The following is a 72,089-nucleotide window of genomic DNA, read 5'->3' as shown; positions in this document are numbered from 1 at the left end:
GCGGACACACCAGGAACCGCGGTGTTGGTCTTCGAATGGCGCTAGCTGCGCAGCATTTGTGCACCGCCGCCGTCAGTGTCAGCCAGTTTGCCGTGGCATACGGAGCTCCATTGCAGTCTTTAACACTGGTAGCATGCCACGACAGCGTGGACGTGAACCGTATGTGCAGTTGACGGACTTTGAGCGAGGGCGTATAGTGGGCATGCGGGAGGCCGGGTGGACGTACCGCCGAATTGCTCAACACGTGGGGCGTGAGGTCTCCACAGTACATCGATGTTGTCGCCAGTGGTCGGCGGAAGGTGCACGTGCCCGTCGACCTGGGACCGGACCGCAGCGACGCACGGATGCACGCCAAGACCGTAGGATCCTACGCAGTGCCGTAGGGGACCGCACCGCCACTTCCCAGCAAATTAGGGACACTGTTGCTCCTGGGGTATCGGCGAGGACCATTCGCAACCGTCTCCATGAAGCTGGGCTACGGTCCCGCACACCGTTAGGCCGTCTTCCGCTCACGCCCCAACATCGTGCAGCCCGCCTCCAGTGGTGTCGCGACAGGCGTGAATGGAGGGACGAATGGAGACGTGTCGTCTTCAGCGATGAGAGTCGCTTCTGCCTTGGTGCCAATGATGGTCGTATGCGTGTTTGGCGCCGTGCAGGTGAGCGCCACAATCAGGACTGCATACGACCGAGGCACACAGGGCCAACACCCGGCATCATGGTGTGGGGAGCGATCTCCTACACTGGCCGTACACCAATGGTGATCGTCGAGGGGACACTGAATAGTGCACGGTACATCCAAACCGTCATCGAACCCATCGTTCTACCATTCCTAGACCGGCAAGGGAACTTGCTGTTCCAACAGGACAATGCACGTCCGCATGTATCCCGTGCCACCCAACGTGCTCTAGAAGGTGTAAGTCAACTACCCTGGCCAGCAAGATCTCCGGATCTGTCCCCCATTGAGCATGTTTGGGACTGGATGAAGCGTCGTCTCACGCGGTCTGCACGTCCAGCACGAACGCTGGTCCAACTGAGGCGCCAGGTGGAAATGGCATGGCAAGCCGTTCCACAGGACTACATCCAGCATCTCTACGATCGTCTCCATGGGAGAATAGCAGCCTGCATTGCTGCGAAAGGTGGATATACACTGTACTAGTGCCGACATTGTGCATGCTCTGTTGCCTATGGCTATGTGCCTGTGGTTCTGTCAGTGTGATCATGTGATGTATCTGACCCCAGGAATGTGTCAATAAAGTTTCCCCTTGCTGGGAAAATGAAATCACGGTGTTCTTATTTCAATTTCCAGGAGTGTATTTTCTTTCTTTGTATATGAGGAATGTTTCTGAAAGTTTGGCCGTACCTTTTTGTAACACCCTGTATACGATCTCTTTAACGTAACGCCGCTGCCTACTTTTCTGCAGCTAGAGGAAGAGGCGATGTCACATACATTTGAAATTAACATCTTACACCGCACCTTTAACAGGAGCTGGACTGGTAACTCACGACCCGCGACACACTATGGGCACACAATAAACATTTTGCGGCTGCTGAGGAAGTACAGAGCTGCTGTTAAAGATTTATTCGTTTACAAAGCATTATATTTTCCAAATATCACATGTACAAATATGATTGATGCTTGAATAGAACCGTAAACTCACCAAGATTATATTTCACACTCTACAGATGTTTTTCTAGTGCCCCTCTGTTCACACAACACGCGATTAAAATGTAGTCAAGTTCATTCCATACGTAATGTAGCAACATCTCGTCAGTGGCCGTCATGGTCACCACTCAACACTGATGCGTGCCTGTGGTGTTCCAGTCTTCTCGGCAGTGGCGGTAAGCAAACATGGCATTTAATGTACCCCCAAAGGAAAAAGGCACGAGGCGTTAGGTCAGGCGACCTGCGGACAAGGGATCAGAGCCGCACTATGACCTTCACCATTGTGCCCAATCCAGCGATACGGCAGTCCGTCGTTAGGTAGCGAAGAATATAGGGTCCCCAATCAGGCCGCGCGTCGTTTTGCTACAAGATGAAATTCTTGGAATAAGCAGCGAATTGTGGAAACTGCCACAACAGCAACATATCGAGGTAGGACGCATCCAACACAGTCATTTCACAGTAGAAAACGGCTCATATAGCTTCGTCTATGACACTGCACAGATAACATTCACCTTCGGCGGATCTCGCTTATGCGCCACAGTTTCATGAGGATTTTCAGTGCCCCACATTCTCACATTGAGGCGGTTAACTTTTCCAGATAAATGGAAGGTCGCTTCGTCGCTGAATATCGGTTTGGAAGCGAAATGTCCATCCTAAAGTGCTTCCTGCATTGTGCTGCAATTGAAGGCGTTGGCCATAATCTTACAGTTTTAATTAATGCACTGCTGCAGGCGGGACGGTCTGAAGTGTAAACGCCGTCGCATAACCTTCCACACAATTTGCTGCAGTATTCCTGGCTTGCGTTCACCGTTAATACTTTTAGACTGTGGAAGGAACTTTCTCTCGTCCTCTCCAGGGTTGCGTCTGGTACAGTTTCGCGAGCGGCACTTACGTGTTCACACACACAACCAGTGTTCTCAGATTGTCGATATTAACGTGCAATGCTCTGTCCACAAGGCGGTTCTTTTCCATAATTCCTCCTGTATGCAGGCCGCGCTGTTGTAAAAGATAAACGTCCCGCATGTTCCTACGAAGAAAAGTTCTTTTCTTGCTTTGTCACCATTTTCTCAAGGCACGGATCTCAAAACACTACTAATAGGCTCTGTGAGTTTACGGATACATTCAGGCCTTAATCATATTTGTACACACAAAACTTTGGAAGACATACCATGCTTGATAACTTCTAACGTACAGAGACATTGTTGGACAGCAATGATCATAGTCAATTACGGTGACATGAAACACAACACATACGTCATAGATATGGAGTGGTATATCTATGAAGAAAAATGGTACGGATTTCACAACATAGGAGAGCAGGATAACAAACATAAATAACGTTCATGTTTGACACAGATCAGATTCCCAGCATAAGGGTAGATTTCGGGCTCTCAATAATGAATACGTCCTCCTCGGGCGCTAACAAACATTTTGTACCTGTTATTCATGCATGCTAGCAAACTGCTGAGGAGTCCATGAGGGATACCGTTCCACTCCTCTCTGAAGGCGGTTTTCAGTTCAGGCATGTTCCAGGAAGGGGTGTTCGTTGAGAAACACGTCCACAAAGAGTATCCCAGGCATGCTATATAGGGTTTAGGTCCGGGGAGTAAGCAGGTCATGACACACGTTCCCCATCTTCACTTTTCAGTGTGTCCGCCGCCTCAGCGGTTCTGTGAGGGCGGGGAATGCTGTTCAGAACAGAAAGTCGGGACATAACGCACCTCTAAACAGGCGGACATGATCCAGAATAATCCGGTATCCCTCGCAAAGATATGCTGCCGTGTTAGGCCATTGTGAATAATGCCTGTCCACACCACAACGCCTAGGCCTTATCGATGACGCTAATGAACATTGTGTTGGGTGTGGCGTGTCCCCCTGTATCTCCACACTAATTGGTGGTCAGAATCACTTGCATAGTGAAGCGGGATTCGTCGGAGAATATCATTCTGGACCACTGTTGTTGGCCTCAATCCCTTACACCAACGAACTCTTTCTCGACAATGGCGTCTTTAAAGTGGGCTACATTTTAAAAGACTTCCTAGCATATAAACCAGGCTGATGTAATTGCCGCGAAATGGTCTTGGCAGAGACACGTCTACCGGTAGTTAGTGTAAGGTCTGCAGCGATTTGCCTAGTAGAAAGATGCCTGTTCCTTTTTGCCACTAGCGATACGTATCGACCATCTTGCGGTGTGGTGGTGGTCCGTCTACGAGCACCTGCATTAATTCGCATGGCATTTCCACTTTCAGTGGCCTTTTTTAATCGCCAGATGACACTTTTGGACACACCCATTCCTGTGGGCATGAGCTTTTGTAAAGTCCTCTTTAACAAATCGCCCCCATTTCCCCTCCTCCGCCCCCTTGACAAAATCCTGGCTATATCCTTGACAGTACTAAACAGTCCGCTAGTTCGCGTTAGCAACAACCAGAAATCAGTTAACGCACGTCGATATCATTTGATTTCAATCGAGTCAAGTGGTCGAATCAGAGGGTTCGCCGAAAGTTGTCTGAGAGTGTACATACACTACTGGACACTAAAATTGCTACACCGCGAAGGTGACGTGCTACAGACGCCAAATTCAACCGACAGGAAGAAGATGCTGTGATATGCAAATGATTAGCTTTTCAGAGCATTCACATAAGGTTGGCGCCGGTGGCGACACCTACAACGTGTTGACATGAGGAAAGTTTCCAACCGATTTCTTATACACAAACAGCAGTTGACCGGCATTGCCTGGTGAAAAGTTGTTGTGATGCCTCGTGTAAGGAGGAGAAATGCGTACCATCACGTTTCCGACTTTGAAAAAGGTCAGACTGTAGCCTATCGCGATTGCGATTTATCGTATCGTGACATTGCTGCTCGCATTGGTCGAGATGCAATGACTGTTAGCAGAATATGGAATCGGTGGGTTCAGGAGGGTAATACGGTATGCCGTCCTGGATCTCAACGGCCTTGTATCACCAGTAGTCGAGATGACAGGCATCTTATCCGCATGGATGTAACGGATCGTGCAGCCACGCCTCGATCCATGAGTCAACAGATGGGAATATTTGTAAGACAAGGACCATCTGCACGAACAGTTCGACGACGTTTGCAGCAGCATGGACTATCAGCTCGGAGACCATGGCTGCGCTTACCCTTGACGCTGCATCACAGACAGGAGAGCCTGCGATGGTGTATTCAACGACGTACCTGGGCCCACGAATGGCAAAAGGTCATTTTTTCGGATGAATCCAGGTTCTGTTTACAGCATCATGATGGTCGCATCCGTGTTTGGCGACGTCGCAGTGAACGCACATTGCAAGCGTGTATTCGTCATCGCTATACTGGCGTGATGGTATGGGGTGCCATTGGTTACACGTCTCGGTCACCTCTTGTTCACATTGACGGCACTTTCAATAGTGGACGTTACATTTCAGATGTGTTACGACCTGTGGCTCTACCCTTCATTCGATCCCTGCGAAACCCTACATTTCAGCAGGATAATGGACGACCGCATGTTGCAGTTCCTGTACGGGCCTTTCTGGATACAGAAAATGTTCGACTACTCCCTGGCCAGCACATTCTGCAGTTCTCTCACCAATTGAAAACATCTGGTCAATGGTGGCCGAGCAACTGGCTCGTCACTATACGCCAGTCACTACTCTTCATGAACTGTGGTATCGTGTTGAAGCCGAATGGGCAGCTGTACCTGTACACGCCATCCAAGCTCTGTTTGACTCCGTGCCGAGGTCTAGCAATGCCGTTATTACGGCAGGAGGTGTTTGTTCTGGGTACTGATTCCTCAGGATCTATGCATCCAAATTTCGTGAAAATGTAATCACATGTCAGTTCTAGTATAATATATTTGTCCAATGAATACCCGCTTATCATCTGCATTTCCTCTTGGTGTAGCAATTTTAATGGCTAGTAGTGTAGTATGTCTACAGTAAACAACTGACACTTGAAAACCATGTACCACGTAGAGCCTACATCAAAAAGCAATTAATGTGGATTGATGAAATTTCTGGAATACATTTGCCCAGCTAACACATTTAAGTGATTAACGTTGCTACATCACAGGTTAATGTAAGCGCGAGGGAAGCCATTGCAAATGTGAAATGTTAGTGTATTAATAGCTGGCGTAGCAGCCAGAATATTTAATGCAAACGTGCATGCATTGTGTCGTACAGGTGCCGGATGCACTTTGTCGGATGGAGTTCCTTGCCTGTAGCGTTTGGTCGGTCAAGGCAGGAAAGGTTAATGCTGTTTATGGATGACTTTGCAGTTGTCGTCCGATGATGCTCCATATGTGCTCGATTGGAGACGGATTAGGTGATCGTGCAGGCCAAGGCAAGACGTGGACACTGTGTAGAGCATGTTGGGTTACAGCAGCGGTATGTGGGCTAGCGCTATCCTGTGTAGATGGGTTGGTTATAGGTCCTCAACTGACCTCCTTGTAACCAAAACACGGCCATCACCAGCTTTCATCAGAAAACACAACAGACCTCCGCCCTGCCATCCAACGAACTCTCCCTTGACATAGCCGAAGTCACAGATGATGGTGATTTAAGATCAGTGGAATGCACGCTACAGAACTTCTGTCTCGGAGCTGCCCTTGAAGCAACAGATTTGTAACAGTTCGCTGTGTTACTGTGGTGCCACCCGCTGTTCAAATTGCTGCTGCAGACGCAAGTACAATGTGCCAAAGCCATACACCCTCTCGGTAGTGCCACGTGGCCGTCCAGAGCCCCAGCTTCTTGCGTTCGCACGTTCCCGTGACCACCGCTGTCAGCAACGCCTTTCCCATGCAGCTAACTTTGGATTAAAATAGCTTCTTTCTACCAATTCTAAATACTAATGTTATCCAAATTTCATTAAAAAGCTGATGGATGACCTCCGCCAACAGCTGTTTTAACGTGTTGTACTCCACCAGCTCGTGACAAGGCGCAGTATCACGAGCCACTGACGATACAGATTCCACATCTCATAGATAGAAAGGCCAGTTGTATTTATCCATGTTGATGGAAGGGAGATCACAGAAAATCTTCCTCCGTGTCGCCCGATAGCGACGAAATGTTGAGGTTCTCGCTTGCAATGGGTTGTTGTGGTTAAGGGGAAAGACCAAGAGTAGAAGTAGAATGTATCCTTGACAAATACCACTACCCCAGTGGAGATTGTAGACTCCAAGTACTGCTGCGTTACTTCCTTTTCATTTTTTATGAGGCTCTTAGAGACATAGAGAGAAAGGTCTCTACTGGACAAGCAGCCTAAACTCCCTCACATGCATCATCTGCCCATTGATATTCCACTTAAGTGCTGAAGGCATTTTAGCGTTGTGTATGTAATTTACCTCTATCTTTCCGCTGAGATGGTGAGGCACTGGTAAAGCAAGATGGAAGGGATGGGCTTTCTGGGTCTGTGACAAGGCATCTAACATCATGATGTCGTCCTCATTAGTCAAGCATATGCTATCTGATTGCACCAGAGATAGTTTTTGATCTCAACGTCATGTTCCTTTCCCTGTCTTTTTCCTTTTGAGATTGGTGGTGTACACAGAGAAAGTTCTATCTCACACAGCTCGTGGTTTTCTCGCCTCTCCAAGAGCGTGCTGGAATCAAGGGTAGTGCCTGTGCTAGCACCACCACTATGAATCAAGCAAGCGGCAGTAGTGGCTGAGTCAGTCTGTTGGGGAGCATTTGGGCTTGGAGCATTTGCCTATAAAGATGAGTGATTATCGGCAGCTGGCAGCGATGCGAGGAGAATGGGCTGGCTGACATTGTCTCAGTGTCTGAGAACTCTGCTTCTAGATAGCATGGGCATTGACGGCGTCTTCAACTGTGTGCCTTGCGTACAGGGTTCCACAAGGCAGTTACGAGAATGTTTTTAACTCTGCGTGATGTATGGCCAATTTTGTACTTACAGGAAACAGAATGCTAGTGCTATACAGCGAACATGGGCAGGAGTTCTGTATGAAGTAGACTACGTTTATATACTACCTTTGATTGACTGTATGGTGGTTGGATACACCTAGTTACGGATATTTAATGCGATCTTTTCAAGTAAATTTGGTGCAGAAAATTCTGTGTATGTGATTTAATTGTGCTCATACATCTGGAACATAAATTTTATTTGTGTAAGTTACTCTAACAGAGATGGCTAAGTTATTGATTCAAGTTTTCATTTCTTTGTTTTGTTTTAACTCTGTGGAGCTTTTGACCATTACAAACTAAACTTATTCTGAGGATTGTCTGGACTATATTTTAAGCGTAATTTAATTCTGCTGTTTTTTTGTTTCATCAATATTGTCTTTTCATTCACTTAGTTTTCTTCTGCTCATTTCCGATCCATTAAGAACACTGCTATGTGAATCATATGCACTGATTTTTATTCATAATATTGTGAGGTCTTCTTTGTGGATTTGTTAAGAAAGGTTTTAATTCCTGTTATGTGAATCATATTTCTTGACTTTTCACTCATAAGAATTTATTCTGTTACTTGTGTATTTGTCAAGAAAGTTTCTATTTCTCTTTCTTAGAACCATAGGTATAAGTTTTTCTCTCACTAAAAGTTTGGTGAAATCAATTAACAAATTTTCCATTAAGATTTTGTGATTACTGTGCACATTGAAATAGAAGAATCGCTTCTTTGGAATTGCTTTGGTAAGAAATGTACATACCCTCATAACCTCCAGTCACTTCCATTCCATGTTGCTACTGATTCTATCATACCAAATTGCAGCAGAGTTGTGATGAGTGTTGTGAGGGTACATAGGTACTGTGTAGTATAGTCTGGGAATCATGTCTTTCCATTTCCTTGCTGTTACAGTATTTCTGTAAGAGATGTTCACAGAAAAGTGAGCCTGTGGAAGGGTTGAAGTTTGTAGACAGGCCCTTGCAGCTGTCGCATCCAAGGTAATCCAATAATTTCGTCAGGCATTTGCAGAACTGGTTCAGTTAACTATTACGGGATAGAATGGTAATAATAATGGAAGTGGAACAGTTGAATTTGCTTTCAACGATATTGACTCTTTTATTAAGCTTCTAGAAGTGGACGCCCGTCCACAGTCAAAATTGAACAGGTTGTAGGCCGGGGTAGCACAGTGCGTCAAAAGTTTTGGGGGAACCAAAGCTCCTGCACATGTTACTGGCGTCATTAGCACAGGTTAATCGGTCTGTAGTAAACGCAGAGTAGAACAATGCAGTCGCCAGAATTAGGAAGTAGGCGATATTCGTACTGATTTGAGCCAGTGGCATAAACAGATTTCAAGGTTGCCACAAACACACAGCCACTTCTGGGAATTAATTCTATTTTGTTCAAACGTTCCATGATTCATCCTTTCATCTGGCACCTTGAAAAATCTATCACAAAACTCACAGCCATAATTGCCATAAAAGCCCTTCTGCAGCAGTTGATGCATCAGCTGCACAATTGCCATTCCCGTTTTAGATCAAAAGGTAAGTCTCAAACTAATTTGCAATACATATCAATGGTCATTAACATATACATAAAATTTTAATTCTTCTATGAATACCATTTCACATCTACAAGATCAGCTTGCCGTAAGTCATCTAAGACACATATCAGACCACACACATGCAGTAATGATGTTCTTGCTGGTTTATGAAAGTGATGAACTGTTTTCTCGATATTTGTTATTCAGTAATAAGTTTTCCCCTGAGCCCTGACATGGATACGATTTTGTTTTTATAATCAGTATTTCTTCAGCTCCAAAACTGTGAGCTGTCTTAGTCATTCTACTAATTCGTTTGGGATATATATATATATATATATATATATATATATATATATATATATATATATATATATATATACATATATATATGTGTGTGTGTGTGTGTGTGCGTGTGTGTGTGTGTGTACGTGTATGTGTACGTTTTGAAGAATATTAAATTCAGTAAATCAGGTGTTCCTTCCAATTATCTGTCCCCAGGTTGTATTAAATGCTTGGTTTAATTTATAAGTTTGTAACTAACACATACAAATCTATAACACATCCCCCCATGAAACATGGACCTTGCTGTTGGTGGGGAGGCTTGTGTGTCTTAGTGATACAGATAGCCTTACGGTAGGTGCAACCACAACGGAGGGTTTCTGAAGAGGAGAAGCAGCCTTTTCAGCAATTGCAGGGGCAACAGTCTGGATGATTGACCGATCTGGCCTTGTAAAACTAACCAAAACGGTCTTGCTGTGATGGTACTGCCTACGGCTGAAAGTAAGGGGTACTACAGTCATAATTTTTCCCGAGGGCATGCAGCTTTACTGTACAGTTAAATGATGATGGCGTCCTCTTGGGTAAGATATTTCGGAGGTAAAATAGTCCCCCATTCGGATCCTAAGGAGGGGACTACTCAGGAGGACGTCGTTATCAGGAGAAAGAAAACTGGCGTTCTACGGATCGGAGCATGGAATGTCAGATCACTTAATCGGGCAGGTAGGTTAGAAAATTTAAAAATGGGAATGGATAGGTTAAAGTTAGATATAGTGGGAATTAATAATGTTCGGTGGCAGGAGGAACAAGACTTCTAGTCAGGTGATTACAGCTTTATAAACACAAAATCAAATAGGGGTAATGCAGGAGTAGGTTTAGTAATGAATAAAGAAATAGGAGTGTGGGTAAGCTACCACAAACAGCATAGCAAACGCATTATTGTGGCCAAGATAGACACGAAGCCCCCGCCCACCACAGTAGTACAAGTTTATATGCCAACTAGCCCAGCAGAAGACGAAGAGATTGATGAAATGCATGATGAGGCAAAAGAAATTATTCAGATAGTGAAGGAAGACGAAAATTTAATAGTCGTGGGTGACTAGAATTCGACAGTAGTAAAAGAAAGAGAAGGAAACGTAGTAGGCAAACGTGAAATGGGAGTAAGGAATGAAAGAGGAAGCCACCTGGTAGAATTTTGCACAGAGCATAACTTCATCATAGCTATCACTTGGTTCAAGAATCATGAAAGAAGGTTGTATACATGGAAGAAGCCTAGAGATACTGACAGGTTTCAGACAGATTATATAATGGTAAGACAGAGATTCAAGAACAATATAATGAATCTATTCCCAAAGAAATCAGGTGTTGACCGATCTGAAAATTACCGAACTAACAGTTTAATAAGTCACAGCTGCAAAATACTACCACGAATTCTTTACAGGTGTATAGAAAGACTGGTAGAAACTGACCTAGGGGAAGATCAGTTTGGATTCCATAGAAATATTGGAACACAAGAGGCAATACTGACCCCACGACTTATCTTAGAAGATAGATTAACGAAAGGCATACCTACGTTTCTAGCACTTGTAGGCTTAGAGAAAGTTTTGACAATGTTGACTGGAATACTCTCTTTCAAATTCTGAAGGTGGCAGTGCTAAAATACAGGGAGCGAAAGCCTATTTACAATTTGTACAGAAACCAGACGGCAGTTATAAGAGACGAGGGGCATGAGAGGGAAGCAGATGTTGGGAAGGGAGTGAGACAGGGTTGTAGCCTATCCATGATATTATTCAATCTATATATTAAGCAAGCAGTAAATGAAACAAAAGAAAAGTTCAGAGTCGGAATTAAAATCCATGGAGAAGAAATAAAAACTTTTAGGTTCGCCGATGATATTACAATTCTGTCAGAGACAGAAAAGGTCCTGGAAGAGCAGCTGAACGGAATGGACAGTGTCTTGAAAGGAGAGTATAAGATGAACATCAACAAAATCAAAACGAGGATAATGGAATGTAGTCGAATTAAATCGGGTGATGCTGAGAGAATTAGATTGGGAAATGAGCCACTTAAAGTAGCAAATGAGTTTTGCTCCTTGGGGAGCAAAATATCTGATGATGGTCGAAGTAGAGAGGATATAAAATGTAGACTGGCAATGGCAAGAAAAGCGTTTCTGAAGAGTAGAAATTTGAAACTTCCTGGCAGATTAAAACTGTGTGACCGACCGAGACTCGAACTCGGGACCTTTGCCTTTCGCGGGCAAGTGCTCTACCAGTGTTGTTTGAAAGTGATAATAAGATTAGCTGTATTCCTTGCCAGCTATTTTGAAATAAAAAAAATGGCTTTGAGTACTATGGGACTTAACTCGTGAGGTCATCAGTCCCCTAGAACTCAGAACTACTTAAACCTAAGGACATCACACACACCCATGCCCGAGGCAGGATTCGAACCTGCGACCGTAGCGGTCACGCGGTTCCAGACTGTAGCGCCTAGAACCGCTCGGCCACCTCGGGCGTGAGTCGTGCTTCGGTAGCTCAGATGGTAGAGCACTTGCCCGCGAAAGGCAAAGGTCCCGAGTTCGAGTCTCGGTCGGGCACACAGTTTTAATCTGCCAGAAGTTTCATGTCAGCGCACACTCCGCTGCAGAGTGAAAATCTCATTCTGAGTAGAAATTTTTTAACGTCGAGTATAGATTTAAGTGTCAGGAAGTCCTTTCTGAAAGTAGTTGTGTGGAGTTTAGCCATGTATGGAAGTGAAACATGGACGATAAATGGTTTAGACAAGAAGAGAATAGAAGCTTTCGAAATGTGGTGCTACAGAAGAATACTGAAGATTAGATGGGTAGACTACATACCTAATGAGGAGGTACTGAATAGAATTGGGGGGGATGAGAAATTTGGGGCACAACTTGACTAGAAGAAGGCATCGCTTGCTTGAACATGTTCTGAGGCATCAAGCGATCACCAATTTAGTATTGGAAGGCAGAGTGGGGGGTAACAATCCTAGAGGCTTCAATATTTCTCTAAGAGAATGGCCTCTCTCGAATTGTCCTGCTCTTATCAGTTGTAATTTCTGTCAAATCGCCGCATATGTCTCAATACCTTTTGACTTTGTTGACATGTTGTGACACACTAACCAGATTTTGAGAATGTATATAACTTACATTCTCTCAAACCAGCTGCAAGGTTTTTTTTTCACATCTTCCAGCGTGAGATCAAGTACCGCAGTTAACATATCGATTGACTTCCAGAATTTCTAGTGTTATGCATTAATCTGTTGATCGTTGTATCTAATCTTGTATTAATAATTGTAATAAAGTTTTCTGCTAGGGAATATATATCCTTGAGGCTTTCATTGACTATTTCAATTTTGGTAATACGGTTTTTTGAGATTTTTGTTAATTATTTTATTTTTGTGTCAACACACGGATATACATTCTGTTTGTGCACCCTCTAGACTGCATGTGTAATATGTGTGAATTCGTAATATAATGTATAATGATGTAATTATCTCTATTTTCATCACATATATTCCATTCCCAGCCTGTATGTTAGTTAAGTTTTAAGGTCCATCACCCAGCCTGTTTATATATTAAATTCTTCCAAGGTGTTCCATAGCTATCTGATGCTGGTTTTATTTTTTGTATCAACATCTTTAATACTTCCATATACATTTATAAGATTATTCGTTAATTCATCTCTGAAGTTCTGTACATTTCCTTGTGATAATCTGTGGTTTGACTCTATTTGTGAATGGTGTGCTGTGTACTTGGCTCTCATGTTCTATCAGTAGGCAAACACTGATACTGAGTGTGATTCCAGCAGGCTACACATGTGGCTATAAATTCACTGAACATCGTTTCAGTTCATGTATCTACTTAATAAATGTGTCTTACACCTTATTGTCTTGTTTGAAAGTGATAATAAGATTAGCTGTATTCCTTGCCAGCTATTTTGAAATAAAAAAAATGGCTCTGAGCACTATGGGACTTAACTCCTGAGGTCATCAGTCCCGTAGAACTTAGAACTACTTAAACCTAAGGACATCACACACACCCATGCCCGAGGCAGGATTCGAACCTGCGACAGTAGCGGTCACGCGGTTCCAAACTGTAGCGCATAGAAGCGATCGGCCACCTTGGCCGGCATTTTGGAATCCTTGTGTAAATCGTCCTCATATGTAGAACATCTACTCCAAAGAAATATCGGAAACGGAAATATTTTCGTATTTTTTGCTGGTTTTATACAGTAACATCATGGAATATAAACACAATATTTGGCTTCACAATTTCTGGTGATGGAAAACCGTAACTCTCACAGAATATTGTGTATGTTACACCACCTACACTTGACGTAATTCCTCTAATAGGTAACACTTGGCCTGAAATAAGGCTTTTGAAAAATATATGTATATGTTCAAAATGAACTCCATCTTGACCGTTAAGTAATGACATAACATTCATCTTGTCTCAAGCTGACTGGTCCACAGTTATTGGCTGTATATTGTTGGGCAGAATTGGAGCATTATTATTTTTTCCACATTGTTTTCAGGCCATCCAGTTACAATGAAGTCCTTGTGAAGAGGGAGTGTCTTTCGTCTAGTTAAGACGTTAACTATGTGATTGTATTAGTATGCATAGATTTTTGTAAGGAGAGGAAAAAAATCATGACTTACACTTTTTTTATTTTGATGCACTATACACTTATATGTATAACTGTATATATTAACATCCTTCAGTGGTATCACAGTTCTTTGCCCACATCTAGTTTGTTGAATTCATGTATATAATTATGTACTTATTCACATGTGTATGAAAATGCTGGAAGATAGCTCCTTCCACAATGTATACTTTGATGTGCAAGGTCCATCAAATTCTTCCACAATTTCTCACAGAAGCTATTTTCGTATGTCTACCAGATGATACATTCATCAACAGCATGCTGGACTGTACATCTCATATACATGAAACATGTTCTTGTAAACACTTGCATTCTTTGTCATTATATTTCCTTATTGTTCATGGGAAGACACCACTGAATGCAGCATAGTCATACGATGCCAGTGAGGGTGTTTGAGTATTTCTGCTGAATATGGCTCCAGTTATCATCGAATTACTGGGTAGATAAAATCACTCATTGCTGAATAATGTCATTTACTATCTCGATATCGAGGATTTTCCAAAACCACCATTGCACTGAACAGGCATTGGGATGACATCCCTACAAGAACTCGTTTGCTGTCACTGACATTGAAACGGTACGCTGCATTGAAGAGCAATACTTATGGTACTCGAAGTTCGGCCTGTTATTTCATCAGAGGATACTTTATGACATCACTTTCAACAACAACAATATTGAGTTAAACATGCACACATAATAATGGAAGCTCAGCCTCAAGACACAAGTGTATGAGACACCTATATATCATCTTCCACTTTCCGTTGTCTGTGCCAGAAATGACAGTAGGCCAGGTGTGTGATACAGGTTTATATCATCCCCGTGAACACGGTACATGGGTGGAGGCAGGTTGGGTGAAGTCACGGTACTCTCAGACAATGCAACTATGAGCAGGCACAGCAGCATTCAAGAGTAATAAACCAGTTAAAGTGGATGCCGCCTGCTCGATCATGTCGCCAGCCCACAGATGCTCTCAGCTACACTGTAATTGTGTATAATAAAATGCCACCATAGCATAATTGTTTCAATAAATAATAAAACAACACCACAGAATAGTTGTTTAAATGAACAAAAGAGGCCACTAAAAGATAATAAAATGCCTCCATCTGTGCTACAGCATAGTTGTCCAAGTAAACAACAAAATTCCAAGACAAGTGGACTATTATACTATTTTAATTTTGTATAGGTGGGCTATATCTGCAGTTATAATTTACCATAGATTTATGTTTTAAATTAACATGAACTAGCTAGATCCACCATCTTGAATTGTGGTTATGAAAAGCGGAAAAGAAGGCAAGATATGGTGGGAATGTGGAGGAGAAAGTGGAGGGGTGATGGTAAACTCTAAGAGGAAGATGTAGGTGGAGGAGGAGATTGATCTCGATCGAGTAGGTGATGGGAGGTGGAGGGGGGAGGGGAGGAGGTTAATGGGGAAGGATAGGTGTGTGGGAGACAGATAGGGGTGCCCTGACCTTATGACACTGATGCAGACAGAACCCTGTTGTCTGTGCTTGTTACTCCCTCCATCCCTCGCTATCCCTATCACTAAATCTGATAGATTGGAATACATTGCAAATAAAAATTGCCCCATAACTTAATCTTTGATTTGATATTAATCATCCAGGGAGAGAAAGATTAAGTAATCGACTTCTAGGACATAGTTCAAGCACTCACAAGGCACAGCTGTCTTATCACATAAACACATGAGCTGCATGACAGCTATATATTTGCACCTCGTTTTGCAGTGTATTAGCAATAACACTGTAAGTCAGTTAGTTGTAAGTCTGGTCAAGGAAGGTATAAGCTGTAATTTGACATTGTAATATTCTGTCAATTCTATGTTGCTCAACAAAAAATTCGAGGAATAGCGTATTTCCAATGGAAGATTCACATAGCAGACATAATACGTCGAGAAGACTTTATTGCTTTACCTTTTCTCATTTCCTTTTTAACTTAAGAAGATATCAGTCATTCCTCATAGAACAAAGTATGTTCTTGACAGCAAATTTTAATAGTTACTTTTTTCTGTAGCTATTAGTCATATCAAGGAAACCAGCTGCAGTTTTAAATGTTTCTCAAAATTACGTGAATCATCAGATCAAACGTTTAATGTGAAATAATTTTATTAATACACAGTAAATTCAGCATTATGTTCGAATTTTAAGAAAACATTGACTTAAATACATGTAACAATTATACCAAATGCAAAATACAAAACACTTTAGGGATATCATAATCTGTTCAGAATGAAACCTGCAACTTGCAATATAAAAATATAAAAAACTGGAATACATGTACATGCTAATAAATGGGCTGACAAGTTCATTCTAAACAGCAATTGTCAAATAAGCCGTTATGAAACTGTATCACAGAGTACAGAATCTAAATTCTTACAATTTCTTAACAATTCGTTTTAAAAATTGAAATAATTGTCTTCAGTGATGAAAGCTGCAGTCTTATATTGCTTTGTAAATCCTCGTACACACAATGTCGTCCACTGTCATGGTCTGAAAAATACAACTGAAATTAATCGACTTTCTGGCACAGTTTCGAAGAATCAAATTAAACGTATTGTTTTGGAACGCAGTTATAGTCTATGATGAGTTTTCTTTGCAACTACCTACAACTGTCAGACTGACAACTGAAAATTTAGCCTCAAAGTTAACATTAAGTGCTATGGAGTCTGTTTCACTGCCAAGCTAGAGATCAATTCACAACCTGGCATTTGATTTCTTGTTTTTGCCAAAATGTTAGCATGCAGCTCTTAGCGAAGCTGTAATTAGATATGTGACCTGTGAAAATGTGTTCCAAATACTCCATTTCTTGCCACATATTTTACAAGGCGCCACAATTGAGTTTTACACTGGTTTAATGTGCTTGTAATCTTCTAACAATCCACAAAGATAACGCATGACTACCTTCACTGGTGACTTAATACAGAAGCAGAGAGTTTTACCATAGATACACAAAGTGATTACGACCCCAGGTGGTAACCTCTTAATGAATATGGTGTCCGTTTCGTGGCTATGGGCGTACATGTATACTTGACAAGTAGAGCGGCCAGACGGCTCTGGGCATCAATATAAGCGGCAAGGGGTATTTACTTATGCCCGGCAAGCAGGAAGTCATGACGGCTGGACGTGGGAGCAGGTAAACGTGCGCCCTAAAATTAGCGACTGGCTATTGTGCGAATTTCAAGACACTTGCCAGCATCTTCGTTAACTACTCTTCTTTGTAATGTCGTAAAGCGCTACAGCTTTCACCTGCTCCTTTCTGCTTACGAGTCGATTGAATACTAATAATTTGATTTCCTAACGTACACAAGACAGATGACACAAATTTTTATAATCTGAAGAGCATGAACTATCCCAATGAACTGATGTACCAGATGTTACAAAGTCCAACAGTGCACCAAAATACTTGTAGTATCTCAGCAACATTCTCAGCAGCGAAGAATATAAATCGGCATGCACTGTCAAGTAGCTATAATTTGACTTCCTAATCTACGAAGTACACATGATACAAACACATGTGATGTGAAAGGCATGAATTGTCCTCACATGTCAGATGTTTCAAAAGCCGCACAGTGTAGCATAATACTTGCAGTTTCTCGGTGACCCTCGCTGCCGCGAGGAACAGAAGACCGTCCGAATTTTGGGTGTCCTCGCTAGGAACTTTTCACTTTAAAACTATGTCTAGAAACATATTGGTCCGATATTAATGAGATTTTATATATTGCAGGCACTTATGTTGCTAGTGTAAATCTTACGTTAAAAGTTCTCAAAAACAAAAATTCTTATCATTTTTCTGAGCTCACTTTTCTGCACCTCAAGAAAAACCAATAACAGAAAGCAGGGATTAGTTTTGAGATTCTCTTTCGTAGTTATCACTGCAGCCACTGTGACTGTACATTGTGATACTGGTTTTATGTTGAGTATTACCGAAGACTAGTTTTATGTGCTATGGAACGTGCGGTTATCCGACAGTGGACACAGCCTGCAGCTGTCGTAGGGTTGTTTGTCGCTCTCCAGCGAGGGGCACAGGTACCTCCACCACCTTTAGCCGGTAGGGCGGACTGGACGCTCGGTTCTAGTAGCCGCGTAAGGGTTAATATATGAATGGGAAAATGTGATCAAAATGCTCCATAGCTTGCCATAGGTTTTACAAGTTGCTGCAGCTGGTGTTTACACTGGTACAATGCCCTTCCAAGCCTCTCACAACTCGCCACAGGTACGCAGTTTGATGCCACCGAGGATGGTAACCACTTAGAAAACCTGGTGATAACATTGTAAGCCTATGTCAAAAACAAACAATTTCAACAAGATCTCAGTTCTTATTTCACGATTTAGGAGTGAAGGGATCTATAACCAACTTTCAAACGTTTATAATTGTTTGGGGCGGCTTTTCATGCCTCACTGAAAAGTATTCCATTAATGGGATGATTGGGTAATTATGACCCCAAAAAATGTTAGCCTACTCATTTTCTGAGTAATTTCAATTGCCGCGCGGGGTAGCCGCTGTCCTTATCGTAAGTTAGTTTAAGTTCGATTAAATAGTGCGTCAACTTAGGAACCGATGAAATGAAATGATCGTATGGCATTGTTGGCCGCCAATTTGGTCTATCAGACCTTACCACAAATTTCCAAACATTTTTTCAATTATTAAGCTACTTCAGTATTACTCTAAAACAAAGGACACTTCTTAGTGCTTTATCAGGTCCCTTGTTAGAAGAAAGTCACATACACAACTCCAGTTGCCTCTGATAGACCTCTTAAAATGGGGCTTCCTCCTCGAAGTAGTCCATGTAGAATTTCGCGACCACAGGCGTGTCTATATGGAGTGCTTCGAGGAGGAAGCTTTGGCGTCCTCCAAATGGAAACCTACTTGTTTCCTACGTTATGTGGATAACACGTTTGTGATCTGGCCCCATGGAAGGGACAAGCTCCTAGACTTCTTTACACACCTGAACTCCATACATCCGAACATCAAATTCACTATGGAAACTGAAGCAGAAGGAATATTACCATTCCTGGACGTCATGGTCAAAAGAAGAGCGGATGGCACCCTGGGTCACGGGGTATACATGAAGAAAATGCACACGGATGCAAGCGCATAGCTGCCACCACCCTGCGCAGAGGAATGGGCTGCTAAAAACACTGGTGCACAGCGCGCCCACCATCTCTGACGCAGAGAGTCTGACCCAAGAGCTGGAACATCTCAAAACTGTATTCCGGAAAAACGGGTACTCGTAATGGCAGATCAGACGCGCTCTCCGCCCTAGCTCTACGGTACAGCGTGTGGAGACGGAAGAAGTCACGGAGAAAGAGATAGCCACTGCCTATATGCCATATACTGGCGCACTATCGGGGAAAATAGGACGAATATTGAGGAAACACAGAGTAGGAACTGTCTTTTTCTCACTAAATAAAACGCGAGCATTATTGGGAAGTGTCAAAGACGATCTCGGTTTGCGGATGGCCGGCATACAGGGTGTTACAAAAAGGTACGGCCAAACTTTCAGGAAACATTCCTCACACACAAAGAAAGAGAATATGTTATGTGGACACGTGTCCGGAAACGCTTACTTTCCATGTGAGAGCTCATTTTATTACTTCTCTTCAAATCACATTAATCATGGAATGGAAACATACAGCTACAGAACGTACCAGCGTGACTTCAAACACTTTGTTACAGAAAATGTTCAAAATGTCCTCCGTTGGCGAGGATACATGCATCCACCCTCCGTCGCATGGAATCCCTGATGCGCTGATGCAGCCCTGTAGAATGGCGTATTGTATCACAGCTGTCCACAATACGAGCACGAAGAGTCTCTACATTTGGTACCGGGGTTGCACAGACAAGAGCTTTCAAATGCCCCCATAAATGAAAGTCAAGAGGGTTGAGGCCAGGAGAGCGTGGAGGCCATGAATTGGTCCGCCTCTACCAATCCATCGGTCACCGAACCTGTTGTTGAGAAGCGTACGAACGCTTCGACTGAAATGTGCAGGAGCTCCACCGTGCATGAACCACATGTTGTGTCGTACTTGTAAAGGCACATGTTCTAGCAGCACAGGTAGAGTATCCCGTATGAAATCATGATAACGTGCTCCATTGAGCGTAGGTGGAAGAACATGGGGTCCAATCAAGAGATCACCAACAATGCCTGCCTAAACGTTCACAGAAAATCTATGTTGATGACGTGATTGCACAATTGCGTGCGGATTCTCGTCAGCCCACACATGTTGACTGTGAAAATTTACAATTTGATCACGTTGGAATGAAGCCTCATCCGCAATGAGAACATTTGCACTGGAATGAGGATTGACACATTGTTGGATGAACCATTCGCAGAAGTGTACCCTTGGAGGCCAATCAGCTGCTGATAGTGCCTGCACACGCTGTACATGGTACGGAAACAACTGGTTCTCCCGTAGCACTCTCCATACAGTGACGTGGTCAACTTTACCTTGTACAGCAGCAACTTCTCTGACGCTGACATTAGGGTTATCGTCAACTGCACGAAGAATCCTCGTCCATTGCAGGCGTCCTCGTCGTTCTAGGTCTTCCCCAGTCGCGAGTCATAAGCTGGAATGTTCCGTGCTCCCTAAGACGCCGATCAATTGCTTCGAACGTCTTCCTGTCGGGACACCTTCGTTCTGGAAATCTGTCTCGATACAAACGTACCGCGCCACGGCTATTGCCCCGTGCTAACCCATACATCAAATGGGCATCTGCCAACTCCGCATTTGTAAACATTGCACTGACTGCAAAACCACGTTCGTGATGAACACTAACCTGTTGATGCTACGTACTGATGTGCTTGATGCTAGTACTGTAGAGCAATGAGTCGCATGTCAACACAAGCACCGAAGTCAACATTATCTTCCTTCAATTGGACCAACTGGCGGTGAATCGAGGAAGTACAGTACATACTGACGAAACTAAAATGAGCTCTAACATGGAAATCAAGCGTTTCCGGACACATGTCCACATAATATCTTTTCTTTATTTGTGTGTGAGGAATGTTTCCGGAAGGTTTGACCGTACCTTTTTGTAACACCCTGTATTGGGCAGATAGTGCGCACCATCGAAGATCGTTGTCGAGAACATCAGAGGCACACTCGACTTGGGTACCCTAGCAAGTCGGCGGTCGCAGAGCACAGTTCGTCCGAAAATCACGAAATGGACTACCAACATACCAGGGTCTTGGCACAGACACATAAATACTGGGACAGCGTCGTTAGAGAGGCTATCGAAATTCGTACCAGGGACGGATTCAACAACCGAGATTGCGGCTACAACCTCAGCAGAGCAAGGGAACCAGAATTGAGTCTAATTAAAAAGATGTTCACAAAAGGAAACGAACGGGCGACTAGGGCGGACGAGGCAATTACGCCAACACCACCACAGACGACGTCAGCGTCTCACCGACTGCCGACGCGCGGGCGCGGACCGCGGAGAGAACGCCTCGCGAGGGGAGGGGATTTAAGACGACCGCCCGTCCTCAGGAGCTCAGTTCGTAACCTACATTTTAGAGTCAGATGAGACACCTTTCAGTTTTTCACTTATGTAGTGAGCGAAACTATAGGAAAAAATAATGAACTTGTGTAGAAGTCTTAATTATCACGAACATAATATGGAGCTGAATAGGACATGTGAAAGTTAGTGGTCAATGAACGACTTAAGAAAACCTGAATGGGCCATAGGAAACTTACGTGTGAAGAACATGGATGCTAATGTCTCAAGCCATTATGCATAGAAGTACTTTAAAGAAGGCTTTTCAAACATTGGATGTCAAATTTCTGATTTCATGGTTTGAGAAAAAAGTACTTATTCGTAATAAAAGATGCCAATTACAATCAAAATTAATCTCAAAGTAAATATGAGGCCCTCAGTGTTGAGGGTGCTCAGTAACATATGATTAGTGCTGACTATAAGCATTTTCCACTGTTTTTACCCATAATATCAATTGTGTGAGGTAATCGCTCTAAGAAATAGTAATGTAGTTGTCAAAGGACTGACACTAATATTTTCTGTGCGGTAGTAATTCTAAATCCTTGAATTTGAGCTTCACTTTAAGAAAGTTACAGCTGTCTAAACTGGTGGAAGAGAGGAGGGAGGGTCTCAGTGCTAATATTCATTATCTGAGTGTGGATTTAAGTTTAGTGTGCACTAATGACATGCATAAATGTTGTGCGTTTTATCTTACAAGGGGACCTTACGGGCTGTCCCTCTTCGTTTTGCTTTATTATAGGGTTTACAGGTCAGTGACTGAGCACCAGTTATTTAATGCAGTACAACACAGCCCTTAGAAGAACTCTGAAAAATTGCCTTTTGCAGTTGTAGAATTTGACTGCTATTAAAGAAACATTCCAGACTGATTAACGCAATCGTCAGTAAAAAATTCATAATGTCTAAACTCTAGTAATTATGTAGTCTTCGGTTGTTACCTAGGTGGCAACATTATTTTACTTTTATTTACAGTCTATTTAAAGAACTGAAATGTTCACTGATAAGTGATGAATTCTAATACTTTAGGAAAAATAACACACCCCTGGAAATTGAAATAAGAACACCGTGAATTCATTGTCCCAGGAAGGGGAAACTTTATTGACACATTCCTGGGGTCAGATACATCACACGATCACACTGACAGAACCACAGGCACATAGACACAGGCAACAGAGCATGCACAATGTCGGCACTAGTACAGTGTATATCCACCTTTCGCAGCAATGCAGGCTGCTATTCTCCCATGGAGACGATCGTAGAGATGCTGGATGTAGTCCTGTGGAACGGCTTGCCATGCCATTTCCACCTGGCGCCTCAGTTGGACCAGCGTTCGTGCTGGACGTGCAGACCGCGTGAGACGACGCTTCATCCAGTCCCAAACATGCTCAATGGGGGACAGATCCGGAGATCTTGCTGGCCAGGGTAGTTGACTTACACCTTCTAGAGCACGTTGGGTGGCACGGGATACATGCGGACGTGCATTGTCCTGTTGGAACAGCAAGTTCCCTTGCCGGTCTAGGAATGGTAGAACGATGGGTTCGATGACGGTTTGGATGTACCGTGCACTATTCAGTGTCCCCTCGACGATCACCAGTGGTGTACGGCCAGTGTAGGAGATCGCTCCCCACACCATGATGCCGAGTGTTGGCCCTGTGTGCCTCGGTCGTATGCACTCCTGATTGTGGCGCTCACCTGCACGGCGCCAAACACGCATACGACCATCATTGGCACCAAGGCAGAAGCGACTCTCATCGCTGAAGACGACACGTCTCCATTCGTCCCTCCATTCACGCCTGTCGCGACACCACTGGAGGCGGGCTGCACGATGTTGGGGCGTGAGCGGGAGACGGCCTAACGGTGTGCGGGACCGTAGCCCAGCTTCATGGAGACGGTTGCGAATGGTCCTCGCCGATACCCCAGGAGCAACAGTGTCCCTAATTTGCTGGGAAGTGGCGGTGCGGTCCCCTACGGCACTGCGTAGGATCCTACGGTCTTGGCGTGCATCCATGCGTCGCGGCGGTCCGGTCCCAGGTCGACGGGCACGTGCACCTTCCGCCGACCACTGGCGACAACATCGATGTACTGTGGAGACCTCACGCCCCACGTGTTGAGCAATTCGGCGGTACGTCCACCCGGCCTCCCGCATGCCCACTATACGCCCTCGCTCAAAGTCCGTCAAGTGCACATACGGTTCACGTCCACGCTGTCGCGGCATGCTACCAGTGTTAAAAGACTGCGATGGAGCTCCGTATGCCACGGCAAACTGGCTGACACTGACGGCGGCGGTGCACAAATGCTGCGCAGCTAGCGCCATTCGACGGCCAACACCGCGGTTCCTGGTGTGTCCGCCGTGCCGTGCGTGTGATCATTGCTTGTACAGCCCTCTCGCAGTGTCGGGAGCAAGTATGGTGGGTCTGACACACCGGTGTCAATGTGTTCTTTTTTCCATTTCCAGGAGTGTATTTTACTATTTGTAATTATGCCACACGAAAACAAAATGTTGTACATATGCGAAGTGCCTTGCTGTAAAATGATAAAGTAACATCCAACAGTAACACTGCTTAGCCTCTAGAAATAAAGCATTTTATTTTCAGTTCGATGTTTAACATTTTTGTACCAAATTTTAAATTACTGAGAATACTCGCATTTTCATGTGACTAATAATAAAAAAATAAGACACTCATTTATTAAAAAGCTATTATTCTATATTTGGTAATAAACATAGCCATTTATTAATCAATATGAAATTTAAGTAAGTATAAAAGTTTATACCAAGGGGATTAAAATTCTTTAAAGTTACTTTCACTGTTATCTTATGAACTTCATGTAGTTAATTAAAGATTTAAAACTGATGCAACGGAAATGTTTTGACTGTTGATGCAGCAATGGTGCAAAATGAATAATATAAGAAAAATAAAAGTGCGATTATTGATTAACAAAAAAGGTATTTTGATTTGACTCCTGACAATTGCTTTCAATTTCCTTGTTCAAGATTGTTGCCCTAAGAGATTAGGATTACCACACTTCCGCTCCACGAACTCAGCAGCTGGTGAAAATGTTAATACACTAAAATTTTTGTAGTTAATAGTGGGCAGAAATTTAATTCTTAAAGTTGACTTCTTTGAAATTTTTTATTTTATTTTTAATGGCTTCGCACTGCTTTAGGAACGTTATGTTTAGGCACTATAAGTAAGAAACTACATATAAAGAAGAGGAGGGTCGGTCCCTAAGATATTTCTTTTCCTTCACTACGTAACAGAATTAAAGGGTTACATTTCAGATTCCCATAATTGTCTCCCATTAAGACCAGAAGTTGGAAATTTGGCTCAAAGGTACCTACAATCCCTCTCAGTAAAGGTGCAAAATCGAGGCATCCAGTGACTTCACCCTTGGACTCGGCAATGCTTCAAAAAGCAAGGTGTCTACACATGCGGAAAAAATACCAAAGCTCAGAAATTCGTGTGAAGTGGATTAATGATGTTACATTGACACCAAACTACAGCACAATTCTGCCCGACGTATCCGACGATTGGAAAGTCCTCACAGCCCTTCTTACCTGCATTTCACCCCATCTCTTGGTGCACCATGGAGGTCAGAACCGCGACGCTCAGCGGTTTTCTTATGGGTGACCAAGGAAAATGTTTCCAACAAGCTACCGCTCAGAATCGACACCAGAAGGCCTCAGTGTGTGGCATAGAGGGCGTCAATGAAACCACTCCTTTACTTGGGGCGTTGATGCCTAGACATCTCGCTATGGAAAACATCAGTTCTCAGTGCGATGAGTAACAGGGCGACGTTCTTGACAAACTTCTACGCTGTTGACGTCCCCCAAACGAATCAGCCCATCTCTGAGGGCATCGCGTGTCTGCAATCAAATTGAGTGATCGCACCCCTGTGGAGTGCAGCACGACCGCAATTTTTGTCTGGTGTACAGGGCGGAGCCACAAGGGGCCGTTCAAACCCATACTACGAAAATTTGACGTGATCCGAAGCAGCAAAACGTGTTTATGATTCTTGAGCCCTCCCATTTTGCGCCCTCCTATGGCGTGATCACAGCTAAGCCCTGCGTCACTGAACTAGCGCCTGCTGGTAACGTGGGAAATCTAAGCGTAATTTAAAGAGGTAGTTGTCATACTAGTGCCAAGGAATCAGTAAATGGCTGCCTGTATACAGCGGCATTTTTGTTGAAGTGCCCAGCGAACAACCGTGGGTGGCACTCAGGGATCTTAGCGGAATCCTTTGACGTTTTATTCACGCATGTTTCGACGTCGCGACCTCCTGAGATCACGCCAGAGGAGTGCGCGAAACATTAGGGCTGAAAAAGCATAAGCACCCATTTCTGCTTCGGATCACGTTTGATTTTCATCAAATGGTTTTGAACGATCTCTAGCATAACGGAGCAAGCATTGCGGCCGTGATACACTACAAAGGAGAGCGGATTACGTTAATTGGGGCTACAGGCCCGTGAGGTCTCTTTCCCGTAGCTCATCTCGCTGTGAATTGTCGTTTACGTTCACGAAACGTGTAGGAATCAACTTCCCAAGTAAAGAGGTAGTTCATTGACACCATTTATGCCATCTTCTGTGACCTTTTCTTGTCGATTTTGATAGGCGGTGTGTCGGAATCTTTTCCTCTGCAACCCATTGGAAAACGGAATAATTTAAACGCTGGGCGTCACATTTCTGATCTCCATCGCAGAGACATCAAAAGAATGAGACAAATATGGGTAGCAGGGGCTGTGAAGACCTTCCCATTGTGTCAAACGTCCCCGGCGGCATTGAGCGGAATAGCAGTGACGTTTGGTGATAATGTGACATCATTAACCCGCTCTAGACCTCACATGAACTTCTGAGATCTGGTCTTTCTTCCGCAAGTGTCGACAACTTGCCGTTTTTGGTGATATCGCAAGGCGCCAGGATTTTTCACCATTACAGGCGAAGGTTGTAGGTATCTTTGAGATTGCTGAGATCTTACACCACACGTAAAGAGCGGTCAAAAGAGTTGAGGCTTTGGATCCGGACTGGAAGCAGTCCTACACAATGTTTTCGCGCCGACCCTACTCACCATCTTCAGCTCTTCGTCTGAGAACTCCCGCACAGTGGTGGTGGTCTTATCGCCCTTCTGGATGTGGTGCAGCTTGTTGCCTTCCTGGGTGATGGTCGAATTCACTTTGCGGCCGTCCGGAGTCTCCTCCACGAACTCCTCATCGAGTTTGAAGGTGATGAGCATCGTCCTGAATGCCGACGCAGACTTGAACGTGTAGGTGTCTCCGTCCTTTGTCAGCTCCACGACGGGGCTAACTGCGCCGGCCATCTTGCGAGCCAACATGCCCGCCCCTGTAATAGATGTGCGACGCTTTACTATCAAGCGTTCAGTGCTGCAGCGCCAGGTTTCAGCGTAGGTTACAAGCAGCCACCTAACTATGGCAGTCACGGTCGCTATTCACGACATACATGGGCATCTCTGTGACACATAATACAAAATCCCTTACGAATGCGGTCAAGTACACTGAGGAACTACTAAAGAATCAACACACGCCTTAAAAAATCCAATGACAGTTGTCTGGGCAGCACGGATAATCGTCAGTAGCAGATCGTGTTTTGGGACCAGGAAACCACCAAATTCGATTCTCTGATGCTCTAGTTTTATAAAGGTCTAATCATTACTATGTCAGCACGTACAGGAAGCCACTGAAATTAAAAACAAAATCTTTAACGAAAGCAGGACTGAAATTAAGAACCTTGAGGGCTGTAGTGCTCAACAAGCAAAAACAACATGTGCAGTACAAGCTGTGTAACGATTTCTATGAGTTGTCTAAGTTTAATCGAGATTTGTTACTTGGCAGTGACACACAGCGTGAAATTTAGTTTCGTCAAAAATGGCTCTGAGTACTATGGGACTCAACTGCTGTGGTCATAAGTCCCCTAGAACTTAGAACTACTTAAACCTAACTAACCTAAGGACATCACACACATCCATGCCCGAGGCAGGATTCGAACCTGCGACCGTAGCGGTCGTGCGGTTCCAGACTGTAGCGCCTTTAACCGCTCGGCCACTCCGGCCGGCTTAGTTTCGTCCTTAAGTTCTGCACATCGTTGTAAATACACTTATTTGTGGTTTAATGTGCAGCATACTTGCTTAGCTCTCATTAGTGTTTACGCTAACGCTTTCATCACAAGAATCAAGAGCTTGAAGCTCAGTTTACGAAATCAAATCAACAGTAAATTGTTCTTCTTCTGCTAGCGCTTATACGTTCTGGATGTTGGTGAAAATCATAGCTACATCAATTTTACTTGTTCGAAAAAATTGTTCGTTCGTATGTGAAGTCCATGTCTGTAAGTTTCCGATACAAGATCTTCCTCCTGTAGCTCGTCCTCTTTTATCAAGCAGGTACTTCTCCTTGGAGAATGATCAGCAGCAGTTTGTACCTATTTCGACTGCTCGTTACATGGCTGAGAAATATTTTTCTGAAGTTTAACGCGTTTGGGAGTTCTTTCTCTCCCTTCATTTTGTGGATAATGTCGATGTTAGTAATTTCGTCTGTCCATGCCACTCTTAGCATTCTCCTATACAGCCATAACTCAAATGCCTCTAACAAAAAATCAATATAACAGGCACAGAGTCTCAGTTCATGTCTCTTCACCTCTGGAGTAAGATCTGAATGCAGAACAGAGACTCTCGAATATCGATATCATTTCTAAAGGAAAACTCTGTAGATGCTATTTCTCCTTCACAAACTTTGCAGATTGATTAGTGAGTAATTTTTGACAATTCACTCAAAGACAAAAAAGAAAAGAAAAAACTGATATTCATACAGGTATCGACAGAAAATGCAGAATTGTAAACTTTGGCTGCCGATTGTTGACTGTGTGACGCTGCAGGGCAATTTCATCACGCAGCTGGCAAGGATGGTAAAACGGTTGGGATGTCGATGCCAGGGCATAAAGTCTTTGCGAATTTCATTCCGTGTACTCAGTTGGACAGTAACTATGCCTCGCAGACAGGCCATTGAACAATATACGCAGGTAGGAAACGTCTAGTTGGGCTCAAAGAGGCCGGTTGGAATAATACGCGAATCGCTCGACATTTAAATAGCAGCCATGCCACTGTTCGACGACGTTGGTAGGAATGCTTCAACTATGGTCGAACACAGCGTCAAGAAAAGAGTGGTCGACCTACATCTACATGGTTACTCTGCAATTCACACTTAAGTGCCTGGCAGAGTGTTTATGGAACCATTTTCATACTACTACACTACCACGCGCCACTCTCCAATGGCGCGTGGGAAAAAGGAACTTCTAAATCTTTCCGTTCGAGCTCTGATTTCTCTTATTTTATTATGATGATCATTTCTCCCTTCTTAGGTGGGTGTCAATCTATTGTCGCATTCGGAAGAGAAAGTCGGGGACAGAAATTTCGTAAATAGATCTCGCCGCAGAGAAAAGCGCATTTGTTTCAGTGATTGCCACCGCAATTCGCGTATCATATCAGTGACACTCTCACCCCTACTGCCCGATAACACGAAACGAGCTGCCCTTCTTTGCACTTTTTCGATGTCATCCATCAATCCTGCCTGGTAAGGATCTCACACCACGCAGCAATATTCCAGCAGAAGACGGACGAGTGTAATGTAGGCTGTCTCTTTAGTGGATTTGTCTCGTCTTAAAAGTGTTCTGCCAACAAAGCGCAGTCTTTGTTTCGCTATCCCCACAATTTTATCTATGTGGTCTTTCCAATTTAAGTTGCTCGTAATTGTAATTCCTAGGTATTTATTCGAATTGATAGCCCTTAGATTTGTGCGATTTATCGTACACCCAAAATTTATCGGATTTTTTTAGTACCCATGTGGGTGACCTGGCACTTTTCATTGTTTAGTGCCAATTGCCACTTTTCGCACCGTACAGAAATTCTCTCTAGATCATTTTGTAATTGGAATTGATCGACTGATGATTTTACTAGACGGTAAATTAAAGCGTCATCTGAAAATAATATAAGGGGGCTGCTCAGGTGATCACCTAGATCATTTATGTAAATCAGGAACAGAAGAGGGCCTATGACACTACCTTGCGGAACGCCAGATATCACTTCTGTTCTGCTCGATGATTTACCGTCTGTCACTACGAACTGTGACCTCTCTGAGAGGAAATCACGAATCCAGTCACACAGCTGAGACGATAGACCATATGCACGCAATTTGATTAATAGTCGCTTCTGAGGAACGGTATCAAAAACCTTCTGGAAATCTAAGAATATGGAATCGATCTGAGATCCTTGTCGACAGCACTCATTACTTCATGGGAATAAACGATATTTTCTGAATCCGTGTTGGTTATGTATGAATAAGTCATTTCCTTCAAGATGATTAATAATATTCGAGTACAGTATATGCTCCAAAATCCTACTGCAAATTGAGGTCAGTGATATGGGTCTGCAATTCAATGGGTTACTCCTATTTCCTTTCTTGAATATTGGTGTGACATGTGCTACTTTCCAGTCTTTAGGAAGAGACCTCCCGTCAAGTGAGCGGTTGTATATGATTGCTAAGAAAGGCACTATTGTGTCTGCATACTCTGAAAGGAACCTGATTGGTATACCATCTGGACAGGAAGACTTGCCTTTCTTAAGTGATTTGAGTTGTTTCGCAACATCTAAGATATCTACTTTTATGTCACTCGTGCTAACAGCTGTTCTGGTTTCGAATTCTGGAATATTTACATCGTCTTCTTTCGTGAAGGAATTACGGAAAACTGTATTTAGTAACTCCGCTTTAGTGGCACCATCGGTAACATTTCAGTCGCTATCGCGCAGTGACAATATTGACTGTCTTTTTTGCCACTGGTGTACTTTACATACGACCATAATATCTTTGAGTTTTCTGCCATATTTTGAGACAATGTTTCATTGTGGAAACTATTAAAAGCATCTCGCATTGACGTCTGCACTAAATTTCGAGCTTCCGTGAAACTTAGCCAGTCTTGGGGATTTTGCTTACTGCTGAATTTGGGATTTTTTTTTCGTTGCTTCTGCTTTTGTGTACCGTGGTGGACCAGTCCCGTCTCTTATTAACTTATGCGGTATGAATCTATCTATTGCTGTCGATACTGTATCTTTGAATTTGAGCCATATCTGGTCTCTACTTACACAATTAGCTTGGAAGGAATGGAGACTCTCTGTTAGAAAGGCATCAAGCCAATTTTTATCTGCTGTTTTAAATAGATATATTTTGCGTTTATTTTTAGTAGTTTGGTTGATATGGTTTTGAGCCTCGCTACAATGACCTTGTGATCACCACTCCCTGTACCCGTCATGACGCTCTCTATTAGATCAGGATTATTTGTGCGTAGGAGGTCAAGTGTGTTTTCGCAAACATTTACAGTTTGTGTAGGCTCATGAACTAATTGTTCAAAATAATTCTCAGAGAAAGCATTTAGTACAATTTCGGAAGATGTTTTCTACCACCGGCTTTGAACATGGATTTTCGCCAGCATATGAAGGGTAATTTGAAGTCTCCACCAATTATAACTGTATGAGTGGGGTACTTATTTGTAATGAGATTCAAGTTTTCTTTGAACCTTTCAGGTAATATATCATCTGAGTCGGGGGTCGATAGAAGGAGCCAATTATTATTTTAGTGACGACAGAACCTGAGGACCGAACAACAGCCAGAGGGGCATTCGGAGCCTCGGATTCATCATTATCATCGATCCGACGTGCAACATGTACTTCAGTAACCGCAATAACCATCAATAGACGGCTCACCAAAAGGGGTTTGAGCCCACGGCGCCCCTTACGCCGATTACCATTGACCGCTGCACAAGAGCAAGCCAGTCTTCATTCGTGACGGGCACATTCGGCCTGAAATCTCATTGACTGAGAAGTGTCTTCAGTAATGAGTCGCACTTCAAATTAATCAATGACGACCGGCGAAAAAGTGTCTGGAGATGCACCAAACAGTGGTGGGATACGAACCAGGCTGTCAGCCTTCACACACCCCACAACCAGGAGTACTGGTCTGGGGTGCCTTTTCATTTCATAGCAGGACCACTTTTGTCGTCACCCTTACAGCACAGCGGTAAGCGACGATATTCTACGCCCTGTTTTGTTGCCCTTTATGGCGAGCCCTCCTGGGCTTACATTTCAGCAAGATAATGTCCGCCCGCACACGGCGAGAGTTTCTATTGCTTCTCTTCGTGCTTACTAAACCCTACCTTGGCCAGTGACGTCGCCGGATCTCTGCCCAACTGAGAACGTTTGGAGCATTATGGACAGGATCTCCCAACCAGTTCTCTATTTTGACTATCTAACGCTCCGGGTCGACAGAATTTGGTGCGATATCCCTCAGGAGTACGTCCAAAAAATCTGTCAGTCAGTACCAAGCTAAGCAACAGCTTGCGTAAGGGGCAGAGTGGAGCAACTTGTTCCTGACTCGCTCAATTTGAGAAGCTCTTTGTCTTAAATAAATCCCCAAATTTTTCTGCGTTTGTACTCATTTATCTGTACATGTACAAGACATCTACCGACTACCGTCTTAATCGGGTAATTCCTTGTGGTGTGTCTCTTTGTTCCTATGTTGTATTTTCAGAAGGCGATTCATCCAGCGTGTTGCATGGAAGCAATTACTTTTTTAGTTCTTAGCAGCTTTGGGAAGATTGAAAACTATGACCGAAGTCATTTCTGAAGAATGATGATCGAATTATAAATTTAACTGAACAGTTTGGTCATCCATATTATTTGTTCTTCGTCAAACAACTTCAGAATGCATTCCATTCGGTGGTACTGCTGCTATCCCATGTTTTATGGCCCTTACCGCTCATCTGTATGATTAAATGATGATGGCGTCCTCTTGGGTAAAATATTTCGGAGGTTAAATAGTCCCCCATTCAGATCTACGGGCGGGGACTACTCAAGAGGACGTTGTTATCAGGAGAAAGAAAACTGGCGTTTTACGGATCGGAGCGTGGAATGTCAGATCCCTTAATCGGGCAGGTAGGTTAGAAAATTTAAAAAGGGAAATGGATAGGTTAAAGTTAGATATAGTGGGAATTAGTGAAGTTCGGTGGCAGGAGGAAAAAGACTTCTGGTTAGGCGAATACAGGGTTATAAATACAAAATCAAATAGGGGTAATGCAGGAGTAGGTTTAATAATGAATAAAAAATAGGTGTACGGGTAAGCTACTACAAACAGCATAGTGAACGCATTATTGTGGCCAAGATAGACACGAAGCCCATGCCTACCACAGTAGTACAAGTTTATATGCCAACTAGCTCTGCAGATGACGAAGAAATTGATGAAATGTATGATGAGATAAAAGAAATTATTCAGGTAGTGAAGGGAGACGAAAATTTAATAGTCATGGGTGACTGGAATTCGTCAGTAGGAAAAGGGAGAGAAGGAAACATAGTAGGTGAATATGGATTGGGGCTAAGAAATGAAAGAGGAAGCCGCCTGGTAGAATTTTGCACAGAGCATAACTTAATCATAGCTAGTACTTAGTTTAAGAATCATGAAAGAAGGTTGTATACATGGAAGAACCCTCGAGATACTAAAAGGTATCAAATAGATTATATAATGGTAAGACAGAGATTTTGGAACCAGGTTTTAAATAGTAAGAAATTTCCAGGGGCAGATGTGGACTCTGACCACAATCTATTGGTTATGAACTGTAGATTAAAACTGAAGAAACTGCAAAAAGGTGGGAATTTAAGGAGATGGGACGTGGATAAACTGAAAGAACCAGAGATTGTACAGAGTGTCAGGGAGAGCATAAGGGAACAATTGACAGGAATGGGGGAAAGAAATACAGTAGAAGAAGAATGAGTAGCTTTGAGGGATGAAATAGTGAAGGCAACGGAGGATCAAATAGGTAAAAAGACGAGGGCTAGTAGAAACCCTTGGGTAACATAAGAAATATTGAATTTAATTGATGAAAGGAGAAAGTATAAAAATGCAGTAAACGAAGCAGGCAAAAAGGAATACAAACGACTCAAAAATGATATCGACAGGAAGTGCAAAATGGCTAAGCAGGGATGGCTAGAGGACAAATGTAAGGATGTAGAGGCTTATCTCACTAGGAGTAAGGTAGATACTGCCTACAGGAAAATTAAAGAGACCTTTGGAGAAAGGAGAACCACTTGCATGAATATCAAGAGCTCAGATGGCAACCCAGTTCTAAGCAAAGAAGGGAGAGCAGAAAGGTGGAAGGAGTATATAGAGGGTCTATACCAGGGCGATGTAGTTGAGGACAATATTATGGAAATGGAAGAGGATGTAGATGAAGATGAAATGGGAGATACGATACTGCGTGAAGTCGAAACAAGGCCCTGGGAGTGGACAACATTCCATTAGAACTATTGACGGCCTTGGGAGAGCCAGTCCTGAGAAAATCTACCATCTGGTAAGCAAGATATATGAGACAGGCGAAATACCCTCAGACTTCAAGAAGAATATAATAATACCAATCCCAAAGTAAGCAGGTGTTGACAGATGTGAAAATTACCGAACTATCAGTTTAATAAGTCACAGCTGCAAAATACTAACGCGAATTCTTTACAGACCAATGGAAAAACTGATAGAAGCCGACCTCGGGGAAGATCAGTTTGGATTTCGTAGAAATGTTGGAACACGTGAGGCAATACTGACCCTACGACTTATCGTAGAAGAAAGATTAAGGAAAGGCAAACCTACGTTTCTAGCATTTGTAGACTTATAGAAAGCTTTTGACAATGTTGATTGGAATACTCTCTTTCAAATTCTAAAGGTGGCAGGGGTAAAATACAGAGAGCGAAAGGCTATTTACAATTTGTACAGAAACCAGATGGCAGTTATAGGAGTCGAGGGGTATGAAAGGGAAGCAGTGGTTGGGAAGGGAGTGAGACAGGGTTGTAGCCTATCCCCGATGCTATTCAATCTGTATATTGAGCAAGCAATAAAGGAAACAAAAGAAAAGTTCGGAGTAGGTATTAAAATCCATGTAGAAGAAATAAAAACTTTGAGGTTCGCCGATGACATTGTAATTCTGTCAGAGACAGTAAAGGACTTGGAAGTGCAGTTGAACGGAATGGACAGTGTCTTGAAAGGAGGGTATAAGATGAACATCAACAAAAGCAAAACGAGGATAATGGAATGTAGTCGAATTAAATCGGGTGATGCTGAGGGAATTAGATTAGGAAATGAGAATCTTAAAGTCGTTAAGGAGTTCTGCTATTTGGGGAGCAAAATAACTGATGATGGTCGAAGTAGAGAGGATATAAAACGTAGACTGGCAATGGCAAGGAAATCGTTTCTGAAGAAGAAAAATTTGTTAACATCGAGCATAGATTTAAATGTCAGGAAGTCATTTCTGAAAGTATTTGTATGCAGTGTAGCAATGTATGGAAGTGAAACGTGGACGATAAATAGCTTAGACAAGAAGAGAATAGAAGCTTTCGAAATGTGGTGCTACAGAAGAATGCTGAATATTAGATGGGTTGATCACATAACTAACGAGGAGGTATTGAATAGAATTGGGGAGAAGAGGAGCTTGTGGCACAACTTGACTAGAAGAAGGGATCGGTTGGTAGGACATGTTCTGAGACATCGAGGGATCACCAATTTAGTGTTGGAGGGCAGCGTGGAGGGTAAAAATCACAGAGGGAGACCAAGAGATGAATACACTAAGCAGATTCAGAAGGATGTAGTCTGCAGTAGGTACTGGGAGATGAAGAAGCTTGCACAGTATAGAGTAGCATGGAGAGCTGCATCAAACCAGTCTCAGGACTGAAGACCACAATAACAACAACCGCTCATCTCACTTCTTGTGCTATAATGCCTGATCATGTTTTTCCAGCGACCTCAGGTGGATCCGGCTTCCCGCTATGTAGTTGAATGTCGCGTATGGAAGTTCCCAGACATTTCTTTTGGTATGTTATAAATACTGAATTCTCATGTTTACTTTCAAAACTTCCAATATTTTGACATTTTTGTTTTAGTTCTTCTTCTTTTGCTTCTCCGATTTTCCCCATGATAATCTTGTTCAATCTCCTATATTCATCTGGGTTTCCTTTGTAGTTGTGGCCGTGCGGCTCTAGGCGCTTCAGTCCGGAACCACGCGACTGCTACGGTCGCAGGTTCGAATCCTGCCTCGGGCATCGATGTGTGTGATGTCCTTAGGTTATTTAGGTTTCAGTAGTTCTAAGTTCTAGGGGACTGATGATCTCAGATGTTAAGTCCCATAATGCTCAGAGCCATTTTTTTCCTCTGTAGCTTCTTCTTAGATCCATCAGTTATAATATCTCGTTAGCATCCATGACTTCCTTTTCCTTGTTTCAGGCTGTAACATTTCTCTTTTAATGGTTTTTATTATTTCAGATAAATTAGTAATCATTTCTTTTACAACAAGAACGCAACTACCACAGCAACGTAATAACAAAGACTACGTCCGTAGAGGGCCTGAAATCCATATTTTCCATGAGCGCCTGCTCAACTTGGAAGAGAACAACGTAGTACTATTATCAGAAGCGTTCAGTACAGAAGTCAAAAGGATCAGGGACTCAGCCAATAAAGGCGGCGAAGTACGGCCCTCAAAGGGACTAAGCTGTTTCTTAAACCAGCACCTGCAACTCCTCAGCTTAATCGACCATACAAATAATACCCTAACGTACTTACCAGTAAAATGTGCACAGCAAGCGCGTACTTCCGTCCAATGTTGAAAGCGAGAGCATCATCGACGACATAGGAAAGGCACTGGAGAACATAGAAGCTGGCAAGCAAAGCATTCTGGTACAGCACCTAAATTGGCGCATAGACAAATGGAACTCAAAATTAAAAATGGTCAAAGATTTTAGCACGGATTATCGGTTGAACCCGTTAAATCAGGAGCAGGAATACAACCAACTACCACCAAACGGGAGGATCATAGTCGACCTGGTCTTCACGCCCACGAGCAAGTAGAAAAAGTCACAGTTAAGAAACACATTCCAGTAATACCTAAAGTCCAATTGACCACAGGAACACAGAATCACGCAGGTAAAAACATTAAACCACAAGTTTCGAGGCACACAGATGAAGAAAGATGGATAGCGAACAAAGCAGATCTATCAACAATAACCACGATATGAGGCAGGGAAACTTAGACGAGGCAACAGCATCTCTGAACGACATGATCACACACACCACCACCAAAACAACCAGCTTAAACACACCGCGAAGTCGTGGATTGGCGAAGAATGTTACCTCATGAGGCGAAGAACCTTACAGCTTCTCCATGCCGCCGGAAATGCACGCTTGCGAAGTACGTTGAAAGACGTCGGAAGTACAAACGCCCACTGAAAGAAAAAAATATAACATATCGTCTATTCAAAGAGCAGAAATTAATTGATGAGACAGAAACGAAACCTTACAAGAACCTAAGGCCCTCAAGGAAATACACTTCAGTAACCTCCCCACAGAAGAAGACGAAATGTCAAAGTGATTCAAATTGCACAGGTCGTGGACCTACTAACAGGCAGAAGAGTCACCCACCTTATAAGGAACTGAAGGAATAGCAAGACGGTTGTGCCTGTTCGGATATGCATGGAACACCTAACGGATACAATCCTAGATCTAGCAGGAACTATGGCATAACTGTTCAAGAAATACCTCAAGAACAACACGGTCCCACAACAACGGAGAAAGACATAATTGAGCTCAACAATGACAAGAAAGGAGACCATATTGCTAAAGAAGAACTGCTCTGGACAGCATTATGTTTAAAGTCTTCTCGAGATTCCTGTTGGGGCGCAATCAACAAAGACTACTTTCCAGTGTCACAACGAGTTAATATGGCTTCACTCCATGCAGATAAACACTGCACGCTCTTCTAGAAGTCATTCAAGAAATAACAACGGCACTAGTACAGCTCGGTGCCCCACTCTACGCGATCTTTATAGACTACTCTAAAATCAGTATCAACTGGAAGTCTCGCACCCAGAAAGTGGAGTATATACGAGGTAAGTTATGCTGTGAACTATAAATAAATAAGTCCATTATCGAAGCAAGCCACATAAGATTATACGATAGCGTATCAATGTCGAAGAACATCATCCAAACAAGAGGGATTCTAGAATGAGATTTTCACTCTGCAGCGGAGTGTGCGCTGATATGAAACTTCCTGGCAGCTTCAAACTGTGTGCCAGACCGAGACTCGAACTCGGGACCTTTGCCTTTCGCGGGCAAGTGCTCTACCAACTGAGCTACCCAAGCACGACTCACAGGTAGAGACCTAAACGCTGGTACAGCTGCTTTAAATAACATGGAGCTTCATTAAATCAAAAAATGCCACAAAATGGCAGGCATATGGTGCTTTATGTGACACAAAAGCAATAACTAGCACAACAATTGATCTTTAGCAAAGACAATGTTCTTTACAAGAGATGCTCAGCATGTCAGCAATACCTTCAGTAGAGTGACAGTGTCTTGAACAGCACTGTACAGCATATTTTTATAAACTCTCGTCGCCAGTTTTGTGAAGGCCTCGTCGCTACCGCAAGGGGGGCCGACTTGCCACTGTTGTTACAATAGGCCGAGTTTGTGAGTTCGTGAAACGGCTTCTGGTACAGTACACCGCTAAGACAATTTCTCCCTACCACTACTACACAGTCTAATAGAGAAGTCTGCAACACTGCTTGTAGTATAACACAAAAACTGCCCTCAATGGCTAAGTGCAAGCAATCGTAGGTAAACTTCACAGTACATAGCAGATGGAATTTACAACTGTCTGGTTACTTCTAAGAGTTCACTAAACGATGCTTCCTGTCTGAGCCAACCCTGGACGATGATCTATAGCCAAGTGGGCGAGATCTGCTCTTCTATCTTTCGAGCAGGCTTCTGTCCGTTGTCGTCCAGTCATTGGCGGATTGTACTCGGCTGGCAGTTGGCCAAGACGAAGACGATATCTTCATCCTCAGCGCTGCCCGTGGTGCTAGTGGAACTTGCACAAGTGGCGAATCTCTATGGCATTGGCACAAGCTCTCATCTCTGCGCCTGTGGTGCTTTTGCCCTGGCTATGTTGTATTTTGGCGTCCCTGGTGAGATCGGACGATCGCGGTAGACTTGCGACTTCAGGTAACCCCACAACCAATGATCACACGGATTGAGGTCTGGGAACCTGTGACATCAAAAATGCTGTCCAGCGACATCTTCATGTCGGCTTTTCCGCTCGTTTTTGTTTTCAGTGAAACCCCTTCTAATTTCAGGCAAGTATGTCAAGTTTTAGCTCCCTACCTACATTATTCCGTGAATTAGTGCATTTCGCTATGTTAACAGACTTTTGAGTCACGCTGTACTTGGGAGTAACACTGCAAATAACTAGATTCACTTTCTTTCTGCAAACAAGACCGAACGGCAGCCCCTACAAAAGCCATTTACGACATCCCCAAGTTACAAAATTTATACATGTCATCTGCGATACCACTGTTAATGCTCAAAGGTATGCCAGTTACCACATACGGAATGCAACTAATACGGGACTATCTAAAGGTAAAAAATCTCAAAAAATTGGAGAATATTAAATTCAGATTCCTAAAACGAGTATTGTCAGTCTCAAAATTCCGAAGAAATAGCTACATCTACAAAATACCGCAGGAATCTTTCTTCGTAGAAGACGTTAGACAATGGTTCTATCTTCCAGAGACGCAAGCATACAGGGGATACAATACGATGCCAAGGAGGTACCGAAGTAAATCATGTAAACAAGCGATAAATTCAGATGGATGCAAAGGACCGAACTTCCGACGCTGTCGTCTGTGCACCAGTTTTGCCGCCCGCGGGTTCCATCGGGAAGGTATGTCAGAGGAGGTCATATCACGACCCCAAGTAGAACTGCATTTGTAAACTGTGCAACAAGCCAGCCCCAAATTGCATTCAGCGAAGTGCGAAAGGAGAGCTCAACCACTAAGAACATTAACAAAATGATGGTAAAAGTATAACTCAAATGTAGTATGTACACATTGTGTTTAGTAAAATTCCTGTTTCTTCTACCTTTGCAACATTAGATGGTGTTCTGACATTTTAGTTCAAATTGGCTTTTACGTCGTCTCTGACCGACAGTTGTTTCAATTTTCTTATACCATATTTTACTGTCATTTTCTTCTGGACACTTTTTAATTTTACCCTGAAAACTCCAATCAAAGGATTGTGGTCTGACTGTAGCTCAGCTCTAGAAAACGTTTTGGTCTGACTCGAAACTGTGCCTATATCTTTCATTTACTATGATGTGATTAATCTGGTATCGGGTTATTTTATCATTGTTATAATTTGTGATTGCCAGGTGTGCAGTTTTCCAGGTGGGAGTTAGAAATGTTTATTAAGTACTACTATTTCATGTTCAACAGCAAAGATACTTAGACTCCTACAATGCTCATTTCTTTCACCAAGTCTATGAGGACCAAGATGGTTACCCAAACTGCCTTTCCCCACTTTTGCTTTATAATCTTCCAATATTATAAAAATGTATTATTTTGGTAATTTAGGTATGACATCTGTAATCTGATAATTTAATTTTTCTTTTTCTTCGTTACTATGTTGAGAAGGAGACGCATACGCTTGTACAACATTTACCTGGGCTGTTTTAGCATTTATTTGAAATAACAATATCCTTATATAAAATCGGTTTCATACCGAGGTGGCCGCCTGGTCCTGTGAACTTTTAGATAATTTACATAAAGTCGTTAATTATGTTTTTTGGGAAACTAGCCAATCGATCACTCAAACACGTGCTTAGAAATTGCCTAAACTATAAGAAGTTGAGTACCGCCCCACAACGAAGCAATACGACCAGAAAATCATTTTCCCTTTGCCGAGCGGGTAGTAAAGGTAACTAAGATAGAGTTCAGTACACAATAAATGCAGCTATTGAATAAAGGTTTAAAATGTTGCATTCAACCGACTCTTAATTAAAAGATCACTACAGCCACAGATGCTAATTTGAAAATCTCACATGATGCCAACGCATGCAGTACGGTCAACAAAGTAAAAATAGCGTATAGAGCAAGCGAATTAATCAAAGAAGCTAGTCTCGAAAATAAAGAATGTCTTGCACTTAATACCACCAATGACAAGCTAAGATCGCATGGTGCAATGATAAACCTTGCTGGCAAGCGTAATACTCCAGTTGTTCTTTACGAAGAAGACTACACAGCTAAAATCTTCTCCTTTTTGAAGAATGGTTCAAATGGCTCTGAGCACTATGAGACTTAACATCTGAGGTCATCAGTCCCCCAGAACTTAGAACTACTTAAACCTAACTAACCTAAGGACATCACACACATCCTTGCCCGAGGCAGGATTCGAACCTGCGACCGCAGCAGTCGCGCGGTTCCACACTGAAGCGCCTAGAACCGCTCGGCCACCCCGGTCGGCGGCTCACTGCAGACGGGGCCGCTGACACCAGTTGACTTCATAAATTACTAACTTCATACAATTATTTTTCATTCAATAATCAGTTTTATAAGCAACGCAAGGGCCTAGTCATGGGTAGCCGTGTGGCGGGTTTCATTGCTTTCATTGGTTGCGCTTTTGTTAATCATTTAGAATGAGGTTATTTTAAGAACGGCACAGATGAATCCAAGCAGAATCTTTTCTGTAGGCGTTACTGCAACGTCATTTGTATTTTCTTTGATGGTACTGTGGAAGAGCTGTAGGGGTCTAGTTGAAAATTTTAATTCGCTACACCCTCAGATGGCCTTCACTCATAAGGTAATGGATGGCAACAAGGTTCTCAATAAATTATTTTCATCTGGAATTACGACTAGTGGGAGGCAGTGGCAAATTTGACATTTTCGCAAACCAACAAGAGATTCAATCATTCTTTCCTCTTCCTGCCATTCATATTTTCACAAGACGAGTTTTTTTCAAATGAATGACTCATCATAGCACAGGATTTCCCCTACGTCAGTCTTTCGTCGAGAAAGAATTAGCATACCTAAGATGAATTGCAATCAGCAACGAATACGAGCCCAATACTATAGATGATCTATATCAACAAAAAAGAAACCTGAAGAATCTAAATTTCCTCTAGGCCTGTCACCTGCTAATACTAGATTTGTCAAAATCCCTTTTGTAGGCAGCCTGTCCTGTGGTCTCGCAAAGCTATTTAGAAAATATGGGGTCGACATCGCCTTTTCAACGACAAATAAAGACCAGAACCGGTACATCCACAATGATCAACGACCAAAGACAAATACGGTGCCTTCGGGGTTTATACAATTGAGAGCGTCGACTGTAAAGCTTCGCATGTGGACCACACAGGTGGGAAATTCCGAACACGATTTAGTGAGCATTTACTTAACAACAAAGAACAAATTAAACAACATTCGGCTTTTGCTGACTACCTAAAATCTAGTAGCCACCGGCCCCCGACACTGAAGAATTTACATGTATTCTATAGCACCCACAAAAGGTAAGAAGATAAATCTTTTACAGGCTATAGAAATTTTTAAGCACTCTGGTGCAGAGAAAAGTAGATTACTGAATCTCTCTCGTTTTAACTTTAGTTGTTAGGCAAGTTTTACCAATTTCATACTTTATAGAGGCCATTATACTCCTACACAGCTTTTATGTTTGCACTCATTTTATCGCCGGCCGCTGTAGCCGAGCGGTTCTAGGCGCTTCAGTCCGGAACCGCGCTGCTGCTACGGTCACAGGTTCGAATCCTGCCTGTGGCATGGATGTGTGTGGTGTCCTTGGGTTCGTTAGGTATAAGTAGTTCTCAGTTCTAGAGGACTGATGGCCTCAGAAGTTAAGCCCCACAGTGCTCAGAGCCATTTGAACCATTTTGAACTCATTTTATCACTATGACTGCACTAATTTAATTTTCATAATTTTATTGTTGTCCTCATTTATTGTTTTCCGCGCATGTAATTTAGTTGTGCAACCAGTTTTCTTAATGTCTGTCACAACAGTTGTGTAATCTTGCCTTTACGGCTCTACGTTTGTGTGGTCGGTTGCGCGGCCTGACGTATCTCGTGTTCTCGACCGCATTATATTTGCATTTCACCCGCTGTACACAGCGCTCCATGCTGTGTGCGCCGGAAAGCGGTTGGCTCCGTGTTATGTAACCTCATTTAAGTATTTCTCTTTGTTGGCCATAGTTCCTCATTTCAGTAAATATCGTAGTTATTCTTTGGCATTTTATTTCTGTTTCGGGTAGCTTATGCTTTTATCTGCCTAATGACGATAGGACGATATTTCCTTACACTTTTAATTTTAATGCCGTATGCTGGCATAAAAGAACGGATGTTTGCTCACCACATTACTTCTTACATAAACTCACAGTTATTGATAGTTGTGGAGATGACTACAAAGCGTGGCACTTTGCCTCAAACTACTCCCATCCCCCCTTTTTTACTGTATCTACGCCTCACAACGTGATTTCACACCCCTAGATTAACCTGAAGGTCGCAAAATGCTTCATTGCCAATAAGTAGACTTACTTCAAGGAACAACATCCTCTCTGACACTGGTTCGAAATTAGTGACGCATTTTTACACCAATTTATCCCCTATCGCTCCTACTCTATGACGAAATTCTCCCTCGAGCGTTCCCGAGTAGCAAAGTCAGTGTTCAGCAAAGTCACAACAGTTGGAGCCAAGCATCTCATCTCACTTATCGAAATGTTCTTCATCCTTTTAATTTCTTGGTTGCCACTGCGTATTTTTCCAACTTTCTGGCATTGACTGTGCATTCATTGCGAAATCCTACTGTCTAGATTCCCATGTACTTTCTAACAGCTGGGGTATCCTGAGGTGATTATGGATCACCAGAGGTCCATCAGCTCGTATCTGTTGACTGTTTAGCCGTAACTTAGTTACTTTTCCCCGGGTACACCGCTGCAGGCTAGTTTACTAGTGTACTATTGTCTAGATTATTCTCTTGGAGACTTGGCAAAAGGCTCACTTCTGAAGAATTCCAGCCAGAAACAACATGGTGGGATGAGTGGTTCTCAAGCAGTCCTGACTCTGAATGTGTCATTATCGATCCTACAAAAGCCCCTCCAGGATTTCACCTACCTAGAAGACTGTGGACTATCGTAAATAGTACACTACTGGCCATTAAAATTGCTACACCACCAAGATGACGTGCTACAGACACGAAATTTAACCAACAGAAAGAAGATGCTGTGATATGCAAATAATTAGCTTTTCAGGATTCACACAAGGTTGGCGCCGGTGGCGACACCTACAACGTGCTGACATGAGGAGAGTTTCCAACCGATTTCTCATACACAAACAGCAGTTGACCGGCGTTGCCTGATGAAACGTGTTGTGATGCCTCGTGTAAAGAGGCGAAACGCGTACCATCACGTTTCAGAATTTGATAAAGGTCGGATTGTAGCCTATCGCGATTGCGGTTTACCGTATCGCGACATTTCGAGGTCCAATGACTGTTAGCAGAATATGGAATCGATGGGTTCAGGAGAGTAATACGGAACGCAGTGCTGGATCCCAAAGGCCTCGTATCACTAGCAGTCGAGATGACAGGCATCTTATCCGCATGGCTGTAACGGATCGTGCAGCCACGTCACGATCCCTGAGTCAACAGACGGGGTCGTTTACAAGACAACAACCATTTGCACGAACAGTTCGACGACGTTTGCAGCAGCATGGACTATCAGCTCGGAGACCATGGCTGCGGTTACCCTTGACGCCGCATCACAGACAGGAGCGCCTGCGATTGTGTACTCAACGACGAACCTGGGTGCACAAATGCGTAAAACGTCATTTTTTCGGACGAATCCAGGTTCTGTTTACAGCATCATGATGGTCGCATCCATGTTTGGCCACATCGCGGTTAACGCACATTGGAAGCGTGTATTCGTCATCGCCATACTGGCTATCACCCGGCGTGATGGTATGGGGTGCCATTGGTTACACGTCTCGGTCACCTCTTGTTCGCATTGACGCCACTTTGAACAGTGGACGTTACATTTCAGATGTGTTACGATCCGTGGCTCTACCCTTCATTCGATCCCATCGGAACCCTACATTTCAGCAGGATAATCCACGACCGCATGTTGGAGGTCCTGTACGGGCCTTTCTGGATAAAGAAAATGTTCGACTGCTGCCCTGGGCAGCACATTCTCCAGATCTCTCACCAATTGAAAACGTCTGGTCAATGGTGGCCGAGCAACTGGCTCGTCACAATACGCCAGTCACTACTCTTGATGAAGTGTGATATCGTGTTGAAGCTGCGTGGGCAGCTGTACCTGTACACGCCATCCAAGCTCTGTCTGACCCAATGCCCAGGCGTATCAAGGCCGTTATTACGGCCTTAGGTGGTTGTTCTGGGTACTGATTTCTCGGGATCTATGCATCCAAATTGCGTGAAAATGTAATCACATGCGAGTTCTAGTATAATACATTTGTCCAATGAATACCCGTTTATCATCTGCATTTCTTCTTGGTGTATCAATTTTAATGGCCAGTAGTGTATAGGCATCGAACACGGAAGATGCCACATAGTCACAGAATATCCTCTGCGGATGTATGCTGTAACTAAGTCCAGTATACATGAGGTCTATGAGGATGAAGCCTCCTGGATGGAAACTTCAGATATCCACTACAACCAATTGGCTGCAAATGTTTAATGGCCTTTCCTATCAGTTACAATCTTAGAATATCTATTCCGCTTATAAAAATAACGTTTACTTTTTTTATGTGCACTTCATTCAAATGATTTTCAAATTTATTCTTTTTATATGGATAATATTGTCTTATGGACTTAATCTAAGACCCCCCTAATTAAGAATGAATTTAATTTAAATTATCTGTACTTTATATATATTTTGTTACCTATTGTGTTACCATTAACACCATTGTTGTTCAATCTAAGTAATATATTCTTGATGTGATTCGAAATGTTTCCGTTTCCATCGGTCATTCCTGCACAGAGACACCTAGCACAGGACTATACAGAAAATATTTTACTTTAAGCGCATTCGCAACCATGATGTTAATTCTTGAGATAGGCAAGATGGAGATAAGCGACCGAAGAGTTTTATATAAAGTTACAAAATTAAATAAAATCTTTCAACTATCTAGAACGTAAGTATGTAACATTAAGTGATGACTATTTTCAGTTGATTGTACAGCCGTCTTCAGATTTGGAGTAAAAACAGAAAATTGCACTAAGGAAGAGTACCAGAAAAGATTACATAAATTTTCATAATGCAAGCGAAAGGCCAATTACATACCCATCATAAAAAAAGGTTGGTGTCAGGTCATATAAGAGTCGTATCTCAATAAAATAACCCACTTATAGCGCTGAGAAAAAATGTCAGGTACTTAAGGCCTAAGAAACAAACAGAGACGTCAACACAAAATAGAACACAAAATGCAGTAAACCAAGCACAAGTACGCAGAATACGAACTGTCTTACGGTCGGCACTGATATACAATGTTTTGCATAGAGTATCGTTACAACAGTAACTTTTCAACAAAACCACGTTATGTGCGGAAATGGTAGATGGTCTAGTGGTATGTGGCCCATTCAGAGTTGTAAGCAGACCAATCGGCTATGTGTTCTTGCGCATTATCAAACAAGCCTTTTATCCACTGTTTTCTTGTGGTATTTTAATTGATATAGTACATGCTACAATTTTTGTAACAATTGGTTCTACTCCGCCACTATCGATATGTTGCCTTTCTCGTGGGTCTGCGTGAAAACACATAACCGATTAGTCTGCATACACGCCACGTACTTTTTTATTTTTTATTTTTCGTTTCGCTTTTCAGATGAAAAATAACGCCCTCAGAATTTCCAGTTCGGCTGAAAGCACTGAAGATTGTATTTAAAGTTGGCTGACAGCTCTAAAGATTAAACTGGCTGCACTACCGTACTTAAATTTACGTTTAAAGTACGTTTGAAGTACAGCAGTAAATGATAACATTGACAACGCCAATTGGCACAGACGTTGTGTCTTAGCCTCATTTTACGAACCGACGCTAGGTATGTTTTTATAAATGGTGTGTAGTTGAGCTTTTGCTTGAATTATGAAGGTTTATGTAATCTTTTCTGCTACTCTTCCTTAGTGCAATTTTCGAATATTATTCAAAATCTGAAAATAGCTGCATAATCAGCTGAAATTAGTCATCACTTAATGCTACTTACTAGCGTTCGTAAATATTAAAAGATTTTATTAAAAAATTTCTAATTTTGTGCTTCACCATGACGCTAATGCTAAGAATAATCATTGTGACGCTTAATGGATTGCTTACCCCTGGCCTTCTCCATTCCCTGCTGTTGACCGGCTACTGACTCAATAACTTCTTACTTCAGGGAGAAGGGAATGCCCTAGAGCTTCAGCCGCGTATCTGCTTAACACAGAGGCCGCTGGCACCTGGTGAATACTGACACACGAATCCATTCATACAATGCACTGAATCCATTACTGGTTTGTTAACCAGGAGAATTGACAATCTGGGGATACTGCCTTCTTAATCGCATTACTGGAGATGGATCCACACGAAATTACTGTAAATCATGTAACGTTTGCATGACATGAGAACCTAGCTTAATTTTCTATGATTAGACATGATATTTTAAAGGTTGTTTTGTTAGTGTTTACAGCATTTCCAAACGGAATTAAAATAAAACTGCACTAGTAAAACCTGTTCGATATCAACTGAAAAACTGCCTGTTCACTTCTGAAGCATGGAATCTCTGTAGTGTTAGATAATGGTTACTGAACTTATTAACAGTAACAGCATAATGTATTAACTAAACCAGAATTTAATGGCGATTATTGGTGAGGTTAACGATAACCGGTTGGACCTTTAGGAAGGCGAGAATAGGTGTTTGTTTTTCAATGTGTAGACGCTCTGATCATGGTTGCGGCAACAAACCTTGTAACTAGAACCATTTATCGGCGGTAATAAAGTATGGAACTGTTTGCCATTATTCTGGAATCCAGTCACTGATTGACAAGTTTATTCAGTGCGAAACTACCTGACACAAAAATTTGTAAACAATGCTAGTCTTAATAGTAAAATCCTGGACAATTTACGTGCCTATAAGCTGGCATTTACTTAACAGTTTTCTAATGTCACACGTTGGGACACTTAAAATTTATTCCAACCAGCAGCACATTTCGGAAAAAAAACGAATTCATGTCTGTGTGAATAAGATTCCAACTGGCAAGTTGCCCTTCCCTTTATCAGGAATTCTTTCTTTAGTGTATCTGCCTTATCGCAGGAGGCTCTCCATCGCGCCCTTTCCTGAGCATCTTCCTTCATCTCTTTATGTGTCCGTTCTCGTCTAATGTCAACCCCCATTGCAATTCTCTTCATACTTTTTCTTCTCATTCCTTCCACTTTTTCCCTATATAACTCTTTGTTGCAGACGATTCCTAAGCAGTATGTGTCCCAGCTGAAATTTTTCCTCTCTCAGGTCACTTCCAATAATATTTTTTCATCTATTATTTTCTTCATTACTTCTTCATTTTTATGTCTGTCCGTCCACTTCATCTTCAGCATTCTTCTCCACAGCCACATTTCAAAACTTTCTAGATATTTTTGTTCTTTCTTTTTAACTGTCCATGATTCTATGCTGTATAACACTACACTCCAGGCATAAAATGTAGCAGGTCTTTTCCTCAGCTCTATTGGAATTCTTCTAGATATTCTTCACCATTTTGTACATGCTCTCTTTCCCATAGATTCCTCCTTCTTAATTCTTCTGTACGGCATCCATTCCACATCACTAAATTTCTCAGGTACAGAAAGAATTTTCCTTGCTCTATCTTTTTTTCGTATATTAATCGGAGCTGCCTTTTTGCTTATACTCATCACTTTTGTGTTTAGGAGGAATAATATCATCTACTAAGTATGTTCCTCCACCACGAAAAATGAGAGTAATTTCGGTAAGCTCTTTAAGGGGAAACAATGGAGTGACGCTCATGCTACTATAAAAGCACCTCTACCCGTTGTTATCAAGCTCGACTCACTAGTAAACATCACCTGTTCTAAAGTGACACCGCTGGAGAACAGAAACCTCGCAGCAAAATAAATGACCGCAAAGTGGCTATTACTGCACAATATAGCAAGCAATTACAGGAAACTACATCAGATTAACGACTTGAAAAATGATTTAAATATCTGTATGGTGCGAAAAGTGATAATTGACCTTGAATAAAGAAAAGTGTGAAGTTACTCACTTGAGTAGTAAAGGAAATCAGCTAAATTTCGATTACGCGAAATCTGAAGGCTGTAAATTCAGCTAAATATTTAGGGATCACAATTACAAATAACCTAAACTGGAACGATCACATATATAATATTGTGGGTAGAGCAAACCAAAGACTGCGATTCATTGGCAGAACACTTGGAAGGTGCAACAGTTCTACTAAAGAGACTTCTTACACCTCGCTTGTCCGCCCTATTCTGGAGTATTGCTGTGTGGTGTGGGATCCGTATCAGGTGGGACTGACGGATGACATCGTAAAAGTACAAAGAAGGAAGCTTGTTTTGTATTATCGCGAAACAGGGGAGAGTGTCACAGACATGATACATGAATTGGAGTGGCAATCATTAAAACACGTTTTTCGTTGCGACGGGATCTTCTCATGAAATTTAAATCACCAGTTTTCTCCTCCGATTGCGAAAACATTCTGTTGGCACCCACCTACATAGGGAGAAATGATCATCACGATAAAATAAGAGAAATCAGGGCTCGAACAAAAAAATTTAAGTGCCCGTTTCTCCCGCGTGCCGTTCGAGAGTGGAATGGTAGAGAGACAGCTTGAAGGTGGTTCATTGAACCCTTTGTCAAGCGCTTTATTGTGAGTGGCAGATCACGTAGATGTAGATGTAGATTAGTGATCTGTACCACCCTCATCACTCCACCGAAACCTCGCGATTAAAATGAAAAGTTAGGAGAGTCAGATTACCAGCAACTCAATTCCAAAGACAAGTTTCACAGCTTTCCGACTGACAGGTAATTATGGATTATCTTATGAGCACACTATTAAACACATGATAGCTTGCGAGAATCACGTGTATAAGTAAGTGTAGGAAAAACAAGCACACACACATACACACACACACACACACACACACACACACACACACTCACACACACACACACTTTTACCTGAAACTGGATGCTTGTATACATTCATCGGAAAACACCAGTACGCCTACAACAGACACCTTTACGCAGCCTATGCCACAATATTTTCCGATTCGAAGACTACAATAATAGGGTACCTCTAACGTACACAAATAATGATAGGCTTATTGCACTATACGCTTATTGCACTATTCAGAATGTGGAATGACAAGATTAACAAGCAGTTATTAGAAGAAAGACTGCCCCATAACTCACGAACAACAACCTTTTTTCTTTTTTCTAGAAGAGAGTTCGGAAATTTATTCAGCTCACTAAGAGTGACGCCCGCACAGAGAGAATTACATTTAATAACAGATCGCACAAACGCATACAAGCCGGACTCTCTTACATGAATGAAAATAGGACAACTAAGAGTCGCGTATTAATCCATTGGGGTTTTTTTTGGTAAAATTAGCCACTCAGGAATTACTGGAAAGAATGTATCAGAATTTCTACGAACATGTTACACACGCAGATCTGAAACCTAACACTCTACGGTAAGTACGTGGGTCTAGTCAAAGAGCAGGAGTTACAAAGACCAAAGAATCACTTACCAAGCGCTTTCAAAAATTCATCAAAATTCTCGCTCTTGTCGAGCTTGTATTTGCGGCCAACAAATTCGTCCACCGACATGACGCTAAAACTTCGCTGGAAACGCGTGAAAACTGCGACAACCGATGTTCAGGAGTACACACGCTTACAGACTAATGTCCTTGGCGTTCGTAGTTCCCGTGGTGTATGTAGAGATGGCGTGGGCGTAGGCATGGCTGGAGGCTGGGAGGGGGAGGTCACGTGACGCTACGCAAAGCGGCTAAAGCCTCCGCGCTCGTCTGCTATGGAAGTGAAGCTGCTGGCATGATACCTGGCGGACAGAACTTCTCAATCAGTTCCGTATCGAAGAAGGCATGTGTACGGGTCGACACACACAGTGCCGCAGGGATCCACTCTCGGCCCGACTCTCTGTTCCACCGGCGCTTCACACCTGCCACAAATCGTCAATAATACTAGAAACAGTCGTATTTGCTGAAGATGTCACCACACTCACTGGAAGAAGATGGCCACAAACAATGCACAAACGACTCAAGGATGACTGTCAAGTCTCGAGAACAACGTCTTACAAATGGAGAATAGGCTTAAATGCGTCCAAAAGACAAGCTGTAATATTGGCTAGGAGAAGAACAACGCACGGCCCACAGATACAGCTGTTTGGTCATATCACTTAGACAACGTCCGTCAAGTGTTTGGGAGTCGTCTTGGACAGCAAATTAACGTGCCAGAGGAAATCAGCAGAAGTCCGCCAGAAGATAAATCAAAGATTGGGTGCATTATAGTTCACAATAAGAGAATATTCCTAACTCTTCGTTCAGAATGAACCCGGTAAGTACAGGTTTTCCTTATGAACAATTTCTGACCACGGAATTTCGGTGTGGGGGACTACCTGCAGAGAAGACACACTCTCTGAAGAGTGTATAACGCCTAATAAACTTTTGCGACAAGCACTCGTATTTGCACAAAGCGGCAGAAGAATCAGAAGGCGTAGATCGTTTTATGAAAATGACCAGGACATTATATTAGAAAGCAGAGCAGTCTGAGAAACCACTCGTTGGAGCATAGGCACCCTTTGTGAGGACAGGCCGCTACAAACGGCTCGTGTCCCTGCTATAGCGATTGTGAAGCTGTATGAAGAAAATAACTGTGTGAAGTAAAAATACTGCAATCAAGGTGACAAGTAAGAACGTGAGCCTAAAACACCCACAGGAGAATGTAATAGGAAATGGCTCCTAGGTAGACACCACAGCACACCATATGAGAGAAGATAGCGTGAGCACGCCCATAACGGAATTCAGACGAGACCGGCTGTGTGCAATGTTTTTCGTGAGAGACTGCTTTACATTATGATCAGCTTAAATCTGTTCTTCAGATTCAACATTTTGTCAACAGGCAACCAGCGACTGTTTTAAATTCTTTAAGGTGTTTATTAACGATTCTGACAACAGTTACAGAATTTATGTTAGACGTATGTGCTGACTTGTCATAAATGTAAATTATGTTTCGTGGGAGGGCATTTAAGTGCATCTGCATTAACGTGTCTAGTTAGTAAATTATGTCAGGTCATGACATCTGTATCTGACTGGTGGCGTAATCATAGAGCCACTATATGAAAAAGGTTGTTCATGTAGCATGCATGAACAGTAACGAAGAATTATTTGGAATTACGTAAAATGCTTGAGTATCCGTATTTCAGTATTCGTCCTCTGTAATTCACAACTGGATTCTCTTGAACGGATACGTACTTTTGAGTACAGGACAAGGCGATTTCAAGGTAATTCCGCATGACGAGAAGTTGTAATGATTCTGTGCCATGAGACGCTATTTCATTAGCACTATGTACAAAATGTATTCTCTAAAGAAACGATATATATTGTTTTTAAATGGTATATGTTGGAAACGCAAGAAAACGGCGTAAGTTATCTTCAATCAGAAAGATTCCCAACGAGCAGTAATAAACTGATGTTTATTAAATATGAAGAAATACTCAACTTCAATTATGCTTCTTCTTACGAAATGTCCAGCACAATTAAACTCTGAAACTGTTACAGGTCCCCTAAAATATTAAGGTCCTCTTGCTGTGTCGCTGAGTGATGGCCAAGCAGAGTCGAGAGCTGGCCTACGATGCCTACAGAGCCAAAGTTTCGAAGACGAACACTGCAGCTTGTAGACCCGGCGATAACTAGACACTGCATACACGACGCGGTACACTGAAGAAAATAGTCCGCTGGTATTTAAGGAAGCATCGACCAGTCGCTACCCACACACATGTGTATGGGTAGGCAGCTGCGGCCCCTGGCAGACCTCGGTATACTTCATATCGCCGACCCATTCATAAGCTGTGCTATGAGAGTTCCGAGCACAGCTTATCGATCGTAGTGCAGTACTCTCTGGAGTCGTGAGTACCGTCATAGCCACTGCGGGCATAGTGGCCACTGGCTGTTACTGCCATGGAGGTAAGAATAGAGGGAGACGCCGTGACGTCACAGCTGTGAAGCTATGTGAAGCCGAGGGTAGCCATCTCAATCCGACCAAAACATTGCTGCTGTAAGCTTGTGTGCCTAGGCTTGTCGCTCGCTTTTGGAAGGATTTTGCGCTATTATGGTGACTTGTGTGGTGTTCGGATGTAGGAATCGTTCTGATTGTGATGCGAAATCGAAGGGAATAACATTTCATGTGTAAGTTGTCTCGTTAAGTGTGATTTTACAACTTCATTGTGAATGAACGTGTGCTACATCGGTACTTGTACTGTAGCGAGTTTTTCTCCTGTATGATTTTTGATTTCCTAAAAATGAAAGTCGGAAAGCTCTGTGGGAGAATGCTGTGAGGAGGAAGAATTGGCGTGCGTCTAAATGGAGCACTATATGTTCTCAGCACTTCCGAGAAGAGGACATAGACCGAACTTCCCTTTCAACAGTAAGGCTCCGAGAAAATGCTGTACCATCAGTTTTCCCTACGCACCCAAAACATTTGCAAAAGGTATGTTAATTCAAAGAATTAAATTCTTAGTTTTCAAGTTCACGTTTCAGTATAATACGTACGTATCGTCGATAATCGAAGTGTTGAGTAACTCACTTTGTCTTCATCATGTACCAAATTAAAAGCTAACACTACATTAACTGGCGTAAAGTATAGGCCTAAACAGGACACTGTGTAGATTTGCCATTCTATGTACCGTATTTCAGTAAATATTGGTGGTAATGAACAGTGTTTCTCAGTAGTGTAACGTAACTGAAATGTCCCAGTACGTATTACAAACAAGATGTATTTATAGGGCTTTGGAGGGAGGGTATAGCTAACTTAGTTTTCAGTTTCTGTTGTTTAGTTTGTGATACACGTTTATTACTGAATTATCAAAATTGTATCGTTTACATTGAAGGCTAGCTATTCGTAACATTACATTAAAACTATTTTTAATCAGAAGAAACGCGGAATTTCGCCTTTACGAGATTTTATTTTAAACAAAAACTTTGAAATAACCAATCTGATGACGTTACATGCGTATATGGTGCAATTAGCGACTTTAATAGACGCAGCGCTATAGCACACTGGCAATGTTTTGGTCAGAGTGTCATGGCAGCGAGCCACGCCTCCATGGCTTCAAAACGTAGTGCGGCTGGGATACGTAGCGCCATCTCCCCTTATTCTTACCTGCCCGGTTACTGCACTGTACGGTGCTGCTACACAGAGGCGGACGCGTCAACTATTCCATTGGTACGCCATCGCAGATGTGTTTAAAAGATATTGAATATTTTCGTGTTTTTCAATGTCCTGATGTAAGGTAAGTGTATTTAATTAACTACTATAACCAACCTTTCATTCATAATACAGGCAACTGATAGTAACATCTTAAAAGGGGTGTATTTAGGCTACACAATGATGTGTCTGTGCAACGCGTTGCTCGATTCGTTTAGCCGGTAGTGTGGCGTTTATGTAATGACGGCGAAGAGGGCAAAGTAGCCACGTCTGTGGCCACTATGCCCGACCGTGGCCACTTTGCCGGACATAGAGTAAAATATATTTCAATTGAAAAATAATAGTATTGTATGTTGTTTACAAAACTATTGAGGGTTTCAAACAGCCAACGCAGCCCACTGCCTCATTGCAGTACTTCATGTTATTTAATCAGCATCTCCAAGACCAATAGGCCCTATACTTTTGCTGTAAGCCCACAGGATACTGTTCCAATCCCTAAAGCAAATATTATCAAACGAGAAAATAAACGAAAAAAAGGAACAGCTGCAGTTTTAACGTCAAGCCCTTTCAAGATGAAACTAGTAGCCGCAAAAGCAGAAACAGAAGAAAAGGAAAGACTTAAGAAAATGAAATTGGAACTGAAAAAAGGAAAACAGAGTAAGAAAAGGAATGAAGGAAGTAAAGTAAAAGTTAAAGGAAAGCAGAAATCGAAATCAGCGAAGCGTGCTTTGTTTAATGACTCGGAAAGTGACTTGAGTGATACTGATTGCTATATTCCAAGTCAAGGGAAAATGAAGGATGGGTAGGGTGTTCGGGCTGTTTACGATGGGCACATGAGGCTTATGCCGGGTGTGAAGAAGACAATGACTTTATTTGTGACGCTTGTAAATAAACTCAGTGTGAAACTTTCTTTCTCTACGATGGTAATAATGTTTTTATTTTGAAAATACGTTTTCATTTAGTATACAAATTCAGTTTAAATTTTGTATTTTATATCGGGCAAAGTGGCCACCTCATGGCCACTTTGCCCCACCCCGAGGTGGCCATTTGGTAGGGATAGAGTAAATATATATATATATATATATATATATATATATATATATATATATATATATATATAAAATTTACCGAGATAAAGTTAAAATAAAAATTGCCTTATGTAGCTAAATATGTAGGATATCGTATGTTAATGTATAGTTTATTTCTTATTTATTTTCTTCAACAACAAACAAATATTTCTTAACATGACCACTTTGCCCAACCTTCCCCTATGTAGACTTTTGTAACAGAGCCATCTGTATGCCAAACTCAAAATTTGTAATGGAGCAATGAATGTGATTTGTTTCATTGTACTTTATATGGTATGTGACTGGTTGATAAAGGAGCTGTGATGCCCATCATTTTAATTGGATTCTTCCACTGGCCGAGGACGCCCACTTGAATACGAAATGCTTATCTTATGTTCCAATGGGTAACGAGTACATGCAACACTAGTATTTGTATTGGTGTAATACTTGTACATTTTCTGTTGTCATTCACTGTAATGGTGTGGGGTTAAATAAAGGTGTTTGACGTATCCCCATTTTAAAACATGACATTCCCATTGTGTGGACGATCGCTTGTTTCCTGGTGTTGTTAGCTGTGTTGACCTCCAGTTTGATTCTGACTTGGTAAGGGCATATGTGGATTGTGGCATTCATTCTGCAAACATTTACAATGTGTTGCCACTTGCATATTTATTATTAAGATCAGGTATTGCCATTGCAGATTTGTTTGTATTGAAATAATTAATTTCTATCAAATCTGAACTTTTTGTTGTAATACCTCTTTTGTATTCACTGTTCACTGCCTACTGTGTGCTCCTTTTTGGTTGCCTCGGAAGGCAATCTGCGTAGTTCGAAACTAGTATACCGTGAAGCGTCTAAGAAATTGGCGTAGACATGCGTATTCAAATAAAGAGGTATGTAAACAGGCAGAATACGGCGCTGCGGTCGACAACGCCTATGTAAGACAAGAAGTATCTGGCGCAGTTGTTAGATAGGTTACTATTGCTACAATGGCACCTTATCAGATATAAGTGAGCTTCAACTTTGTGTTACAGTCGGTTCACGAGCGATGGGACACAGCATATCCGAGGTAGCGATGAAGTGGGGATTTTCCCGTACGACCATTTCACGAATGTAACGTGAATATCACGAATCCGATGAAACATCAAGTCTCCAACATCTCTGGGACAGGAGAAAGATCGTGCAAGAACGGGCCCAACGACGACTCAAGAAAAGCATTCAATGTGACGGAAGTGCAACCCTTCCGCAAATTGCTGCAGATTTCAGTGTGGGCAACCAAGAAGTGTCAGTGTGCGAACAGTTCAACGAAAGATCATCTATATGGGCTATCGGAGCTGAAGACCCACCTGCGTACTTTTTATGACTGCACGACAGAAAGCTTTACGCCTCGCCTGGACCTGTCAACACCTACATTGGACTGTTGATGGCTGGAAACATGTTGCCTGCTTGGCCGAGTGTCGATTCAAATTGTATCAAGTGAATAGACGTGTACAGATATGGAGGCAATCTCATGAGTCCATGGACCCTGCATTTCAGCAGGGGACTGTTCAACTGGTGGACGCCATTCACACGTCTAGATATAACTCTGACAGGTGATACGTACGTAAGCACCCTGTCTGATCACCTGCATCCATTCATGTCCATTGTGCATTCAGACGGACTTGGGCAATTCCAGCAGGACAATGCGACATCCCACACGTCCAGAATTGCTATAGAGAGGCTCCAGGAGCACTCTTCTGAGTTTAAACACTTCCACTGGCCATCAAAGTCCATATCTGGGATGTCTTGCAACGTGCTGTTCAAAAGAGATCTCCATCCCCTCGTACTCTTACGGATTTATGGACAGCCCTGCAGGATTCATGGTGTCAGTTCCCGCCAGCACTACTTCAGAGATTAATCGAGTTCATGCCACGTGGTGTTGCGGCACTTGTGCGTGCTCTCTGGGGCCTCACACAATATTAGGCCTGTGCACCAGTTTCTTTGGTTCTTCAGTGTATATTAAGGTATTACGTATCGAGAATATTCATAGTTTCTAGCACCCACGCCGAAAGTGCAGAAATTCAGAGTCATATACGCTGTATAGTTGCCTGCAAAATATAGATATGGTTGCAGTAACACCTTTTTAAAGTTTTTTGAGACCACTCAGTGGGAATGAAGACGTGGTTTTGCTGTTTTAAATGCATCAGACGGTATAGTTACTACTTTGAACTATTTTGACGAAGTAGTTTTTCGTTAGTCTCGTATTTTCCGAATCTACTATGTGTACGAGCACACTTCGAAAGCCTCTGTACAATGGCTGTCAGGGATAGTTATTGCTAATATTGGCTACTTGCTGACCCATTTTCAGCTAACGAGGTGTTGCACTGTGGTCGAGACACTGACACCCATCTGGAACGACGACAGTTCATGACTCCATCCAGCCATGGTGCTACAGATTTCCCACAGTATACTCAAATTCACTACTGGCCATTAAAATTGCTACACCAAGAAGAAATACAGATTATAAACGGGTATTCATTGGACAAACATATTATACTAGAACTGACATGTGATTACACTTTCACGCAATTTGGGTGCATAAATACTGAGAAATCAGTATCCAGAACAACCGCCTCTGGCCGTAATAACGGCCTTGATACGCCTGAGCATTAAGTCAAACAGAGCTTTGATGGCGTGTACAAGTACAGCTGCCCCTGCAGCTTCAACACCATACCACAGTTCATCAAGAGTAGTGACTGGCGTATTGTGACGAGCCAGTTGCTCGGCCACCATTGACCAGACGTGTTCAATTGGTGAGAGATCTGGAGAATGTGCTGGCCAGGCCAGCAGTCGAACATTTTCTGTATCCAGAAAGGCCCGTACAGGACCTGCAACATGCGGTCGTGTATTATCCTGCTGAAATGTAGGGTTTCGCAGGGATCGAATGAAGGGTAGAGCCACGGGTCGTAACACATCTGAAATGTAACGTCCACTGTTCAAAGTGCCGTCAATGCGAACAAGAAGTGACCGAGACGTGTAACCAATGGCACCCCATACCATCACGCCTGGTGACACGCCAGTATGGCGATGACGAATCGTACACCCAGGTTCGTCGTCGCAGGCGCTCCTGTCTGTGCTGCAGCGTCAAGGGTAACCGCACCCATGTTCTCCGAGCTGATAGTCCATGCTGCTGCAAACGTCGTCGGACTGTTCGTGCAGATGGTTGTTGTCTTGCAAACGTCCCCATCTGTTGACTTAGGGATCGATGGGTGGCCGTTACAGCCATGCGGATAAGATGCCTGTCATCTCGACTGCTAGTGATACGAGGCCGCTGGGATGCAGTACGGCGTTCCGTATTACCCTCTTGAACCCACCGATTCCATATTCCGCTAACAATTGGATCTCGACCAACGCGAGCAGCAATGTCTCGATACGATAAGCCGCAATCGCGATAGGCTACAATCCGATCTTTATCAAAGTCGGAAACGTGATGGTACGTATTTCTCCTCCTTACACGAGGCATCATAACAACTTTCCACCAGGCAACGCCGGTCAACTGCTGTTTGTGTATGAGAAATCGATTGCAAACTTTCCTCATGTCAGCACGTTGTAGGTGTCGTCACCGGTGCCAACCTTGTGTGAATGCTCTGAAAAGCTAATCATTTGCATATCTACATATACATCTACATCCATACTCCGCAAGCCACCTGACGGTGTGTGGCGGAGGGTACCTTGAGTACCTCTATCGGTTCTCCCTTCTATTCCAGTCTCGTATTGTTCGTGGAAAGAAGGATTGTCGGTATGCCTCTGTGTGGGCTCTAATCTCTCTGATTTTATCCTCATGGTCTCTTGGCGAGATGTACGTGGGAGGGAGCAATATTCTGCTTGACTCCTCGGAGAAGGTATGTTCTCGAAACTTCAACAAAAGCCCGTACCGAGCTACTGAGCGTCTCTCCTGCAGAGTCTATTATCTCCGTACGCTTTCGCGATTACTAAATGATCCTGTAACGAAGCGCGCTGCTCCCCGTTGGATCTTCTCTATCTCTTCTATCAACCCTATCTGGTACGGATCCCACACTGCTGAGCAGTATCCAAGCAGTGGGCGAACAAGCGTACTGTAACCTACTTCCTTTATTTTCGGATTGTATTTCCTTAGGATTCTTCCAATGAATCTCAGTCTGGCATCTGCTTTACCGACGATCAACTTTCGATTCCCAGTGCTACTAGGAGCTTGTTCTAGCTGCGTTGCCATAAGACAGATTGCAGTCAGCTTCACGAGGTGAGTTAGATCCTGCCTGATGGAAAGTAGGCGCTCCGATGTTCAGAACGTAGACATCAGCTGCGAAACTCTTGTGGTGAGTATATTCCACTTCATACTGCACCGGAATGACTCCACTAGAAGAGGATCACTGCATGTGTTGTTTTTATACCATACCGCCATGCTCCTGTCTCAGTTCCAAACACTTTATGATTTCTACACCACGAAAGTCGACGATATGTCCCTCTTGGTCCACAATATTTCACTCATGATGGTCTAATGTCTGGACAGTCACTGGAAGGGAAATGGCGTTGGCTGGAGGCTCATCATTTTTATATCCTGGACCAACCATAGGGAACAATCCGTAGACCGCATGAACCAATATGTCATTGAGATATACTTTCGTTTCAATACTGTACTCGACATTTATTTCGTTAATCGACAATACAGTAAAACTGGACAATTTTGAGACACTGTTTGCACTTTTTCTATCATACCCTATAAAAACATTTACTGTGACACGTAATCCCCACATATACGGAATTTTATAACCTTTATCCTTTAATTTTGATAGAAATAAAGTTTTTATATCCAATGAGATATCCAGAATATGGAATATTAAATGTCACAAACTTACCTTCAGCTCAGGAGACATGAAATGTAAGGCAGGGAAAGTAGAATTAAATTCGTCTGTAATAACAATGGGCCGAACTTGTGTTTCCTTTTTGTTTTAGCCATATATAGAAAAACATTTTTCACAAAATTTGCCAACTTAGTAACGCTTATATTTCTTAAAATCCTAAAAATCTTCGTTGAAACAGAATAAGAATGGTAAAAAGTATGTTGCACTAAGCAAGGTTATAAAACAAAAATTTCATACCGTTATTTAAACATTTGTTCAGCAGAACAGCATGAGAAAAAAGCAGGTCATAACACATTTAACACGAAAGCCTCTAAGCAATGCAACTACTTGAAACTGTCAAACACTTACTTACAAGTTCAGTGATTTGATAAAAAACAAAATCATTACAAAAACAATGTGTTGATCAACCCAATCTCTTATTTAGAAACAGCCTTATAATGAGAAATAAAACTTTGTCTTTTTCAATAAACCATTAATAAATGACGCTAATTACATTTATCAGACTTGTCTTTTATTTACGATTTCAGTTGCCTCTCTTGGTTCTACAGGTAAGCGTTCTGTCAAATTTATCCCAATAATCTATGGAAATAACGCTTTTCCTTTTCCAATGACTGAAGGAATTTTTTGTAACCTTTAACTACTGTCCAGAATGATCTGCACATACTAGTATAGCTCATTTTTATCAGCTTACCTTCAGTTGAACAGCATCTCAAAAGTCATCAACAGCAGCAGAAAGTTCCAAGAAATCTACGAACATGTTTTTCCCCTTACAACAAAGTGGCTTTATGACAGTTGAGGTGTAATGGACGTACTAGTAGCTTACATCACCAATCACAGTACTTTGCAAGAACACACTGCAGCAGACCTATATGCTGAATGATGACCCGAACTGCAACTTTTAAGAATAAAAAGCTGGAGCTCACTGTTGCCACAAAGTAATAAATTAGTCACAAAGCTGTCGACTTTTACAGTATCTCGGTTGCTTGAACTGAATCAAGATTCGATTTCAGACATAAAAATCAACTGCTGCAAGGTTCGCTGCGAAAGTGTTGTGCTGAGCACATTCCCCCTCATATTACACCAAAATAACACCACTGGTAGATGATAGCTGCGTATGTTTTGTACCGTATCGCCAAGTTGCAGCCACAAGTGTAAACATACTGTACTATGATTTCTGCACCATGACAGTTTCAGAAACCTAACAGGAATCCTACAGAACATTTCTGTCCAAAGTCTATTGCCCCTTTTGTTGTACATGTTTCATCGTTAAGTTTACTGATGTTTGCATGTAACTCGAACGCTGGTACAAAATGCATTAAATATGTGTTTAAATCATGAATATAATATGCACCGCATGGTATCTGCACGACTCTACCAAATTGTAGATATAGTTTGAAATTTGACACTGTGACATTAAGAAAGTGATACTCCAATATCCATTGTTTAAATCAACAGATGGAAAGTAATCGGTTTCTAGAACTGAGTATCGCATTTTTAAAGTCAGAGTGTACACATCACACCTGACGAATAGACATATAATGATTGTTTTTATTTGCAAGTTTCTTTGCAACCACCAGTAGGAACATTAGACATAATTTTCTACAGATGTACGTATTGAAATTTTGACAGCATTAAAAATTGTAGAACATATGGTTGTTTGGAAAATAGTGAGTAATTCTTCAGGCAGATGTACGTCTTTGAACAAATGAAACTGGTAGACGTTATTTCGATTTCTTAACCATATGCCATCCAGTGAGTCTTGGATCCTCCAACAACATCTAAATTTGCAATTCTGCAGATTTTCACATAATCTTTGGTAATGTATTTCACATAAGCACACCCTGAAATATTGGAATGTTGACATTTTTGACTAATTTAATCGGTTCATTATTTGCAAGCAGCCTGTTGAGCATTACACTAATAGCTTTTCTATGATCAACTCCTCTACATGTCGATATGGTTTTAAACATATTCCTTTCACAATAGCAATATATTACATCAATTATTGTGCCTTTTCACTTCATACAGCTGTTCCGTGGCGTTTTCTGCATTTTTCACACCTCGGGCTATGGCTGACACTCTTCCAGCTGCTGATTCCGAAACTGAAAATTCTGTCAGTGCTGAAAAGAATGGAAGAACTCCACCCAGTGATGATGATGATGTCAGAGGTATTCGCAGAACCCAAGGCATTTTAATCAGTCTTCTGCTTTTCTGCTTCAGTACACCTTTATCCGCTGACAACGATGCCTGAATACGTTTTTTAAACACTCTGGTTTTCTTCAGTGAACAATGTAGACCATTTATAGTTGGAAGAAAATTTAACCTGACATCCAATTTAAGTTTTTCATGCATGGCTTTTTTCAACTGTATATGCAGCATAATGTTGTCCTACACCAATATCTCATTCTGAACGTACTCACATTTATCAGCTAATATTCGATCTGCAGCGTGATGACCTTTATAAGCAGCGCATGTGATATCATGGCTTTCACAAGCTTCGTCCAACAGAATAACTCTTTTATTGCCAGATGCTAACCATCAAGTAAACAATATTTGATGTGCTTTCTACGATGCATACTATGCCACTGTGTGTTTCAGTGTTTGAGTGTCTCGTTTTATCCACGTCTTTGAGATCTTTGAGATCCCACCTCAGCTAATGTGCGACGAAGGGGAGTCAACCCAATAAACCAGCACATTGTTCCCTCGACATCTTATGTTGTGCTCTATGCAAAGCACATTGGGTTCAATGTTCCCCTGCAATTCTTCAGCGTAAAAGTTTGCTGTTACTTCGTTTCCTCTGCTCTTCTTAAAAACATAATTTCTTGGATTTGTCCTTTGCACCTTGTACACTGTACATACATTTCCTGACCGATTTGGTCGGTATCATTTCTTGAAGACATTGCTGTATTTTGAAATAAGTAGTAAATCACCTATATTAAATTTCTGTTTGCGTGGACCCACCATTGTAACATGACTGTACTGCATTTATAAGCTATTTATCATGAATTTCAATTTGTTTCATGTTTATTATTTGATGTTCATTTTGGTTATACTGTTCAATCATTTATGAAAGATAATCTATCCATTTGTGTCATCTGCAAACATTGTAACACATTCGTGTATGGATTTTTATTGTTCTGATCAAAAGTTCCATAATATTTTGTTTCATCTGCAGGAATATTGAATAGTGGTGTATTCCATATCACTTTAGTACTGCCTTAAACATCTATTACAAACTCACCATCATGATCTATTGGGGGTTTAGTGGGTAGAAATTCATGCCTATGTACAGCAAATGGTCCTTCACCTGTGAAGTGCTGTTCTCATCTTTGTTGTCAGAGGTAATGCCCAAGAAAATTTGGAATATATATCAATGACCAATTAAATATATTTAAAATGTTTCTTTAAGTATTGCGTCATTTCTACAAGATCTGCGTGTCGTAAGTCATATAAACCCTGTTTTATAACATATCTTCATGGGAATGTTTCGCTTGCCATTTTGTGGAGTTCTTGAACAACCAACTCCATTATTCGATAATGTGTCTTTCTCTGAACTCTAAAATAACTTATGTATGAGTAGCATTTCCTGTACCAGCCAATACTTTCAACAGTTTCAATTGTCTTAAAATTTCATTGGATTCATCATAATATACACGTTGCAGAGGGCAACAGTCCCTTTTTTTCTGCGAAATATCAATAACGCTGCTGTGATGTTTACCATCTATCTCTGTTCTAATAATGTCTCTGCATTTCTTACTTTTTAATTTGTCCATTGATTTTCTTATCTAATTAGTCGCAATAAAGTTGCAGTTTACATTTCGGCAAATGATTGGAAAAGTTCAAAGTTTTTGAAAACATTAGATTCTGCAATCCTGGCGTTCTTTTATATTATTTATTCCAAACATGTACTGCATGCTTGGCTAATTACACAAGTTGTGTATTCAGCACATGAAGTTCTACAGGATATCATGTATACCTCATAATAATCATGAGAGTGATTATGGTACAGGAATTTTTTCCTCGTTCAATGCGCAAATGGAATAGGTTGGTTAAAGTAAGAAGTGATGCGAATAATCACTGGATCTTCAAGTTTTTTGTAGCTCTTATAAATGTATTAAATATATCCTGACTTAATGGAAATAGTGCTCTTATTCTACAAAACTGAGAGTACAAAATGTATATCCATGAAACAAAATGCATAAGAGACTGATTTTCTAGTATAGCTTCTCTTGGTTTTGACCACTGGTTCCAAGTTACAACAGAAATTGTAACAAAGTGGTCCATGTTATACAAAATTGTAACAAAACACCCCGTTGCAGCAAAAATCGTAAGAAATGACATTGTAACAAATTGCCTCCATGTTACAGCAAAAATTATAACAAAATGCTCCCATTACAAAGAAACTGTAAAAAATTTATCCCAAATTACAGACGAAATTGCAACAAAATGCCCCTGTTACTGTGAAACTGACAAATTGCCCTATGTTTCAGCAAAAATTCTAACAAAATGCCCATGTCACATTGGTGCTTTGTGGAAGGGAGATGAGGAGTCTGTCAATGCAGACTGCGTACAGCAGGTAACATGTGGATTGTGGAACCCTCTCTGGCATGTCAAATATAGATGAAGACGTCCCCATCCTATCCTACGACACATGAACTGTTACTGCTTAAACAGCAAACAGTTTTAAACTTAAAGCAATTCAGTTCTTCTGATTCTAAACTTGGTGGGGCTAATTTTTAGTAGCAAAAGTCGGCGACAAAGTTTCAAATTGAGGACAGTCTGGCATTAAAAAATACAGTGGGATTTCTTAATTTTCTACCGTTTTGAATTTGGGACACGTTTCTAAACAAAGCACAAGTGACGTGTGACATCAGATAATAATCCAGTGGCTATATTGCAGTCTGTACTTAGAAGACATGAACCCTTTCAGGCCTGCAGGATTGGCTCATATGCTCCAGTCAGTCATCTAGGATTGTGACATCTTAGGTCTGTACTCATTTCTTCAGGTCAGCCATCTTGGATCCGCATCTTGAATTCTGACACCATAGAGCTGAGCTCGTATCTCCACATTCATTTTCAATCCTGTACTTATCACAAGTGACGTATCAACAAGTAGCCTATGCTCATACATACAAGTCCACCATCTTGGATTCTATACTTAGCACAAGTGATCTGGCAAGCACGTAGTGTACGCCATGTTACAGGTCAGCCATCTTTGACTACCAACTCGACTGTGATGTTACCAGGCAGTGCTCGTATCTCCAGGTCAACCATTTTGGATTTTCCACCAATAGGACTGTTTTCCATGTTGGATTTTTTGAATTATCTTCATCACAAACACAATTAGGAAATTTGTGTTCAGGTATGGAAATGTAAGAAGTTCTGAAGAGGCCTCTGTAATAAGTTTGGTTTTCAATTTTACATAATATTCTTATTGTGCACCTCTATAGAACACTTTTTTCATGTTAGCTGCAGTATCCCAGAGGATTATGCCATAGGATAGAAATGAGTGAAACTATGCGTAGTATGTTACTCTTCTGTGACAGATTTCTCAGTCCGAAGAAGGCAAAAGCCGGGCTTTCCAGTCGACTCATCCACATACTGGTGCCACCTGAGTATACCTGGATGCCCAAGAACTTCACACTCCGGGCGCCATCCAATGTATGACTTGATCTCTATTTCTGATATATGTAAATTGTTTTTATTTGTCTGGAATTGCATAATTTGAATTTTTGTAAGCTGTTACTTGTGAACCAGTTGTTAAGCCTGTTCGATTATTCTCCTGACTGTGTCTAATATAGTTGAGTCTGCATCATTTACCAAAATATTTGTGTCGTCAGCAAACACTGCACTTAATGAAGAGTCTTCCTCTGTGCCACGTAAATCATTTATGTAGACAAAGAACAGGAGGGTGCCAAGCAATGAACCTTTAATTATATTCCTGTTGTATAATTTGCTAATGTGAGCCCATTGTTATGAGGTAATGTGTATTACCAGTTTTGATATATGGCGGTAGGTCATCGACTTTTAATGTGAGCAATGGAGAGTTGCACTTTGGGAATTACCAGAACTGGAAAAGAAACCCTTGGGTCAAGGAACAGAACGGAGGGGCCAACGTAATTATGAGTATAATGTAAATGAATTGGGGATAGATAGGTAACGAAATGGCTTGGCAGATGGTCTATCGAAGTTTGTTGCTATATTTGAAGAGATAAGAAAACGTCATCACAAAGATTTTTTGAATGATGTGTCAATGATCACAGAAAATGCAAGAGCAACATATAACTTGTGAGACTACTGCACATGTGCTTAAGCAGAATTTTATTAAAGACATGACACGATTTTAAAAAGATAGTTATTTTTATAAATGGTTCTATGAATTTGAAGATCTTTCGTAGTACAAGAATCAGGTATGACAGGCGGCGCACAAAACGTGTTGCATCTCGACAGAAGCGATTACTTTAATATTTAAAAGGTAAGCGAACTTCTTTAGTGCACTACCCGACGAAATAACTGGAACACCCACAAAGGAAGGAGGGAACTAAATGAAGCAGAGAGGGTATGTGACGTTATTTCAGTGAGTACAATACAGAGTCAAATTTAAAAATAATTTGGCTGTATAAGCCCACTTATTAGTATGACGCTGTGTCTCCTATGACCTGGATGTGTACGCTTATTCTTTTGGGAAGGATGAGGTAGGGCCATTGTATCCTTTCACGGTCAAAGCTCATCTAGAATGTTGTAACTGGTCTTTGATACACTGGGTTCTGGCTCTGGTATGGCGCTGATGTTTAAGCTGGTTCCACACATGTTCTATCAGGGACTTACCTGGGGATCTCGCTTTCCTCAGGAGTGCGTCAGCGTCAGGCAACAATACATAGTAGCCATACTCACTTAGCCGGCCGCCGTGGCCGAGCGGTTCTGGGTGCTTCAGTCCGGAACCGCGCTGCTGCTACGGTCGTAGGTTCGAATCCTGCCTCTGGCATTGATGTGTGTGATGTCCTTAGGTTAGTTAGGTTTAAGTAGTTCTAAGTCTAGGGGACTGATGACCTCAGATGTTAAGCCCCATAGTGCTTAGAGCCATTTGAACCATACTTACCTATGGGATAGTGCAAAACGGCGATTCATCGAACATAATGCGACGCTATTCATCAGAAGTCCTTGTTTACCATTCAAGGCACCATTCCAAATGCAGTACTCTGTGTTGTGGTCCTAATGGCGGCCCACACATCGCACAGTAATTGCCAAGTCCGACTGCTGCTAATCTCCGACCTACAGTGCGGGATGATAGAGAATGTTCCAATTTCGAGTCCATCACTTGTTATCGGATGGAAGCCGCAGATCTGAAGGGGTTACGATGTGCTTCGCTTACAATATAGTAAACCTCCCATGTTGTGGTCGTCCGGAACCCTGCCCTTACCTTTCCACGCGCCCAACATGGGGCACTGTCAAATCTGAAGGCCCCTCAAATGTCGTCAAATGCTGATGACGCTGTCTCACATCAGTACATGGAAGCTCCATGTGCTTCACAATGATCAGGCAAGGTCTGACGCTGTTCACGCCTCTGGTACATCCAACCAGGCCTGGTAACAACACTAGTGCACTCTGGTGGTCATTCTGCCTGTCACAGAGAATTGCAACTCTATAAATATTTACGTACCCTTTGACAGTGCGTTTGTACACAAGATTCCGTTGACATCTAAGAATGTGATTCATTTTTTTGCTAGGCAGTGTATGAGTAAGGAAACTCGTTTCTTGTGTTTGTTAAGTGCTAAAATCATATATCTGACTGAACATCCTACAGCGAACGAGCTAGAAAATGAAGTTACATATATTCGAAAATGTACGCGTATATTATTTTTATACCAATACTGCTATCGGAAACAGCAAAAATGCGAACGACTGAATAATGATGCATATTAACAAAAATAATCAGCAAAAACTTCGTTAGATTAATACTCTTTAAACTCTGTGAAATATAAAATAAACTTTAAAAAGAACGCTTCCTCAACTTTGACAACAAACTTCGTTTGCTAGGACCATTTAATTTCTTATCATTTCAATGATTATGTAGCATTAGCTTTATGTCTTCCATTTTTAATGTTGACTGAAATGATAAAAGTCAAACATAAGTATTTTGAATGTTCCATTACTTGGATTGCTTGTGTAAAGTGGTACCGAGGCAGGGCGGATTATATTCACATATATGAAGCATTTATAACATTACTATTATAACTGCCTCTCAAGCTGATAGGTTCAGTTGAATTTGAGTAGCCTAGGGCTGAAGCACACTGGTCCTTGTTTCCGCAGTTCGAAACTTTGTCTGTGACTGCATGTGTCCTTTGTCGCAGAAATAGAGAAATGCCAAATTCTCGAGAGATTATTTTTCGGATTTGACTATAGTCAATATTTTTTTACTCTTCTCCAGCACAAAAATTAGTATTTTATCTTTCCGACTGACACCATTAAGGTGAAACACACATATATAGAGTACAGGATGCCTATGTTCTTCGGAGTCAACTCTACCGTGTAAAACTGAATGTAACTTCAGAAAGTCTCGACAGGTCTTGTTTGTGCCTGCTTAGAAAGGTAAACTACTACAGCACCCGCGTCCCGAACCAACCTTTTACTGTATTCCGATACTGAAATATCAGAGTAAACGTTGAGTACTCTACCACGACCGCTTTTGAGGTTCAAATCTGCCTTGGTTGCTGGACAGCGCTAAAAATGGCGTAATATTCCTTGAACAGCGGGACAACCGAACAAATCCGAGTTATTTAGTGATTTCTATAGTCACAGTATTTCCCATCACGCTCTGAAATTATAAATCTCCAGTAGTACAATAGCATTTCTGAAAATTTCTCTTGTGTTTGCCGTTCTGCAATCTCAACATGTTGTTGTTGTTGTGGTATTCAGTCCTGAGACTGGTTTGATGCAGCTCTCCATGCTACTCTATCCTGTGCAAGCTTTTTCATCTCCCAGTACCTACTGCAATCTACATCCTTCTGAATCTGCTTAGTGTATTCATCTCTTGGTCTCCCTCTACGATTTTTACCCTCCACGCTGCCCTCCAATACTAAATTGGTGATCCCTTGATGCCTCAGAACATGTCCTACCAACCGATCCCTTCTTCTGGTCAAGTTGTGCCACAAACTTCTCTTCTCCCCAATCCTATTCAATACTTCCTCATTAGTTATGTGATCTACCCATCTAATCTTCAGCATTCTTCTGTAGCACCACATTTCGAAAGCTTCTATTCTCTTCTTGTCCAAACTATTTATCGTCCATGTTTCACTTCCATACATGGCTACACTCCATACGAATACTTTCAGAAATGACTTCCTGACACTTAAATCAATACTGGATGTTAACAAATTCCTCTTCTTCAGAAACGCTTTCCTTGCCATTGCCAGCCTACATTTTATATCCTCTCTACTTCGACCATTATCAGTTATTTTGTTCCCCAAATAGCAAAACTCCTTTACTACTTTAAGTGCCTCATTTCCTAATCTAATTCCCTCAGCATCACCCGACTTAATTAGACTACATTCCATTATCCTTGTTTTGCTTTTGTTGATGTTCATCTTATATCCTCCTTTCAAGACACTGTCCATTCCATTCAACTGCTCTTCCAAGTTCTTTGCTGTCTCTGACAGAATTACAATGTCATCGGCGAACCTCAAAGTTTTTATTTCTTCTCCATGAATTTTAATACCTACTCCGAATTTTTCTTTTGTTGCCTTTACTGCTTGCTCAATATACAGATTGAACAACATCGGGGAGAGGCTACAACCCTGTCTCACTCCTTTCCCAACCACTGCTTCCCTTTCATGTCCCTCGACTCTTATAACTGCCATCTGGTTTCTGTACAAATTGTAAATAGCCTTTCGCTCCCTGTATTTTACCCCTGCCACCTTTAGAATTTGAAAGAGAGTATTCCAGTCAACATTGTCAAAAGCTTTCTCTAAGTCTACAAATGCTAGAAACGTAGGTTTGCCTTTCCTTAATCTTTCTTCTAAGATAAGTCGTAAGGTCAGTATTGCCTCACGTGTTCCAGTGTTTCTACGGAATCCAAACTGATCTTCCCCAAGGTTGGCTTCTACTAGTTTTTCCATTCGTCTGTAAAGAATTCGTGTTAGTATTTTGCAGCTGTGACTTATTAAGCTGATAGTTCGGTAATTTTCACATCTGTCAACACCTGCTTTCTTTGGGATTGGAATTACTATATTCTTCTTGAAGTCTGAGGGTATTTCGCCTGTTTCATACATCTTGCTCACCAGATGGTAGAGTTTTGTCAGGACTGGCTTTCCCACTGCCGTCAGTAGTTCCAATGGAATATTGTCCCCCACTGCCGTCAGTAGTTCCAATGGAATATTGTCTACTCCGGGGGCCTTGTTTCGACTCAGGTCTTTCAGTGCTCTGTCAAACTCTTCACGCAGTATCATATCTCCCATTTCATCTTCATCTACATCCTCTTCCATTTCCATAATATTGTCCTCAAGTACATCGCCCTTGTATAGACCCTCTATATACTCCTTCCACCTTTCTGTTTTCCCTTCTTTGCTTAGAACTGGGTTTCCATCTGAGCTCTTGATATTCATACAAGTGGTTCTCTTATCTCCAAAGGTCTCTTTAATTTTCCTGTAGGCGGTATCTATCTTACCCCTAGTGAGATAGGCCTCTACATCCTTACATTTGTCCTCTAGCCATCCCTGCTTAGCCATTTTGCACTTCCTGTCGATCTCATTTTTGAGACGTTTGTATTCCTTTTTGCCTGCTTCATTTACTGCATTTTTATATTTTCTCCTTTCATCAATTAAATTCAATATTTCTTCTGTTACCCAAGGATTTCTACTAGCCCTCGTCTTTTTACCTACTTGTTCCTCTGCTGCCTTCACTACTTCATCCCTCAAAGCTACCCATTCTTCTTCTACTGTATTTATTTCCCCCATTCCTGTCAATTGCTCCCTTATGCTCTCCCTGAATCTCTGTACAACCTCTAGTTCTTTTAGTTTATCCAGGTCCCATCTCCTTAAATTCCCACCTTTTTGCAGTTTCTTCAGTTTTAATCTACAGGTCATAACCAATAGATTGTGGTCAGAGTCCACATCTGCCCCTGGAAATGTCTTACAATTTATTACCTGGTTCCTAAATCTCTGTCTTACCATTATATAATCTATCTGATACCTTTTAGTATCTCCAGGGTTCTTCCATGTATATAACCTTCTTTCATGATTCTTAAACCAAGTGTTAGTTATGATTATGTTGTGCTCTGTGCAAAATTCTACCAGGCGGCTTCCTCTTTCATTTCTGTCCCCCAATCCATATTCACCTACTATGTTTCCTTCTCTCCCTTTTCCTACACTCGAATTCCAGTCACCCATGACTATTAAATTTTCGTCTCCCTTCACTACCTGAATAATTTCTTTTATTTCATCATACATTTCTTCAATTTCTTCGTCATCTGCAGAGCTAGTTGGCATATAAACTTGTACTACTGTAGTAGGTGTGGGCTTCGTATCTATCTTGGCCACAATAATGCGTTCACTATGCTGTTTGTAGTAGCTTACCCGCATTCCTATTTTCCTATTCATTATTAAACCTACTCCTGCATTACCCCTATTTGATTTTGTGTTTATAACCCTGTACTCACCTGACCAGAAGTCTTGTTCCTCCTGCCACCGAACTTCACTAATTCCCACTATATCTAACTTCAACCTATCCATTTCCCTTTTTAAATTTTCTAACCTACCTGCCCGATTAAGGGATCTGACATTCCACGCTCCGATCCGTAGAACGCCAGTTTTCTTTCTCCTGATAACGACATCCTCTTGAGTAGTCCCCGCCCGGAGATCCGAATGGGGGACTATTTTACCTCTGGAATATTTTACCCAAGAGGACGCCATCATCATGTAATCGTACAGTAAAGCTGCATGCCCTCGGGAAAAATTACGGCTGTAGTTTCCCCTTGCTTTCAGCCGTTCGCAGTACCAGCACAGCAAGGCCGTTTTGGTTATTGTTACAAGGCCACATCAGTCAATCATCCAGACTGTTGCCCTTGCAACTACTGAAAAGGCTGCTGCCCCTCTTCAGGAACCACACGTTTGTCTGGCCTCTCAACAGATACCCCTCCGTTGTGGTTGCACCTACGGTACGGCTATCTGTATCGCTGAGGCACGCAAGCCTCCCCACCAGCGGCAAGGTCCATGGTTCATGGG

General features: G+C 42.1%; 1 protein-coding gene across 1 annotated transcript; it reads right to left on the bottom strand.

Moving 5' to 3' along the window:
• Positions 1 to 16,210: 16,210 nt before the first annotated feature.
• On the bottom strand, positions 16,211 to 50,398 carry LOC124545066 (fatty acid-binding protein, muscle-like). Its single transcript, XM_047123864.1, has 3 exons — positions 50,234 to 50,398; positions 26,624 to 26,895; positions 16,211 to 16,554 (listed from the first exon to the last, which is right to left on the bottom strand). The coding sequence occupies exons 1-3, from the start codon at positions 50,310 to 50,312 to the stop codon at positions 16,504 to 16,506; spliced, it is 402 nt and encodes a 133-aa protein (XP_046979820.1). The 5' UTR covers positions 50,313 to 50,398; the 3' UTR covers positions 16,211 to 16,503.
• Positions 50,399 to 72,089: the final 21,691 nt, after the last annotated feature.

This window comes from Schistocerca americana, chromosome 8, assembly GCF_021461395.2.
Source record: "Schistocerca americana isolate TAMUIC-IGC-003095 chromosome 8, iqSchAmer2.1, whole genome shotgun sequence".
In the NCBI taxonomy this organism is placed as follows: Eukaryota; Metazoa; Arthropoda; class Insecta; order Orthoptera; family Acrididae; genus Schistocerca; species Schistocerca americana.
The sequence above is the reverse complement of the archived record's forward strand: the minus strand, read 5'-3'. Positions and strand labels throughout refer to the sequence as shown.

Bases quoted from the DNA above. Each gene is read 5' to 3' on its own strand.
- LOC124545066 (XM_047123864.1), bottom strand. From the start codon at position 50,312: ATGTCGGTGGACGAATTTGTTGGCCGCAAATACAAGCTCGACAAGAGC. The intron at 26,896-50,233 runs GTAAGTGATTCT...CATCTATTACAG, and splicing joins TGAATTTTTGAAAGCGCTTG to GGGCGGGCATGTTGGCTCGC. The intron at 16,555-26,623 runs GTGAGTAGGGTC...TGTATTTTTCAG, and splicing joins CAGACGAAGAGCTGAAGATG to ACCATGACAGTGGACGACAT.